The sequence below is a fragment of the Vulpes vulpes genome, chromosome 12, assembly GCF_048418805.1.
Source record: "Vulpes vulpes isolate BD-2025 chromosome 12, VulVul3, whole genome shotgun sequence".
NCBI classification, from domain to species: Eukaryota; Metazoa; Chordata; class Mammalia; order Carnivora; family Canidae; genus Vulpes; species Vulpes vulpes.
Genome location: NC_132791.1, coordinates 42708998 through 42781086, shown reverse-complemented (window position 1 = coordinate 42781086; position 72089 = coordinate 42708998).

Genomic DNA, 72089 nt, shown 5'->3' with positions numbered 1-72089 from the left:
AAATCTTTTTCTCAAGTAGTCCTGTTAAGATTGAAACTGCTGTACAGTATAGCACAGAAATCAAAGCAATGAAGCTACTGTCTACCAGAATAGCTTCTTCCTCAGCAAATGCAATGAGACACTCCGTAATGTCAAGGCACCACGTTTAATTGCCTCTGTAACAGACAAAATGAATTTTCTAATAACTAATTTCGAATTCTTATTAGGTTCTCTCACCATTTAGCATTGCCAGGTTTTGTGCAGTTCTGTAGTTTACCACTCTGTTGTATTTTCAAAAGGATTGCCTAAGGCAATTAACAGTCAAGTGAAGAGAGCCATAGATGATGTGTGCCTCTTCTCAATTCGTCGTTGACACTGAATAAATACTTCTAGTGCTATATAATCATTTCCCTGGGTTAAAAAAAAAAATCTCTCAGAAAAGCTTCATAATGGCTTGGTGCATGGACCCACTTTAAATCTTGCATGTATTCTTTAGGCACATTTTCAGAAAGAGACAGGAGAAATTTATATTGATTTTTTAAAAAAAATCCTTGTAGACAAGAAGAAATTCGAATAGCCCTGAAATATCTGTAGTTAGAATGAGCCTATTGCTCTTATCCTGGAACTACAGTGTCATATTATTTTGGCTACTACACAAATCTTAGCAACAAGGGACTACCAGCAAGAAGCTATTTTTATTGTTGTTGTTGGTTTATTTTTTATTTTTATTTTTTTATTTTTCCAAAATAACCCTAGGTTGGCAGTTTGGGAAAATCACGTAAATCAACTGCCATAAGGTAATTAAAGACACTACAGTGATTTCTGCCCAGTGAGATTCTTATTTACAGGTCCACCAACTGAAGTTGCACACTGCGTGTACTTCGTCTTGAAAAGATTGGCGGCTCCCTCTGCTGTTTCTCCGGGTGAGGTGCGAGGAATCAAGGCTCACCTCTTTGTGTAATTTCCTTTCCTGTGATGCTGGACTTTCACAGCTTGTCAATTAACGGCCTTCAAGCTGGCAAGCTTTCAAACACTGGCTGACTTTCAGCAGTAAGATGGCACCTTTAGGACACCTGCTTCGAAGACCGATCTACTTCAAAAGAAAGCTTGATACTGCTATTAAAGCAAGGCATGTGAATCGCACCCTTTCTTTGAAGCTTTCTATTTCTGTGTATATCCGTCTGGTCTGTTTATAACAGATGCAGGCTTCTGAAAAGCAGTCCTGCTTGGCAATAAAAATTTGTGGCTCCAGAATCTGATTTCTTTTACATTTTTTGCAGAAACATTTATTTATTTTTTAATGAAGCACACATCGGTTGGTGTCTATTTCTCTAACCTCATTCACATCATATGCACAAACCAACTTTTCATTTTTTCATCCTACTAGATACATTCCACATAATAAAATCTACATCTCTTTTATCCATGCCTTTGTTATTGTGATTACAGAGAAAGGGGGAAGAAACGGGTGCTATTGTCTCTCTCAATAGCATTTTCCAGAAATTAGTCTGCATTCTTAATTCCTTGTATACTGTGAGGATCTTTTAAATACCCTGGAATAAAAGTATTCATTATATTATAGTGGTTCAGATATTTTAGCTTAAGGGACAAGGATAAAATAACCTGCTTCATTTGCTACAATATGTAGAAGCATAATTATTTTCTGTTTTCCCTAAAGTAAAATTCAGCATATGAGTACAGAGTTTTCCATTATAAATCAGTTTAAATACATAAGAAAATAAAAAAAAGAATAAAACAACATCATTCCACTATCTTTTGTGAGCAATATTACTATTTATGAAAAAGATAATACATACTTATTTCTGGCATTTTTAAGTTTTTATTTAAATTCCAGTTACTTGGGGCAGCCCGGGTGGCACAACAGTTTGGCACCGCCTGCAGCCTGGGGTGTGATCCTGGAGACCTGGGATAGAGTCCCACATAGGGCTCTCTGCATGGAGCCTGCTTCTCCCTCTCCCTCTGCCTGTGTCTCTGCCTCTCTCTGTGTGTCTATGAATAAATAAATAAAATATTTTAAAAAATAAAAATAAAAATAAATTCCAGTTACTTAACATATAGTGTAGTATTAGTTCCAGGAATTTTTCTACACTTAAATGACAATGGCTACTACAACTTTTCAAATGGACAATGTTTATTCTTTGCCAGCAAATATTTCTGAAACATGCTAAGTGTAGACTAAATTTAAAAACAAACTAAAATCTGCTTTTACTGGAAAAGAATGATTATCTTTGTGGAATATTGCCTTTCCAGATATCTAGCTCCTAATAAAGAATTACTCTGTGTATAACGAGGATGCTATTGTGCATCTCCTCTGAGGTCAGATGTTTGTTTTCACTACAATGAAATTAAATGTAGAGAGTCTTCCTGGTATTGACAAATGTGTAAAAAAAAGGTCCTTCCTTCTTCTCCATACCTTTTTCAAGGTGCTGTAAGGCAGTGATAAGGGTAAAATAATAAAACAGACCATGGATACTACATTTAAAATGCTTACAATTTTAAAAATGGGATATGTACATACATAAATATAAGTTCAAATGGTAAAAGCCATATGAAAAATAGAGGTTTAGTGCTTAAAGAATTTGAAGCACATAGTGTTTAAGTAAATAGAAAAAAAAAAATTCAGCGGGATGCCTGGGTGGCTCCGCAGTTGAGTGTTTGCCTTTGGCTCAGGACATGACCCCAGGGTCCCGGGATGGAGTCCCAGGTCGGGCTCCCTGCAGGGAGCCTGCTTCTCCGTCTGCCTATGTCTCTGCCTCTCTCTCTGTGTGTCTCTCATAAATAAATAAATAAAATAGTTAAAAAAAATTCAGCATCTTAAACAGTATACTATAAAGAGAAAATAGTCTGTTTCTACATAGTAATGAAGCAACCATGGCATTAAGAAAAAAATAACCAGGGATGCCTGGATGACTCAGTCCACTAAGTGTTTGCCTTTGGCTCAGGGTCCTGGGATCCAGCCCCAAATCCAGGCTTTCTGCTCAATGGGGAGTCTGCTTGTCCCTCTCACTGCTTGGGTGCACTCTCTTTGCCTCTCTCTCTCTCAAGTAAACAAATAAAATCCTTAAAAAAGAAAAAAGAACCAATTTCATTGTATAAGCAGAATAAAGAATTTCTACACCATTCTTCCTTAAAATCTAGGCAGATTGAGAATACTTCATAGATTTGAGAATCTAAAACCCTAAAAGTGGAATGAAGAACACAAAGAAACTTACACTTCTCTTATTTGATCATTCAACTATTCTTTATTCATTCAGTGGAATTATGAGTAAAAATTATAAGATTGCCATATTATGACAAGAAAACATTGAAATGCACAAAACTACACTGAATTAAATGGACACACAGGATTATAATTTGAATTTTGTGAGAAATCTTAGTCCTTACCAAGTAGCATGAATAAAAATCAATTTGGTGTAGGCCAATTTTGCTGAAGACAACTGATAAGTTAAGGGGTTCTTTTTTTTTTTTTTTTTTGGAAAGGTTTTTTTTTTTTTAAGATTTTAATTATTTATTCATGACAGACACAGAGAGAGAGACAGAGAGAGACAGAGACACAGGCAGAGGGAGAAGCAGGCTCCATGCAAGGAGCCCGATGTGGGACTCGATCCTGCATCTCCAGGATCACAGGCTGCAGGCGGCGCTAAATCGCTGCGCCACCGGGGCTGCCCAAGTTAAGCGGTTCTATAAGAAAATTATCTCCAGTGTCTGTAATGTATTTTTGTTGTTCTCTGAAAGTTTATTGAACTAACTCAGCCCCACTCTAGTATGCTGCAGCATTGCATCTGCCACCTCATGTTGTTAACAGTATTCACTGGAGCATCGTCCAAAGTCACTTCATACAGCAGATGAACTGTGATGGGACAATGGAATATTTCCTTGCCAGGTATCTGGCTCCTGGCTTGCTATGTTGAGATCTAACAATTCTATTTCCATTCCAACTATGGACTTACACTATTGAAAAACAGGGCATGTTAGATATATACTTGCAGCTCCTAAGACTGTGGATGGAAAAACCAACTGACTCTAACTATGGATCAGATACCTAATTGTGTATAACACAATTGAAATAGTTTGTCGAACAATCAAACACAAAGCATGTTTCAAATACAACATTCAATCCTAGAAATCACTGATCCAGGTGATAAGAAATATCTTGCATCTGTTGTTTTTAGACAAACTGTGCTTTTGTATATTTTTCTTGCTTATGTCTCTGCAAAGTACCTTTACAACAGGAAAAACAAAGTCTTTTATATGAAGTATAATACTATTAAACAACTGAAAAACTTGGTGTTGAATATTGTTAAATATGAAAAATAAATTACATATTTCTTACTAACCATTATAAAGGAGCTTTCAAAGAAATAGATTGCTTTTAGAGCCTCAAATATATCTTGTTATTAATACAGGGATGATAGTATATTAGTATCAATAGTTTAAGATTTTGTTTTTCCTTAGCAAACATAAAAAATAATATTTTTTACTATATTCCCCAAAGAACAATGAACAGTGTGCTATTATGCAACAGTTGATAATTTCATAGAACATCCCCTCTGGTAGAAAGCTTTGTTATAAAATGTCAATACACCCATGTACTTGGACAGTCACTGCTATATGTTCTCCACTCATGATGTTGAAAAATTGTCTTTCCCAGTTCCATGTTTTGTTACAATACAGAGAATGTTAGACCTTAATAGGTCTGTGTGTGCTGATTCACTGGAGAAACAAGTCCTGACCCAAAGAAAATTACATGTTATATTTCTAAGGAAATAGATCAGAAAAACACCTAGTGCATCTACTGTTCTATGGATGTCTGTCTTCCAATTGTAAATGATAATGCAATGACAGTTCACTATGAAAGTCAGCATGTCCTCCATTGATTTTTTCATCTTTGGATCTTGGCATTAAGATTTTGAACTTCTTTTCTGTGTGGAAGTATGATCACAGTAATTACAAATTTTATAACATTTAATTCAAGGGTCTTCTAAGGTCTTATGTCCCACTTACCAAAATCAAAACAACACATCGTATGTTACTGAAAAGACATACTGTCAACTACTTATAGTAAGAATACAATGATAATGATCATAGAATAACATGAATCACAGCACATATGTTTGCCAACTGGTGTTTGTATTTATAACTATAAAAGTTTCATAGAGCTGTTAAGGGCAACTGGGGTTTTTGCTAATACATACATTTTTTTTTATTTTAACTTTAGGTAACATACAACGTTATATTAGTTCCATTTGTACAATATAGTGATTCAACAATTCTATACATTACTTAGTGTTCATCATAATAAGTGTACTCTTAACCCCCTTTACCTATTTCACGGATATCCCCACTCACCTCCCCTCTGGCAGCCATTAGCTTGTTCTCTATAATTAAGAGTCTATTATTTGCTTTGACTCTTTATCTTCATTCACTTTTTCTATTTTTTTTCATAAATTCCCATATGAGTGTGATCATGTGGTATTTTTTTCTCTGACTGATTTATACCACTTAGCATTATACAGTCTAGATCCATCCATGTTGTTACAAATGGCAAGATTTCATTATGTTTTTATAGCTAAGTGATATCCCATTGTATATATGTACTGCGTCTTCTTTATCCACTCATCTATCAATGGACACTTTTAGGTTGTTACCATTTGGTAACAATTACCATTTGGTAATTTAGCTATTGTAAAAAATGCTACAATAAACACAGGGGTGCATATTTCCTTTCAAATTAGCATTTTCACACTCTTTGAATAAATACCCAGCAGTGGAATTTCTGGATCATATGGTAATTCTATTTTTCCTTTCCTTGAGGAATCTCCATACTGTTTTCCACAGTGGCTACACCAGTTTATACTCCCACCAACACTGCATAAGTGTTTCTTCTTTTTCATATCCATGTTGACACTTGTTGTTTCTTGTGTTGTTGATTTTAGCCCTTCTAACAGGTATGAGGTGATATCACATTGTGGTTTTGATTTGCATTTCACTGATGACTGGTGATATTGCACATATTGCACATGCCTGTTAGTCATCTGTATGTCTTCTTTAGAGAAATGTCTGTCTTCTGCCCATTTTTAACTAGATTATTTGTTTTTGTGTGTGTGTGTGTGTGTATTGAGTTATATAAGTTTTTTTATATATATTTTTTGGATATTAATCCTTTACCAGACATGTCATTTGCTAATATCTTCTCCCATTGAATAGGTTGTTTCATACTTTGTTGATTATTTTCTTTGCTGGGCAGAAACTTTATTTTGATGTAGTCCCAATAGGTTATCAGGAGATACGTTTAGAAAAATGTTGCTATAATCAATGTCAGAGAAAATATTGCCTGTACTATCTTCTAGGAATTTTATAGTTTCAGGTCTCACATTTAGGTCTTTAGTCTATTTTGAGTTTATTTTTGTGAATGGTATAAGAACATTGTCCAGTTTAATTATTTTGCATGTAGCTGTTTACCCATCACCATTTGTTGAAGAGACTTTTTCCCATTGCATATTCTTGTCTCTTGTTGAAAATTAATTAGCCATATAAACATGAATTTAGTTCTGGACTTTCTCTTCTGTTCCATTGATCTATGTGTCTATTTTTGTGCTAGTAGCATACTGTTTTGATTATTACAGCTATTTATACATGTAGTATATCATGAAATCTGAGATTGTGATACCTATAGTTTTGTTCTTTTTCAAGATTATTTTGGCTATTTGGGTTTTTTTGTGGCTCCATACAAATTTTAGATTTTTTTTTTTTAGTTCTGTGAAAAATGCTGTTGATATTTTGATAGAGATTGCATTAAATCTGTACATCACTAAAATGTCGCATGGCATTTTAACAATATTGGTTCTCCCAATTCATGAGCATGGGATATCTCTACTCATTTGTGTCTTCAATGTCTTTCATCAATGTTTTATAGTTTTTGGAGTACAGGTCTTATACATCCTTGGTTAAAATTATTTTTAGGTATTTTATTATTTGGGGTGCAATTGTAAATATAATTGTTTTCTTAGTGTCATTTTCTGCTACTCAGTGTACAGAAATGCAACAGATATTTGTATAGTGATTTTGTATCCTATAACCTTGCTGAATTTATCAATTCTAGTGGATTTTTGGTGGAGCCTTTAGAGTTTATTCTATGTAGTATCATGTCATTTGCAAAGAGGGGAGTTTCACCTCTTGCTTACCAGTTTGGATTCCGTTTATTTCTTTCCCAATTGCTAAAGCTAAAACATCTAGTATTATGTTGAGTAAAAGTGGTGAGAGTGGATATCTTTGTTTTGTTCCTGATCTTAGGAGAAAAGCTCTCAGTTTTGTCCCATTGAATGTGATGTTTGCTGTGTGTTTTTCATATAAGGCCTTTCTTATGTTGAGGTGTCCAAGAACTATTTTCCAGAGGTTTTTTATCATAAATGGGTGTTGTACTTTCTCAAATGCTTTTTCTGCACCTATCAAAGTGACCATATGATATTTATTCCTTTTTTTGTTAATATGATGTCTCATGTTGATTGATTTGTGAATATTGAACCACTCTTGCATCCTAGGAGTAAATCCTACTTGATCGTGGTGTGTGAATTTTTAATGTATTCAGCTTGTTGATATTTTGGTAAGGACTTTTGCTTCTATATTCATCAGAGGTATTGATATCTACTTTTTAATTTTTTTAATAGTGTCTTTTATGTGGTTTTAGTATCAAGGTTATACTAGCTTCATAGAATGAATTTGGAAGCTTTCCTTCATCTTCTATTTTTTGGAATAGTTTGAGAAGAACAGATATTAACTTTTAAAAAAATATTTGGTAGAATTCATGGTGAAGCCATCTGGTCCTGGGCTTTTTTTACTGGGAGTTTTTTTATTACTCATTCAACTTCCTTGCTGGCTATTTGTCTGTTTGGGGAGATTATGTTTCTAGGAATTTGTTGATTTCTTCTACATTGTCCATTTTGTTGGCATGTAATTTTTTCATAATATTCTGTTATATTCCTTTGTATTGCTGTGGTCTTGGTTGTTATTTCTCCTCTTTTTTAAATTATTTTTTTAAAGATTTTATTTATTTATTCATGAGGGAGAGAGAGAGAGAGAGAGAGAGGGATAAGCAGAGACACAGGCAGAGGGAGAAGCAGGCCCCGACGCGGGACTCGATCCCAGGACTCCAGGATCACACCCTGGGCCAAAGGCAGGCACTAAACCACTGAGCCACCCAGAGATCCCCTATTTCTCCTCTTTCATTTCTGATTTTTGTATTTGAGTCCTCTCTCTCTCTCTTTCTCTTTCTCTCTTTTTCTTATGAGTCTGTCTAAAGCTTTATCAATTTTGTTGATCCTTTCCAAAGGACATTTTCTAATTTATCTGTTTTATTTTTATTTATTTATTTATTATTTATTTATTTTTTTATTTTCTGTTTTATGTTTTTCTGCTCTAATCTTAATTATTTCCTTTCTTCTGCTGGTTTGGGGTTTTGTTTGTTTGTTCCTCTTTTTCTAGCTCCTTTAGGTCTAAGGTTAGGTTGTTTGAGATTTTTCTTGCATCTTGAGGTAGGCTTTGTATTGCTATAAAGTTTCCTCTTACAACAATTTTTGCTGCATCCTAAAGATTTTGGTCCACATTTTGTGTTTTCATTTTCATTTGCCACCATTTAATTTTTGTTTTCTTCTTTTATTTCTCAGTGGATACATTCATTATTTAGTAGCATGTTATTTAACCTTCATGTACTCCAGGATCAGGCCCTGGGCCAAAGGTGGCGCAGAACAGCTGAGCCACCCGGGCTGCCCCTGTTTGTGATTTTCTAGTTTAACAGTGTTGTGGTTGGAAATGATGCATGGTATAAATTCAATTTTTTTGAATTTGTTGAGATTTGCTTTGTAACCTAATATGTGATCTATCCTAGAGAATGTTTCATGTGCCTTTGAAAAACATATATATTTTGCTGGTTTTGGATGAAGTCTTCTTTATATCTGTTACATTCATGTGGCCTAATGTTTCCAGTCAAAGCCATTGTTTCCTTCTTGATTTTCTTTCTTGATGATCTATCCATTAATGTAAGTGATGATGTAGGGGTGTTAGAGTCCCCAACTATTATGGTATTACTATCCATTTTTTTCTTCATGTTAGTCATTAGCTGCTTTATGTGTTTGGGTGCTCCTATGTTAGGTGCATAATTATTTATAATTGTTATATCTGTTGGATTTTTCCTTTTATTATTATATAGTAATATATAATAATCTTTCTTTGTCTCTTGTTATACTTCTTGATTTACAGTCCATTTTGTCTGATATAAATATTGCTAACTCAGGTTTCTTTGAACATTTATTTGCATTATAAATGCTTTTCAATCCCTTCATTTTCAATCTGCATATGTCTGTAATATGTCTGAAATGAGTTCCCTATAGGCAGCATATACAGACAGGTCTTGCTTTTTTATCCAATCCATTTCTATATGTCTTTGGATTGGAGTTAAGTCCATCTATATTCAAAGTAATTATTAACAGGTATGTACTTATTGACATTTTTACTCATTTTATGGTTATTTTTAGAGTCCTTATCTGTTCCTTATTTCTCTCCCACTTTCTCATGGTTTGTTAGCTTTCTTTAGTGATATGCTTGGATTCCTCTCACTTTTTTTTTTTTTTTTTTTGCATTATCTATTACTGGCTTTTCATTTATGGTTACAATTTGGTTTGTATATAACATCTTCAGCATATAGTAGTCTATATTAAATTGACAGTTGCTTAAGTTTAAATCTATTCTTTACTCCTCACCCACCCCCTTGCTTTTTAGGTGTATATATCATATGCTGCATCCTTTTTTTAAATGAATTCCTTGACTGAGTTTTATAGATATACTTTACTGCTTTTGTGCTTCTTATTTTTCTTACTCTTATTTATAGTCTTTCACTTCCACTCAGAGTCCCCTTAAACATTCTTTTAGGGCTGACTTAGTGGTCATGAATTCCTTTAACTTTTGCTTGTCTTGGAAACTCTTTATCTCTCCTATTCTGAATGATAGCCTTGCTGTATAGAGTACTTTGGTGGCAGGTTGTTTTCTTTTGGCATTTTGAATATATTATGCCATTCTCTCCTGGGCTGCAATGTTTCTGCTGAAAAAGTAGCTGATAACCTTGTGGGTTTTCCTTTGTAGGTCACTGTTTACTTTTGCTGCCTTTAAAATTCTCTATCAGTACTTTTTGCCATTTTAATTACTATGTGTCCTAGTATAGACCTCTTTGAGTTGAAGATGCTAGGGGCTTTCTGTGCCTTTTGGATATTTATTTCTGTTTCCTCCCCAGGTTCAGGAAGTTTTCAGCTATCATGTCTTCAAATAAATTTTCTGTCCTCTTTTCTTTCTCTTTCCTTTGAGATCCTTATAATAATGTGAATATTATTATGTTTAATGGTGTTGCAGATTTCCCTTAGTCTATCTTCATTTATTTTTATTATTTTTTTCTCTCTTCTATTTGCTTGATCGTTTTCCATTACTTTGTCCTCTAGGTCACTGAACCATTTTTCTGCTTCCTCTATTTATTCCGTCTGGTATTTTTAATTTCAGTAATTGTGTTCTTCATTTCTGATTATATTTTCTATCTTCTTATTGAGGCTCTCATTGAGGCCCTCCACTCTTAAGTACCATGAGTATCTTTATGACTGTTACTTTAAATTCTCTATCAGGCATATTACTTCATTTTGTTTAGCTTTCTTGATTTGATTTTGTCCCGTTGTTTCAGTTGGGACATATTTTTCTGTTTCCTCATTTTGTATACTTCTCTGGGTCTGTTTATGTGTTATGAAAGTCAGCTATATCTGTTGATCTTGAAAGTAGTAGTCTTATGAAGAAGAGGTCCTGTTGGGTCTGCAATGCTGTGTTACCTGCTCACCAGAACCTGGCACTTCAGGGGTATCTCCTGTGTGTGTTGCCTATGCCCTACTGTTGTGGATAAACTGTGTTTGCCTTCAGTTCATTTGTCTTCAATGACTCTCCTTACCTGTTATGGGCAAAGTTTGGTTCCTGTGTTGTCAGCAGGTTAGTCTGGAACCTCCTTTGGCTTGAATTGAGTCAGACTAGGAGCTTGCCAGAGGTGTTGTAGCGCCAAACTATGGGGCACTTTCCCGGTGTTGTCTCCTCAGAAGCTTTTGTTCATGGGTGGGGCCTGCAATCAGACCCAATGTCTGTCCCTAGCCCACTGCTGGGGCTGCAGTTGGAATAGTAAGTGGTTATCTTCCCCTCTTTCTCAGGGGTGGAAGTCATCACTTTAGAGTAGTGCTGGCCACCCTGTCGGGGTTACTTACACACTGCCAGGATTGGATGGGTTCCAAGCTAAGACAAACTAGAAGGGACAGATCAGCAGGAGAGGCAGGAAAGAGGGACACTCTTTGAGTTATGTGGAGAATGTACATGCTACAATGGTTGCCACGGTGTCTGTTTATTTATGCTGGGGGTTGGGGTAAAAAATTGTGCCTGCAGACTCTTTTGTTCTTAAAGAAGTCCCTCAAAGATCCCTGCCCCTCTAGCACATGCTCTGAGATTGGTGAATAAATCTCCTTCTTGTATACTTCAAGTGTTTTCCAAACTTCTGACTTCTATGGGGTATTTTATTAGAGATTATTGTTTTTGCTATCTCTTCAAGAGCAGGGACTCCACCTTTCTGGCTTCCAAGAGCTGAGCTCACTGATTTTTAAAGTTCCAGGTATTAAACCCCACTGAACATTAGGTCCCTCTGGTTTTCAAAGCCAAATGTTATGGGGATTCATCTTACCCATGTGGGTCCCCTGCACCTGGGTATCTGACATGGGATTCGGTCCTTTACTTTTCCATGCTTGTTCCCTCTAGGGAACAGTCCCACTCTGATCACATCTCTGCTTCCATGTCACCTTTCTTCATTTAGCTGTGGAGAATCTGTTCTGTCAGTCTTCAGGGTTTTTTTTTTTTAGATTATTTACACTGCTGTGGATGTTATCTAATTATATCGATAAGAAAGTGTGAGCCTTTAGAATCCTTCTACTCCACTACCTTCCCTAGAAGCCCTCCTGTTAAGAGTAACATTTAAAACTCTTCCTTCACTACAGTTTAACTACACTTAAACTTCTTTCTTAAGGAATTATTGCTATTTAATGTATTTTATCTGTCACATTCTTTATAGTTTAGCTCTGTTCAAATAGCAAAGAACATTTTAGATGCTTGACCAAATTCTCTACTACTTAGGGCTTTAAATAAAGCATGAAGTGGATGGAATGAAAAAATGAACTTCATTAATACAGTCGCTCACATAATGTGATTTAAAAAAAAATAAATGAGTGGGTCTTGTCTCTAGATAAGGATAACAGAGACTAAAAAAATTGACTTATCTCATGGACATTTATCATATTGGATTGCGAGTACCCTGTATAATTGCCATGGCAATTGAGTATGCTAAAATATAATAGTATTGCAATACTCTAGATACTTCAGAATACTTCAACATGAAGTTTTCATTCTCAAATTATTGTACCAATAAGTAAAATTGCAAATAAATCAATAAATTAAAATATAACTACAGATGTTAAACTGTCAGCTTAGAGTTAATTACCTAATAAAGGCTGCTTTTTCAAGAAGGTAGTGTTTGATTCATTCTATTAAGCATATTTGTAAGGTAGCAAAACCACACTTGGGTGTTTCAGGAGCTCCTGGCATATCACCATTGTTTATCTACCTTTTGGGAGTCAGTCTTTATAGGTATTCTATATTAAATCATTGTTGAGGCTTGGGGTCAGGAGAGAAAACATGTACTAACCATACACTTAAGATAATTCTATAGATTATCTCAAGTATAATTACATTCTACAAATGTTAAATATATTCTATATATGATTATTATTATTTCATATTTCTAGACTGTTTCTTAAAAAGCATAATGCTCTAAACCTTCTTCACACAGTATCATTTTACTTTACTAAATATATACATATATATATATATATATATATTTTTTTTTTTTTTTCAGATAGAATGTAATGTAGGAAGCCTTCAGAGAAGCATTCTCTCTGCCTCCAAACTTCTTGACAACCTTTTCGTTTTACACTAACTTAATGCTCTGGCCATATATGTGATATAACAATGCACTTCTACTATGAGAAATTAGTGTGCAATTTTGATGATACTGATATATTATGTCATGGAAATAATGACTTCTTGAATTGTACTAGAGTCATACTTGCCACTCATTTCACAGAGGAGAATAAATATGTATAGGGACAAATGCAAAAGAGAACAAGGGACATCATTTTGATCTAACTCCAAAATCATATGGTAATCTCTGTGGACACTGGTAGATTGATTGGAATATAAGACCTAAGGGTTTGAGGTTTAAAGGGCGTCTTTCAACTGCCTTTGGCTTGAAAAGGGGGAATTAGGGGGGGAGAAAAAAGGTAAGAATTTTTAAGTACAAAATATTCAGGGCCTATTCCTATCTGTCAATAAACAATAATGATAATATTTAAAAAACAAAACTGAGGGTACCTGGGTGGCTCTGTGATTGGACATCTACCTTCAGCTCAGGTCATGATCCCAGGGTCCTGGGATCCAGTCCCAAATCAGGATCCCCATGGGGAGCCTGCTTCTCCCTCTGCCTATGTCTCTGCCTCTTTCTCTGTGTCTCTCATGAATAAATAAACAAATTCTTTAAAAGAATAAAAAGAATAAAATATAATAATAATAAATTAAAAAAATAAAACCATAAGATGCCTCAGTGGCTCAGTGATTGAGTATCTGCCTTTGGCTCAGGTCATGATCCCCGGGGTCCTGGGATAGAGTCCTGCATCAGGCTTCCCTTAGGGAGCCTGCTTTTTCCTCTGTCTATGTCTCTGCCTCTCTTTGTGTCTCATGAATAAATAAATAAAATCTTAAAAAAAATATCCTTACTCTGTATCAATACTGTATTAAGACATTATATAAATTGTTTTCTTTAATTTTCAATATTGTCATGTGAAGTAAGTTGGCATTTGTACTATCTTCAATTAAATGATGAAGACATGGATTTGTTTTATTGGTGTTTTGTCATTTATTGTTCATATTTTTATATATTTTTCAATCTATTTTTGTAATTTTTCATTTGTTTAGAAAAATACCCATTTTGTCTAGTTTTGGAAATTCATTGGAGCAAAGTAACTTATTTTAATCTCATATATAGGGATCCCTGGGTGGCGCAGTGGTTTGGCGCTTGCCTTTGGCCCAGGGCGCGATCCTGGAGACCCGGGATCGAATCCCACATCAGGCTCCCGGTGCATGGAGCCTGCTTCTCCCTCTGCCTATGTCTCTGCCTCTCTCTCTCTCTCTCTGTGACTATCATAAATAAATAAAAATTTAAAAAAATAAAATAAAATAAAATAATCTCATATATAAAGTATCTATTTTCACTATGGCTCTTTCTTCTTTCACCACTTAATATTTTGTACTTTTTTTTTTTTTAAACCTTACAGGTCTTGCTAGCAGTTTATTACTTGATTTTAAGAAAATCAGCTCTTAGTTTCTCAAAGTTCTTTCACTGGGAGATTTTTAAATGTCTGTTTATTATTCTATAAATTAATTAATTACAATTTGTGAATATGGCCTGTAAGCTTTTTATCATTTAACATTTCTTGAAAAGTTCTATATGTCTTAATTAATGGTCCATCTATTACAACATCTCTTCAAAGTTCAAAAACAACATTTCTACTTGATAAAAAAACTACACATTTTGTAGATTCCATTAGGTCCTATTTGAGGACTGTGGTTTTCAAAACTCCTTTGTCTTTGGTATGTTTTCATCATTCTAAACTATAATTCAGAGAGACGAAAGTTAAAAAATCTATCACTATGATGGAGGGTGTGGTAAATTAAATGATTGTCTCCCAGTCATGGCTACTCCCATGACTGTAATTTGGCAGGTCCTCCCACAGGACAGAGTGAAATTTCTTGATTCTTTACTGACTTGATTGGATTTAAATCATATGGTGTTAGCAGATTTTGTAAAAGTAGGGGCATGTAATGAGCTTATAAAATTGGGCTTGCTCTGTACTCCTCTACCATCTCCAAGAGCAATGTTTTTCACAGTTAGCTGCTGTACCCAAAATGATCATATGTGAAGACCAGAATCAGGCCATTGATAGAATGCAAACCTATTTGGAATCACAACTTGAAGCCGACCTGCCAAACTGAATTCAACCAGAATCAGCTCATCTCCAGCCATTCCACTACTTACTATTGTTTACCCTTCATATTTTCCAAGCCTGGTGTTGTTATTCTTACGCCAATTATTTTAGCTTGTCTTTGCAAAATATAATTTCACAAGTATTTTATTAGTTTTGTGATGGGTGTGTTTCTCCCCAATAATGTAAGTATATGAATATTTTATTTTTAAATAGATTAGATTTGTAGAAAACTCACAAAAATAACAGAATGTTCATATATCCCTGCCACACTCAGTTTTCCCTATAGTTAACATCTTACATTACTATGACACATTTATCACAATTATGAAACAATATTAACACATGATTATTAACTAGAGTCCATACTTTGTTCAGATTTTTTAAAAATATTTTACTCAATGCTATCTCCCTACCAGGATCCAATCCAGGATAGAATATTACAACTTTCCTTTTTTCCTTTCTCTTTAATATCATCTTGCTGGGACAGTTTCCCAGACTTTTATTTTTGATGACTCTGAGATTTTTTGAGGAGTACTGGTCAGGTGTTTTATAGAATGTCTTACAATTTAGGGTTGTCTGGTCGTTGTTTTTACAGTTATATGGAATTAAAGATTTTAAAGACAAAGACTACAGGGTCTTTCTGTCTTTAACTGTCATGTTTATTGTGTCATATTAAGGGTAAATGCTATCAATATCACTTATTTATGATGTTGATCTTAATAACAAACCCAGGAGAGTGTTTGTCTTATTTCTTAACTGTAAAGTTAACTCTTTTCTCACTCTTTCATACTGTAATTTTAGAAGAAAATAACAATGCATAGCCCATATTTAAGGCTGTTATATTGTTTTATAGTTCCCTATTCTGCTGTAACAAAATAGCACAATAATAGTGGCTGAAACACACAAATTTATCATTTTACAGTTCTGAAGATCAGAAATCTGAATGGGCTTAATGGAACTAAAATCAAGGTGTCAGCAGATCTATACTCCTTAAGGCTTTAGGGAAGAATCTTTTCCTTTCCTTTTCCAACATCTAGAAGCCATATACCTTCCTTGGCTTATGGACTTGTCTTCCATCTTCAAAGTCAGAAGTACAACAATTTCAATCTTTCTTTATCAGACCTCTGCTTCCATTACCACATGTCTTTCTTTGACTCTCCTGCCTCTTTCCTTTATAAAGGAAATCACCTTTTGGTTACATTGGGCCCATCCAGAAAATCCAATATTGTCATCTCATCTCAAAATGCTTAACTTAATCATATCTGCAAAGTTACTTTTTTCCATGTAAGATATCATATTCAAAGGCTTCCACAATTAAGATGTGGATATCTTGGAGCAGGAAGAGAGGTATTACATACCACATATACTGTCTACCACACAGTCACATATTTGCTTTTAATTTTATTATAAAAATTGTTTCAAGTTATTCAATATTTATATTTCTAGTCCAAACATAACTTTCCTTAATTACCCATTAAAACTTTCCCATTCTTCATCTTACTGCTTAGAGTTTTAATTTTGCTAGTTTGCTGAACACAGAAAAAATATTGTTATTTATATTATCAATAGTTGGAAAAATTTTCTGAAATAATATGCCAATTTCTAAAGCACTGTGATATTTTATTCCTCCCTTTTTTGGTTTATTTTAATACTTGCTAACAATATTTTTAACTTTGTTGTGTCATAATGTAGCAAAAATACTCTCATTTTTCTATCAGAAAATGTCATTAGTTGATATTCATTCTTTTATGATAGCTTATGCATAAACTTAAATTTGACCAATAATTTCCATTATTGTTTTGAAAATGTTGTTTGACTGTTGCTTTGGAGTTCATAAGGAAAATGCTGTTACTGAGTTATTTTTCATTTGTAAGCAATTTGTTTTCCCCTCAGAATTTTCTTTGTTTTTTTAAGATTTTGTTTATATTAAGAAAGAGATAGAGAAAGTACAAAATGTGAGTGGGCCAAAGGTAGAGAGAGAGAGAATCTCAAGCAGACACTATACTGAGTATGGAGCTCTCTCCCAGAACTGTGAGTGAGATCATGACCGAACTGAAATCAAGAGTCACACACTTAACTGACTAAGCCACATTCAGGTGCTCATCTCTCAGAATTTTCTGGGAATTCTCTCTTATTTCCTTGTATCTTATACCCATGAGAATTATATTGTTTCCTTGCTTTTTGCATCTTCAGAATAAAGTGTCCTGGGGTATGTTCATTTAGGTTTATTCTTCTATCATTCGTAGAATAATTATAATTATTGGAGTGTACTTTTTATTTGAAAACATAGGTCTTAAAACTAGAGATTTCCATATAATTATTTTTATATATTCCTTTTAATGCATTCCTTCTCATATTTTATTCTAGAATTTCTATACAATATATATTAGTCTATTAATTTATATAATTGCTAGATGCTTTTATTTTCTTTAAATATTGATAATGCAAATATTATTAGACCAGATGATGACATAGAAGGCTCTTGAATTTCCCTCCTCTCATAGATGCTTGTGGTACAGTTCATATGAGAGAAATCCAGAAACTAGTTGAATGCCTTCTATATATCAGACAACTAAGAATATAGCCATCTTGAAATGCATAAGAAAGGATGATACATACTCTTATGATAAATTTCATCCTTGTTACATAACCAAGAGAGATCTCCTAACTGTTAACCTCTCCTTGAGGAGCTAAGGGTTAGGTACCTCATATCTGCCACCCCAAGTTTTAAGGTTCCCGTCTAAGGGATGGGCCCCTAAAAATTCCCACCACTGAAAGTCAAAAGGGCTTTTATTCATGAGTCCTACAAGACTACAGCAAAAAAGAAGCAGTTTCCAATGGATATGCAAGCATTCACCACAAGGTATCTCCCTGGGCAGAGGGAATAGGCAAAAATGACCAATCTGGTTCTATCCTGAAAGCATTTGACCGCGTACTTTATAAGGGGCTGCCTGAGGGTGGACCCTCTAATTAGCACACAGTTTGGTGCTGACTGCAGTCTTCTGTGAAGCCTAAAGGAGCTAGTGAGCACTTTCTCAACATTCACCCTCCAGTTCACACCAAGAGAGGTGGAGTATCTCCAGTATCTCCAAGCTGCCAGTATCTCCCTAGAAGAAGTATGCCCACATGTGCCTCAACTTTAAAGGTTCCCACCACAAGGACAATCCCATACATCACCTAGCTTTGATGGATAATGGGGCTTGCATTCACAAGCCCAAGGAGGACTACAACAAACAAAGAAGCAGTTTTAAAAAGTAACAGGAGCATATCCCATAGCTGTGCACTTGGGCTCAGGGCAGAAGGCACAAGCAAAATTGCCTGTTTCTCAGTTTCTTCCTAGCAGTTTTATTGTGTGCTTTCCCAGCTGCTAACTGAGGGTCCAACTTATAATCAGCTTCCATCCAGATGCTGACTAGGATCTTCTCCTTTGCGATACCTCAAATCTTGGGAGCCACTAAGAATACTACAAAAAGAAGCAAATTGTGCCATCAAACACATAACATAGAGGCTAGTACAAAAATGTAGAGCTTTTGTATGTGTTCAATGTTGTAATTATCAGCTTAAAATAGACTATTATGCCAATAAGATATTTTATGTAATAATCATGGTAACACAAGGCAAAACATTACGGTAGTTTCACAAAAGAGAAAAAATATCAAGGCATAAAACCACAAACAATCATCAAATAACAAAGGACTGAAGAAGTAAGAACAGTAAAACCAGAATAATAACCCAAAGACAACAAAATGGCAACAATAAATCCATATCTATCAATAATTTTAAATATAATGGCTAAATTCTCAAGTCAATGGGCACCTGGGTGGTTCAGTGGTTGGGTGTCTACCTTCAGCTCAGGTCATGATCCCTGTGTCCTGGGGTCAAGTCCCGCATTAGACCCTCCACGGGGAGCCTGCTTTGTCCCTGTGCCTATGTCTCTGCATATCTCTGTCTCTCAAAAATAAATAACTAAAATCTCTAAAAGCTTCTCCAGCCAAAACACATTAAGTGACTGAATGGATTAAAACAAATAAATCTCGCTGCTTATAAGAGCCTCACTTCAATTTTAAGAACATACACTAAAAGCAAATAGATTTAAAAAGATATACCATGCAAATGGAAACCAAAAGAAAGCAGTGGTAATTATACTTACATCAAACAAAACAAATATAAGACCCACACTGCCAACAAAAGATCATTTTATAATAATAAAAGGGACCAATTAATCAAGAAAATTTAACAATTTTAATATTTATGGAACCCACTATCAGAGCATCTAAATGTATTAAGCATAAGATTAACAAACCTGAGAGGGGAAATAGCAATATAATAATAGGGGACTACAATACATCACTTTCAACAATATATAGAAGATAATCAAAAAGTAATATTGAACCTAAGCTACATGTTAGACTAGATAGATCTAATAGGCATGTATAGAATATTCCATCTACAGTATCTGAAAACACATATTCTCAAACACTCATGCAAATTCTCTAGGATAGATCATATGTTAGGCTATCAAACAAGTCTTAATGTAAGCAGATTGAAAAAATGTCAGTATCTTTTCCAAGTATATTGGTATGAAATTTAAAAATCCATTACAAGAAGAAAGCTGGAAAATTCACAAGTATGTAGAGATCAAACAGCATGTTCCTGAACAACCAATATATCTAAGAAGAAAAGGAAAGGGAAATAGAGAAATACTTTGAGACAAATGAAAATGAAAACATGGTATAGCAAAACTTAAAGGGTACAGTAAATCTGGCCTAAAAGGGATGCTTTTTAACAATACACCAGAGATTGCTTTTCTGATTTGGTAAATGTCTGCTTTACTTATTAATGGTAGGGACTTAAAAAGTAGTCAGGTTCAGTATTTTCAGAATATGATATATATCAACTGCATTAACTTCAGTAATTAAGTCCTGCATATCCTTATTCTTTCCAAATGTTATTTCATAGGTTAGGAGGTAGTCTAAAATCCCATATTACAGTCATGTTCACACTATTTTTCCTTAGGATTCTTAGGTTATGTTTAATGTATTTTGAAGCTATTTAAATTATTCATGTTATTTGGATCTTTGCTATGGATTATGTTTTTATCACTACAAAATATTTTAATTTATATATTTCATATTAAATTCAATTTTGTCTAACAATTTCTTAAAGCCCCCCCTTTCTCATTTTACATTTGCCTTTCTATCTTTTCCATTCTCTTATTAAATTCCTCAAAACTCTATATATGGATTAAGGGAGAGATAGTGAAATAGTAGGAAAAGAGAGAAAAGGAGTTTGTCAACTTATCACATGTGTATTTTGGCTTCTGAACCTGTTTGGGCCCAGTCTTACACCATCTCAACTTAATTTAAAATCCTGCCATCAATGTCTAATTTCATTTTTCATTTGATTAGATAACACAATTCATGACAGCTTGGTGTCTTATTATTAAGAATTTAATGTCTATTAGGGCCTAGTAACAGTCAAGAATCACTGTTTAATAGTTATTGCTAGAAATCAGCACGGTTTTTCTCAAAAATTTTAATTGTCAGTTCTATGATTTCTCTATTGGGACTGAACAAAGACCATATTTAACATATATGTTTGATGAAAACACTATTCATAGCATTGGCTTTGTCATATGGCACAAGTGGGACAAGTGCTTGTGTGGTAGCCAAGATGTACAGTAGAATCTTTGTTTGTCCTCAGATATTACTGAAAATAGGAAGCCTTATAGAACACATAGTAAATGAATCTGAACAGCATTCCCAATATGGTATATTGTCCCTCCAGAATTCCCCAATTATCTGGCTTTTTTGTGTTGTGTGACATAAAATAAAGCAACTTTTACCTCGCTTTAGAAAAATACACCAGAACACCCAAGACCATTGGATTGTTACTTTTCCTCAATATGGCAAAACAGACACCTTGCAGGATTCATCTTCCTCTTTTTGGCATTCAAGTGTTCCACTAAGGCTTTTAGATTGCATGCTACTTCTGGCTTACCAGGAGCAATTAGTAAAACATAAGTACTCTAATGCATAGTCTTGTATTTTGTGGGCTATTAATGTTATGAAGGATTCTCCAGGCAGTATTGTGATAAACAGAAGGATTTAGAGTACCTAAGACAATGGAAGTAATAAGCTGCTTTTGCTAGGTAAAGACAAACTGCTTGTGATTATTTTTCTTATATGAATGGAAGTAAACAGATGATTTAGGTCAATAGTTGCAGATAGTTATATACAATGCACCAGGCATTGCATTAATTTGTTATAGTTAAGATACTTCATCCGTATCCACTGCTGAGACTGACATAAGGATGAAACTACATTTCCAGTAGTTTACCATTATTATCTACCCAGTTTTTGCACTGGTCAAAACATGATACCTGTGGAAATCTTTCTTTACTATCTGTAATTCTACCAGAGATGTGATACCATCATTTTCTTACTTCTTGGCAAAAATCAGTAGTTAAAGTATTTTCCACTTGGTCCTGATTCCAGAAATCAGAAAACCCATTAGAAATTTTTGCTGTTTTTAACTGTAACTTTTCCCATAGTACTTTGGGTGACTGGAAAAAAAGAAAAGAAAAGAAAAGAAAAATCTAACATCGGTCTCTGTCCCCATTGAATTCACTGTGAGGCAGACTTCTTGCGTAATGTGAAAGGCGTATACAGAAAAAAAAAACACTATTTTGGTCTCCAGGTACTAGTGTCAGATATGAGTCAATTTTCTTCGACTCTTATGAAATATGCTTCTAAGAATGGCTATGTGCAAGTCTTTGTGTATATATATATACATGTTTTTTTTGCATAAATATGAAATTGTTGGGTCTATGGTAAAATTAGATTGAAATTTTTAAGAAACTGCTAAATTGTTTTCAATCCAGCTACATAATTTTAAATTCCCTCTAACAATGAAAAAGTGTTCCAATTTCTTCATAACCTTGCCAGCATTATTTATTTATTTATCCTTTTAAAACTAATGATATCCTAAGTGAGTGTGAAATCCTATCTCATTGTGGTTTTTAACTTATATTTGCTTTATTTCTGATAATGCTAAGCATGATTTCAATAACTTATTGTACAGTTGTATATCTTTTTTCACAAAATTTTTATTCAATTCCTTTTCCTATTTTTTTAATTAGATTATTTGTGTTTTTGTTTTCGAATTGTAAGCACTTATCACAATATTCTCAGCTCACACGAAAGCAACAGCAGGAAAAATTAGAACATATGTATTAGAATAGCTTATCACAGCAGAATTTCTTCAAAAAAATAAAAAATTAAAAGTGAAGCTAAAATGAAAGTAAGATTTCAGTGGTTTGTGTGCTAGCCACATAATAAAAAATATTCACAAATGGGTAATTAATTACATACTATTTGGATGAATCAAAGAAATATAACCAGAGAAAATAAACTTAAGAGTATGACATTTTCAGTGAGAAGAATTTCTTGAAGAGTTGAGAAAATTGGGAGCAACTTCAACAGCTAATTAGAAGCAAACTACTAAATATAGTATTTTTCATACTTCTATGATTACCTGAATTAATGCAAAAAATAAAATTATTTCTATATGAGAAAGTAAATTACCCTGAATGCTACAATATCTCATATTTAGTACTTACTAAATATTTGTAAAAAATGAAGGAAAAAAAATCAAAACCAAAAACATGTGATATATGAAATTGTTGAATCACTATATTGTATACTATACACTATAATATATGTATACTAACTAGAATTAAAAACTTAAAAAGAAGAAGAAAAATGAAATAAAAAAGAGAAATTCATTTTGTGTTGTTGCATTGGATTTTGAAAACTAGAAAGATGTAATTGTCCCTCTTCAGTTATTTATTCAAGATATTAATGCCAAGTAAAAAGTGACTGAAAAAAAAAGAGAATCAATTACCTTGTATGAATAGTCTTCATGAACAATTACAGGCAAATACCTTTTAGAAGAAGTCAAGAAAACATTAATTGAGTACAAACTAAAGTGAAATCTGCTGAGAAGTGTTAAATTCACAATATTAAAAATAGTGTGGAGCAGGGAAAAAGGACTTCCTTATACAAATTTTCAAAGATTATGAAAAATTAAGTCATTTAAAGTCCATAATATCCATTGTATTATTTTCCAGCAGATACTTTAAGGGGTTTTTGAAATATGTGACTCTGGCATGTGCTATTAAGCTAGGAGGGTCAATGGTAAATGATATTGACATGTGTGCATTTAACCATTGTTATTTCTGTGACTTTTTATTCTAACAGAAAGTTAATATCCTTATTTGTCCTACAACACACCAGTTTCATACTTCAGCGATGGTGAAGTTTTGTTTCAATTTATTGAACTCAAGGCCAAATTGTAGTTCTCAATTGGAAGAACCATTTTCAATGACTACTATGTAACACTGAATGATTTGGGAAATTAGCTTTTGATTTATACTTGAAAATATTTCTTAGTGAATTTGATCTAAAATTACAAGATAAAATACTGTTTATATGTGAAACTTACATTGTGGCAAAGTCACTTTAAGAGTAACTGATATTTGAATCTTAAGTAATGTCAAGTGACTTAATACACTTTTTATCCTTTCAAAAGCTAAAACAAAGAGCAAGATTTCTATTTCCATAAATATTTCCAATAAATATATTTTCTAAGTTACAAATCAAAGGGTTTTTTAAGACCTTAACACAAGCACAAAGAGAATTTTCATATTTATCAATAGACCTAACTGTGTAACTGAGGAGCTTCTATCTAAACTGTATTTGGAATTGACTGATCTGTAAATGTGTTGGCATGCTAAGGTGTATGCATCAAAGGAAAATTTTAATATAATTATACAACTGCCTTCTAAGTGGTAAATATGCTCAATTAAAATCATATACTCAAAGACTGATAGCAGAATTTAGCAGTATTATCTATAAGAAAAGACACATTTGAAGATGACATGTAAAATCTAACCACACATCAACATTAACCAAAGTTTTGTAATTGATTTTGTTAATTAATACTAATTGAGAAAAAAAATCCCTCCTGAACGCTTTTTTTCTTCTAGTTACTAAATATGTATTCCAAAATGTATATGTGATTTTAATGTTTATATTTTAAAATTATCAGTTAAAAGCCTTGATTTACTTCTACTCCAATAAATCTACAACTGTTTCTTTTCTGGCCCTTGACAAAAAAATCCCAGATCTATGGTATGCTTTTTTTGTGTTTAAAGAACAGAGGAGAAATAAGAAAATACATATGTATCTGCAGTTTTGAACAAGAGACATAGGAAAAGTAATTCAGAGATTAATGAAACTGGTTACCTACAGGATGTGGATAGAAATGAGATGGAAAGAATACAGGGAATTAGGGAAGATAACATTTCTCCTAATATATTTTTTTGCATAGTCCTGCAACTTCAAACCATTTTAATTTTTCAATACTCATAAATAAGTAAACATGATTAAATGAATAGATAAATAGATACAATCCATAAAGAAGGGATGAAAAATCTCTAAAACTTTAAATAGACTCAAATGACCCAAACAGTATTTCAAATGAACAACACAGTCACACTAAAGAGAATAAAAAAGAATTAACCCAGGTAACTTTTGAATACAGTATTAGAATTATATATCCTCATACTAAAGACCAAAAATAAAATAAAATAAAATAATAAAATAAAATAAAATAAAATAAAATAAAATAATAAAATAAAATCCTCCAAATAGACATTAAACACTAAATAGTAGGTTCATTTTACAAGTGCAATAGCACTTCTGAAACTCCTTTTTGTACATTCAAAATTTTAGCAAATGAGTGAATGTATTTTGGACAATGGGGATTTGTTTTTTCACTGTCAGAGTTAGGAGTTATAAATAAGGAAGGGGCAAAGAATAACAACAACAATGTGGTATTAGATTGGAACTAGAGTTAAACAATGTAATCTGGTGGTTTTGTCTATGCATTTTTAGATAGCATGACATAAAAATGAATATATATTTATATGAGTAAATATATGTTGAAAGAATTACACAGGTTGGACAACTGAAAGGAATCATAAGACTCTACAAAGTATAAATATGATGGGCTTTAATACAGGTAAAGGGTATTGTGCAGTAGGACAAATAAATCACAGGCAAGCTTTGTGGTATTCAGAGTTCTAGGCACAGTTACCAAGGATCCTTCATTAGTTGCACAGGAGGAGTTTTATTTGCAGAACATGAACCACCAAGTTTTCCATGTAGAATCTTTATTTAAGTTGAGTCAAGGAGACAGTTGTATCAGCCTTTTATATACCCCATTTGTCACTTGGCAAGTCAGATTGCTTAATATGTCAACTAGATTTAAGTTATCAATTTATACATTCCAAATATATATAAACTAGTTGGCTTTGGATGTGCTTATATATCTATGCATGCACACATGTATGGATATGTGTATGTCAGTAAACATTTATGTTTTATATCTCTGTCAGTGGGGTGTCTGGATGCAATGACACCTCAGCAGCAATGAAAACAACCAGCACTTACTTTTTGGTTACAAAATTCATTGTTTTTCCATTGATTGAAACTAAGAGTCTTTGGGAAAATGGCCAATTACTGAGCTTAGGGCATAAGATTAGCCTATGACATTATCCTGTTCCAAAAAAGGAACTGCTCAAAGAATGACAGGAGCATGTCAAAAGGAAAGAAAAGGGAAAAAGAAAAAAAAAAAAAAACATGAAAGAGTCAGATCTGAGAACACCTGATCTATTAAACAAAACTTGGGAAATCTGAGCCTCAAAATAAATATAAAAGTAAAGGATTATAACAAATTTACTTAAGTATCAATAAATCCACATTAATGCGAATAAGTAAATACATAAATAAGCAAGTATATATACAATGATTAAATATAAAGGAAAAATTATCACTTGCAGTGCAATGCCAACTAATCAATGAGAAAAAATGATTGACTCAGAAAACCACCATTTGGTAACAATAATTGATTCTGATCATCCATGGCTACTAAAACTAGAGGGTGAATAAGTGAAGAGTACAAAATATTTACATAAGTCTTAAAATTATCTGCCCACAAGATATTTATTCCTTACAAAGGATAAACTAGTGACATGATCACAGTGAAGAAACATAGCAGTCAGTACCCAAACCAAACGATCACAGTTAAATATTGCCAATAATATGATTAATCAACAATGTATCTCTCCTAATATGATATAATGGGACAAACTTAGCATCATTTTGTGTGTGTGTGTTCCTGCCAAAAATGTATAACTGGTATTTAATCATGAGAAAACATCAGACAAATCAAATTAAGAGATGTTTCACTAAATTTGTAGCTTGTGCTCTTCAAAAATGGTAGTTTTGTGAAATACAATAAAAAATTCAGGAACTCTTTTAAAGGAATCTAAAAAGATATGCCAACAAATAAATGAAATTTATAATTACAAATTTTCTTTTCCTAGAAAAAACATCATTTGACCAACTGCCAAAATATGTGTAAAGTTTGCAAATGAGAAAATATAATGCTAATTTTCTAGTTTGGATAGTTTTAAGGGAATCCCTTAACTACACAATGCACTCTGAAGTAAAATTTAAAAAATGAGTATTATCTGTATCATTGCATTAAAATAATCTGATAGAAATTATTAAATTTAAAAACAAAATAAAACATTTTAGATCATAGGACTCTAAGTAATATTTCCAAAAAAGCTATACAATATTATAAATAGGAAATTAAAAATCTGATGGCCATAAGAACAAAATACAAAAGTTAATAAGATATATTTGTTAACAAAAACAAATAAAAATTTAAAAAGATACATTTATTAATAAATTATATTTACTTAATAAAATAGTAAGTAATATAGAATTAGTAATATAGTAATAGTAAGTAACATAGAATTTTGAGAAATAATAATACTAAGTGCAAACATGTTTCCTGTGTATGAATACCAAAAATTAATTATAGCTGAGGATTTTCCTCAAATTATATAAATCCCATGCAATTTCATTCAAAATACCAATAGACCTTTTCATAGACATGGGGAAGCCATACCACAGAAATAGTCTCTTCCCCTGGACAATATCAGTGCATCAAACTCACAAATTGGTAGATCTAAATGATCAGACCTAAGTCATAAAATCACTCCTTTCTTCACTTTAACTGTGGTACTGTCTATATCTTCCTTTCAAAAAGATCCATACATAAAATTGAGATTTCTTCAAAGTGCAAAGAGTGTAAAAAAAAAACTGTGCTTTAAACTGCACCCCCCCCCCCCATTTTAGGCTAATTTAATAATCAAAAATATTTGGGAAATTGGGAAATTATTAACAAAATATAAATTGTGTAGCTACTATTTAGCTTTGGGCATTTTTAGATACAAATAAAAATGCATATTCCTGGCCTGAGTTTACTGCATAAAAAGTGAGGTAATCAAAATTCATTTAAGTAAAAAGTTGTGACTAAAGATGATAATTGATGTAACATAAACATGTATAGAGTGCATTAGTAACAAAGATAAGAAACATTAAATCTGTTTGGTACCAATGGAGTAGGTATTTCTTATGTATGCTAATATTTGATCTTTATTCAGAATTTTCTATGTAGAAAAGGAATGGGGAAAAATCAGAGCAGCTTGTAGGTCCAGGCTAATATTCCGTGTTCCACTATAGCAAGCCACAAATTTACCTCTTCTCTGAGTTTTTGCTACTAGATTATCAACCAAAAAAGTTGTTAATGAAGGTGTGCAGACTCAAACACTCTGAGATCATTATGATTCATAATGTGCTATTAACAATGTAGGTTATCTTTAGCTTTGTTTTAACTAATTGAGCTTGTAACCTAGATTCTAAACTCATTTGTTTCTTTATAGCTACATGTGCTGTCAACATGTGAATGTAACAAATATTAAAATTGCATATTTTTAAAAAATAACATTATTAAAATGGAGTCTCCACATTATTCTGTTCTCAGACAAACTCTTGCCTTCTGGATCTAATTTAATCTCACATTCAGATTTTCTCTCATTTTTATTCATCTTATATTTAAATCTTTATGTTGGTATGTAAATATAATTAAGGAAAAACCTATATATTGAGAGGCCTTAATAGGCCTTAAAAAATTAGCTTACAGTAGACCACTAGTTATAGATTTAGGAAAGCATACAAGGCAAATAGCTTGCTGAAGTTAACACTGTTACAATACTTAATCTAATAAGAGTATATGACTGTGGTAGGCAAAATTCTAAAATGTGCCCCACCCCTGACAATATTCCCCACCCTAATCCAGGTAGTAACACGATGAGACATCACACACTTTATGAGATGCCTTTGACATGGCAAAAATGGATTTTGCAGATTTTTTTAAAGTTAAAAATCAGTTGACTCCAAGTTAATCAAAAGGAAGGCTACTTGGGTGGACCTCATCTATTCACATAAATCCTATAGCAGTAGTGGTGGTATGACTGAAGACATCAGAGAGCTGAGGAGAACAAGGGCTTAACCTGTCCTTGCTGGCTTAACTAAAAAGGCCACTTAAGAAGGAAAGTGAGTGGTTTCTAGAAGCAGAGAGCCAGCCCTGGCTGACTTTTAGCAAGGAAATGGGAACTTCAGTCCTCCAAATGCAAAGAAGAGAATTTGGCAAAAATCTTAATGAACTTGGAAGCAGATTCATCTTCTGAATCTCCATAAAAGTGTCCAGCCCAGATGACACCTTGATTAAGGCCTGCAAGAACCTAAGGAGAGAACTCAGGAGAAACCTCCTGGCCTTCTGACCTACAGAATTTGTAGATAATAAGTGGGGGTTATTCTATGTTGCTGAGTTTGTAGTAATTTGTTACTTAGAAATAGAAAACTAATATAATAACCTACTCATGGAGAGGTGTTAATCAAAAATGTACTTACAATGTAATATTTGCTTACTACCACTTATCCTAATTAATACCATAGAGAATAGATGCTAACATGCTAATGACTTGGAGGGTTATTATTTAAATTAACCTTATAATCTCTTGAACTTGCTTTATAAGGTCAGTAAGGGTAAGCACTATATCTAATTTTATTATTTACTTCTCATTTAACTAGCACAATATTTCGTGTCTCATAATTGATCAATAATTTAATTGATTAAATGTACACAAGCATTTTAAATCTATTTTTATGACCCATTTTTTGGTAATCCAAGAAAGTTATTGAGTATCCACGTCTATGTTCTGCAAGGAATTCAACAATATAGAAGAATGTGATCTTATTCTCAAAAAGCCTACAACCCATTAATCTGAATCCTTATTTACCTAAAAGATCTGTATTAATAGACATTTAGAATCTTTTTTAACTTTATTCGATCAAAACTGCTGAATTTATATTTACATCCTGGTATAAATATATCTGTTGTAATTTCTGGGCCCCAGAATTATTGGACCAGTTCATGCATCTTAATTTGACAGATTTTGCCAAATTATATCCCCTAAAAAATTGCCAGATGTATAAAAACAGCATTTGATTTCTTTCTCTTTTTTATTCTTTCTCTTTTTTTTAAAGATTTTATTTATTTATTCATGAGAGACACAGAGAGAGACAGAGAGACATAGGCAGAGAGAGAAGGAAGTTCTTTCCTGCAGGAAGCTTAATGTGGGACTTGATCCCAGACTGGGATCACACCCTGAGCCAAAGGCAGATACTCAACAACTGAGCCATCCAGGCATCTGTGATTTCTTTCATTATTTATTTACTTCATTGTGAGTTAGAGGATCTTTTTTCTGCTCATTTCCTATATATATATATATATATATATATATAATATATAATATAGTTTTATATTAGTAATATAAAGGGAAATATATATGTATATATATATAAATATATATGTATATGTAAAGGGAATTATACATATATATATATATTTTTTAACCTGGCTACTGCCTGTATGGTATTTTGTCCATTTTTCTACTTGTATTTTGTCTATATAAGAATGATTAGTAAAAATACTTAGGAAGTCAAGGAAACCCTTTGTCTATGTATGTGTTGCATACATTCTTAACTTTGTTGAATGTTTGCATTATAGACATTTTATAATTTTACGTAAATACATTTACATTTTTTTTTTAACGTCTGTAGCTTCCTATTTTATATGCTCCTGATTTTTTCTCTTTTTAATTAGAGGACTCAAATTGAACCTCAAAAATGCTAAGAGTGGAAAGAGATACTATATGTTGGAAGACTATTGCCTAGAGCTATATTAACATTGAGTATATACAAATACATGCCTTAGGACAACTATATAATGAGAAATAAATATTCAATTTTTTTCTTACTTCTTTCTTTGTTTCTTGGTTTTAAAATTAGAAATCTCCAGGATCAAATTTTAACCTAAATGTTTACTAGTAGTGATTCTATGAAGGATCATTTCTTGTACAAAAAAAAAAAAAAATAGAGTTGTTAGTAATCAATAATGAGCAATCTGTATAATTTTAATGTAAGTACTGAAACTTTCACTTCTCTACCAATGAGATGATGAGATGAGGAAAATGCCAGTAAAATAATCTTGTAGCATGTATGACATTAGGGGATTGTCACAATGCAGCTATGTTTAAAGGTGAAGAATTGAAGTGAGCACACAAGAGGAGGAACAGGGAGTTAAGAGAGTTTCATTTTCCAGTATATAGGCAGTTAGGCAGAAGAAATTTAGGGATTTAAAATATTATGAAGTTTTTTTAAATTTTTATTTTTTTTTTAAAGATTTATTTATTCATGATAGACATAGAGAGAGAGGCAGAGACACAGGAGGAGGGATAAGCAGGCCCATGCCGGGAGCCTGACGTGGGACTCGATCCCGGGACTCCAGGATCGCGCCCTGGGCCAAAGGCAGACACGAAACTGCTGAGCCACCCAGGGATCCCCGAAGTTTTTTTTTTAATAGTAAATTGTCATTGATATATTTAAGACAGATATTTAATAGCAATGAACTCTAATAAATGGGGTGTTTAAAAAAAGAAATACTAAGATCTATAGCATAAAGGATCTATTTTTGTCATTGAGATTATGATTTTCCTGGAAGCAATCTGAAGCAGAGATTTTCTTTCTTTATCAAATTTGGGGATAGCTAAAATAAGTCCTTTTATCCTAATCAACTGAATGTTAAATTCAAAACTTAGTGTCATCAATATATCAGGAGTAATGGGTATCATTGAAACAAGACTATGAGGAATATAAGGTCAGTACTTTCTATGAGCTAACCTGGCCAGTGTAGAGTCTCAGTGATGAAACAAATAATTCTAGTGGCGTTTGTGTGACCAGAAAGACAATAGTGGTCTGTCTAAATGCAACCACAATAAAAGCCTAAGCCAAGTCTTAGGAGTAGAGTTGTCCAAAGCAAATCAATATCATATAAAACAGATGCAGAATAAATTATGCACAACAGTGCATGTAGAAAATTGCACATGGCATAATAACATGCTAAAATTATCAAGATAAAGCAAAGGTAATGAGGTAGAAGTATTTGCCGCAGTGTTAAACAAGTATATATTGTGTTAAGGTTAACAAACAGTTGTAATGTAATTAGATATGTGTGGTGATATTTGGAAATATTAAGCAATTACACCCTAATATTTCCCCATCCTGTTGTTATCAGATCTTCTCCAAGATATTCATTGTTTCTAGAAATTAATGTGACAATTGAGTAGAAAACAGAACAAAAGAAAAACCCTAACAAATTGGATTTCAAAGGTTTAGTCCACAAGATTACTTAGTATTAAAAAATAATGAATGGATAAATAAATAAATAAATAATACCTCTAAAATAGACCACACTTGTAATAAAAGAGAAAACTATGGCAACAATGATAAATCAGGAAAAAGACAAGATATTATTAGGTACTGGCATCTCAGAGAAAGCAAAGACCTGTAACCCATTTCATGGAGCTCTCCAGAAGCCATCATGGAAAAGTAGCAGAATATCACCTGTGCCACACAAAAAATATTCCCATCTTCCCTGAAGCTGTAAGGTGAAAGTAAGATTCAAAGAGGCCTTTGTCAAAGGAAAGAGATACTACAATAACACTATTATTGGAATGCCAGGGATAGTAACAATCAAAGCTAGCGTGGACAGGTGATCAAATTATGTTAGATGGACTATACACATACGTGTAAGCATCCCACCCCAAAATCTCTATTGAGTTCAGAGCAAAAGGAATTTGAGTAATCACTACATTGATTAAAATGGTATTTCTGCCACCTAAACTAATAAGAGTTCAAAGCAGAAATTTAGAGAAATTATAGGGGGGGAAAAGGCAAAAAATCAGTCGGTGCAAAGTGAGTGAGGGAATCTTTTTAGTTAGGTGGAAACCAAATCATTGAGAGAAACAACAACAACAACAACAACAACAACAACAACAACACATAATGCAAATAGAAATAGAATAGAGGGATCCCTGGGTGGCGCAACGGTTTGGCGCCTGCCTTTGGCCCAGGGCGCGATCCTGGAGACCCGGGATGGAATCCCACGTCAAGCTCCTGGTGCATGGAACCTGCTTCTCCCTCTGCCTGTGTCTGCCTCTCTCTCTCTCTGTGTGACTATCATAAATAAATAAAAATTTATATATATAAAAAAAAAGATAGAAAGAAAAGTAGGTACAGGAACTGAACCTGTTATTCATCTATTAGCAATTAGAAGATTGTATTGGACACACTATGAAGATGGATTAATGATCAAATAAGGATGTACATTATTATCTTCATAGTAATTAGTTACACTGAAACTAATTAATTATATCTCTATCTATTATTTGTCTGACAATCCCTCAAATAGTTCACAAATGGTCTTGTTTTAGATCTTCTCAAATCATTATTTTGTTGTTGTTGTTCTGGTTTGTTCATTATTTATTCAAAAAACATTTACTGAAAGCCAAATATTGTGTGAAGTTCTAAATAAGCTGAAGGAAAATAATCACTTTCTCCTGGGACTTATGGCTTACTTTGGGACACACAGTAAAAAAATACTTGTATGAGTAAGTTTTAAATTTCAGCTACACATAAGTGCTAACAAAAAATGTGAAGTAAACAAACAGATAAATAAGATGACAATCTACTGAGCCTGGAGTGGGAGAGAATTGGTGGTAATGGTCAGTAAAGTGACCCTCATATGACAGTGAGATTTAAACTGAGACCTGGAATGTCAGAATTCTAGCCCGGTGGGTAACATAAGAAAGGAGAGAAAATATTTCAAACACAAAGATCTGCATATATTTGGTGTTTGGATTTAAATATCCTTCATTAATAACAAAGCCATTATATTTGAATTAGGTGATGAGGATTGAGCATCTAGCCCCAGCCTACCAGGCTTTTATTTGCATAGATACTCATCTGTATCTCTTAGTAAGTACCACTAGGCATTTTGTTATCCCAACAAAATGCATTTTTTTATTTTTTTATTTTTTTAAGACTTTATTGAGAGAGAGAAACAGAGACAGAGAGAGATAACTAGAGAGAGCATGAGCGGGGAGCAGAGGGAGATGCAGGCTCTCTGAAAAGCAGAGAGCCGGATGTGGGGCTTGATCCCAGGACCCTGGGATCATGACCTGAGCCAACGGCAACACTTAACCAACAACTGAGCCACCCAGGTACTCCCAAAATGTGTTTGTAAAATATTTATTTATTAATGAGAGAGAGAGGAGAGAGAAAGCTGGAGGTGGGGGAGGGAGGGAATCTTCAAGCAGACTCCTTGCTGAACACAGAGCCTGACTTGGATCTCAATCCCAGGATCCATGAGCTCATAACCTGAGGTGAAACCAAGAGTCAGACACTCAACCAATGCCCCTCAACAAAATGTATTTTAAGTAAGATATGAAGTACTTTATCTCTAGAGTCCTACACTCATTCTAGTTTATCTTGAAACTTTATACCAGGGTTTGAGATTCTTAGATTAGAAATAAAGTTTGTATAGGAGCATCTGGGTGGCTGAGTCAATTGACCTACTGACTCTTGATTTCAGCTCAGGTCATGATCTCAGGGTCATGAGATTGAGCCCTGCCTAGGGCTCCATGCTCAGCATGAAGTCTACTTGAGTTTCTCACCCACTACTCCTCCCCCAAATCATGCTCTCTTTCTCTCTCTCACTCTTTCAAATAAATAAATAAATCTTAAACAAAAACAAAGAAACAAACTTTGAATAAAAACTAAGTGCACTTTCTTTTTTTTTAATAATAAATTTATTTTTTATTGGTGTTCAATTTACCAAAATACAGAATAACACCCAGTCCTCATCCCGTCAAGTGCCCCCTCAATGCCCGTCACCCATTCACGCCCAGCCCCCACCCTCCTCCCCTTCCATCACCCCTAGTTCGTTTCCCAGAGTTAGGAGTCTTTATGTTCTGTCTCCCTTTCTGATATTTCCCGCACATTTCTTCTCCCTTCCCTTATATTCCCTTTCACTATTATTTATATTCCCCAAATGAATGAGAACATACAATGTTTGTCCTTCTCCGATTGCTAAGTGCACTTTCAAATTAAGGGAGATCATGGGAAACAAATAACTTATCTGGCCATCCTACATTCATTTAGAAGAAAAATGCAAGAAATGAAAAATAATTATTTACCTTTAATTAATAATCATAATATTAAACTCTCCAAATGGTATTCAAAGCATATTGTTTGTAAAATCGTATATAGTTTCATCTTTTAGGTTTTAAGTTAATAATATATATATTTTAAAGGATGAAAAAAAATACTTAAAATTCCAGTATCCTGAGAAGTTCCATTCTTCTCTTTGATCAGTGTTAATTTTGAAGTGTCCATAAAAACTTACATATTTCTCAATAATGAAAATTTTCATGATAGAAATCTATACTTATTGTTCCTACAACACAAATCTAATTAATGTCATCTCCCAAGTGTTTGGTTAATACTTTTATCATGTTTTTTTCCAGGGCAGGGGGGAGGGTTGAAGGAGAGACACATAATAATAATCCCACTTGTCAAAAGGTAAAGCAGAAACACTAAAATGTAAATTTTCTCATATTAGTTGCCAGGATTATTACTGCAAAGTTTGAAAATCAAATGCAGACAGGATACATGATTTTCTAATTAACTTGATTTTGTATTTTAGTTTTGAAATCTGCAGACATTGGTAAAATGGTTGTGAATATGAAGCATTTATTATATGCATACTATACCTTAACTGAACCCCTGGTAATATAAGCATATGGAAAGAAGTTTCATGGGGTGTGAAAAATATCAGCTACTCATACATTTATTTAATAACATATATTGAATGCTTGCTACCTGAATTTGTGTTAATAAGAGACAGAGAATCAGATAATACTTTCCAACCTCCCCTATCCTTTGCTTGGTTGTGGATTTTAATTTCTAAAAGATTGGTTCTCTGAATTTTGGGAGATATAAGGATTTGAGTAAAATAAATTTCTAAGTTTTTTTTTTTTTAATTTTGCTAATGTTATTTACAAGCTACTGTTAGAGTTTGAATATTAGCTGCTTGAATATGGGACTGAGGAAGACAGTGTACATGGCTTAAGATACAGAGTTACTCAGCCTGAATTCACTTTTGACAATATTAGTATGTGACCTTGGCAAGGTCAATTCTTTTCTAAGCCTCAGTTTCTTCACATATAACAAGGGGCTAATGGAATTTATCTCAGGATCGTTGAGACACTTAGTATGTGCTTAGCACACAGAAAACGCTTAGCAAATGCTTACTTTATTTTCTTTCTTTATTATTTTTTAGCCTTGTAAGTGCTGAGAATAAAAGAATATAGTAAGTTGCAGCTGTTTCTAACATGATATTAATATTTAATGAAATAATAAAAATGCCATTTCTTAGAAGCAACAATTGCTATTTTCTAACAATGCAGTGAATGGTGAAATTAAAAAGTTTTAACTTATTTATTAAACACATATATTGCTTTTTCTGTTCCAGACACTGTTTTAAGCACTTCAAAAATATTAACTCATTTAATCTTCATAGCAACCCTTTGAAGTGGGTTAAAAGGAACCTGAGGAACAAGAAATTAAGAAATTGCCTCTGATTACATTCCTAAGTGAAAATGTGGGTTCAAATTCAGATGCATTCTCTCTCAGGATTCCAAGATCTTGATTGAAAGCTATTTATTTCTTAATTTTAAGTAGTGTAACATCATAAAAATTCTAAAGTCATTAGAAATACTAGATGGATAGGGATCATAGATGCATTACAGAAATACTTCATTGTTAATAAGTCACTATGTCAAGGTAATGTGGTATTTCTACTTAGTGGTAGGCACTAAGTAAAATATCTTAAATCTAATTGAGAAATTTTCTAATTTCAATGTCAGTGTTTGAAGGTGGAGGAGTGACAGTAAGGTATCCTTGTGGAGAATGTACTTTGAGATAGACAAAGTACTCCATACCATTAACAGGAATTTAATTCCGAGTAATTTACTGACAGGATGTGTATTGAGTAGAGGATTCCCTAGGTCATCTGCAGCTATTCCCTGCCCTATTCTCCACCAAGTCCAGACTTTAATCCCCAGCTTTATATAGCAGGGCATGGTGGTAAGGTCACAGGGTAGCTATCTAAAGGGGGCCATCTGTGTGCCAGGGCTCTCTACTATTTAAAGTAGAGCCCTCTGTGTACTAGTCACCTCTACCCATTCTCTAAAGTAGAGCCTGTGGGGCACCTGGGTGGCTCAGTGGTTGAGCACCTGTCTTTGGCTGAAGTTGTGATCCTGGGGTCCTGGGATTTAGTCTTGAATTGGACTCCCCACAGGGAGCCTGATCCTCCCTCTGCCTATGTCTCTGCCTCTCTCTGTGTCTCTCATGAATAAAATCTCTAAAAAATTATAAAATAAAGTAGAACCTTGTGTGTATACCACTTTAGGGATGATCAGGACAAGCTTTCCTACATTCCAGCTGGGACATGATATTAACCTTCAAGGGGCCTGAAACACATAGCCCCGAGAGAGAGGTCATTGTTGGGGAATGAACAAGATGAAGGGCCAAAGGTGGAATCAGTGGTGTTAGCACTCCTACAGTCAGTAATATTATTTTCCTATAAAAAGTACAAAATTTCAAAATAAATAAATAAATAAATAAATAAATAAATAAAAAGAAAAAAAAGTACAAAATTTCAAAGTTATGGATAACTAAAATACAGATCAACATATTTCCATAGGGTATAATACTAAATATAATTTTATAATAATTGATGCCAATTATTTACTAGAAAACAGTTTAAATGAACGACATTACAAAATTGCTTTGATAATCTACAGACTTATATAGCCAATTCTACATTTTTATATGTCTCTGGGTTGTCCCAAATGTCCTTAAAATAATCAGGCCACCAGCTGAATTCCTGATCTTTTATCTTCTCAGATCTGATCCTTTCTGGTCGACTTCTTTGTCTATCATTCTCCATGCTCATTACCCTTTTTAAAGCTACTATATACCCTAATAACATTGCACCCAAAATAATTTTTAAAGCTTCTAAATTTTTAAATAATTTTGAACCAAATCATTTATAATAATGCACAAGACTCATTCATAATACTAGAAACCAAAATTATTTTTTTAAAGTAAACTCTATGCCCAACATAGGGTGCAAATTCATGAACCTGATATCAAGAGTCATATATGCTGCACCCACTAAGCCAGTCATGCACCCCTTAGAAACCCAAATTTCTATCACAGATTGAAAAGAAACTCTTCTAAGCAACCATGGTTACAAAGAGGAGATCAAAATTCAATTGCAAAATACTTGCAAAACAATAATACATACATATACATACACACATGGACACATATATATATCCATATATTGTTAGGTTTTTTTCCAAAATGAACGGTGGAGAAATAAAAACAGCAGAGCCAGGCAACAGGTTCGAGAGTGCTTTTAACGGGGAGCGCTCCAGGGCGAGGTTCCCTGACTCGGAGAGGTGGCCCAAGTCAGGGAAGTCGCGCCAGGTTGGGGAGTGTGGGGGTTTTTAAGCCTTAGTGGTTCTGGGTCTGGATCCGGGTGGGTCCCTTGCCAAATTAGGCAAGGGAACACCGTGTCCCTAGGTGATTGGCCGGGGGTGGGGATAGTACAGATGATGGGGGGTGGTCCCTGGCTGGAAAGTCCTGGATGGAATTTGGTTTCCCGTCTAGGTTCAATTTACTGGAGATGATGTGGTGGTCATGGCTGCTTTGGCTGGAAGATCAGGCATTTTGACCCAATTTGAGATGTCCGCCATTTTGGGTGCCCCTGTCTCTCAGCCAGCCCAACATATATACTTGGAAATACTTGGAAAACAAATATATATGCATGTATACATCTGTATGTATTATATATTTTTGTACCATCTTATATATTTTTTGTATATAAAAACATATATGTATATATATATACACATACATATTTATGCATCTGGGCAAAAACATTCAACCTAAGTATCTGGTTTAATGTAAGACTCAGGACAATTAGAACAGGTATTAGAAGGCCTAAAAATTAGAAAGAAAAAAGCAAATATTTGTTATCAGATAGCCTAATAATTCACATAGGTTGTTCTAAGAAATCTATAAAAACCTTAAAGCTAATATGTGCATATAACAAATTTGAAAAATATAAGTTCAATAGTAAAAATATCAAGAAAAAATGTAAAATTAAATATTTTAAAATACCATAAAGTAAAACAAAAATCCTCAGAAATAAGTTCAAAAAATATAAAATAATTCTTCACTAAAATTTAAACATCACTAAGATAAATGCAAGAAGACTGATAAATAAATGGAAACATAGACCATGATCATCAATTAAAAACCTTATTATTTATATGGTCATTTTTCCTAAATTGATCTTTCATTCAATGAAATTTAAGGGAAAAAAAAAAAAAGCATGCCTTTTTTTTAAATTTACAAGCTATTTCTAAAATTTATGTGGCAATGCAAAGAATTTAAAATAGCTAAAGTAATCTTTAGAAAGAATAATGTTGGAGAACACATACTACCTTATTTCAAGTCTTACTGTAATGCTATAGTAAATAAGAGTTTATGGTAATGGTATAAAAGTAAAGAAACTATTCCATGGGTTATAATATATTATCCAGAAATAGTTGAGTTGTATATAACCAATTGGTTTATCACCAAAGGCACCAAAGCCATTTAACTTGGAAAGAACAGATTTTTCAATACATGGAGGTATAATAGCTAGCAATCTACAGACCAAAATATGAACTTTTATTCATCCCTCACACTGTACATAAAAACAAATTTAAAATAGACCAAACACAAATATAAAATTCTAAAATTATTAAATTTATAAGAAAAAAGATTATGACATTATTTTCCTATCTTTGTAAGATGTTTTTGCATATGAAAAAGTAGGCATTTCCCACAAAGTATTGTGCATTAAAAAATTGATAAAATAAGCTTTAATAGAATAAAATCTTTTGCTCATCAAAAGATATCTCCAATAAAACTAACAAGCCACAGACTGGTAGAAAAATGTTTAAATAGATATATCAGATGAAGAATTTGTATCCAAGATATATAAAGCATTTCTGCAATTTACTAGTAAAAAGAAAATATTAAAAATTGATAAGTGACCTGAGAATTCTCTTTGCAAAAGAAAATATACTTATTGGCAATAAATGCATTAAAGTGTTCAATATTGTGAATCATAAGAAGAATACAAAGTGAAAGCAAGATAAGATACCATTTCATCCTCAATGGAGTATCACATTTTAAAAAAGACTAATCTAGAGCAACTCAAACTCTCATATAGTCTTAGTAAACATGTAAAATGATATAAATACTATGGAAATCAGTCTGTATTTTTTTTTCATAAAAATTAAGCAACCCCTCAACCTGTGATTCATTCTACATATACAGTTTTTAGTTATCGCCAAGAAAAACGAAAATATATGTGCAAGAAAAACCTTGTAGGTGAATGTCCTTAGGAGATTTATTGATAATAGCCCAAAACTGGAATAATCCAAATGCCCAAGAACAAAGGAATGGATAAACACTGTGGTTTATCCACAAAGAGGGATTCTAAGCAGAATCAAAAACAAAAATTAACAAACAACTCACTACTGATGCAACACAATTAATAGACTTCAAACTTTTGTTTAATCCCCTAAGAGAAAGAAGCCAAACACAGTCATATGCATATAAGTAGTTTTGGAATATAGGTGAGACTTGGTGGGGTGAGGTCCAGAGCCAACGACCAAGAAAGAATTCTTGACAAGTCTTTGGTGCAAAATGGTGGTTTTATTACAGCACAGTGAAGAATCCCCCCCCCGCCCCCCCTTGTGAATAGGACCAGCCCTAATCCAGAGGCAGCCCATCCCTGCGCCTCCCTGGAATTTAAGCAACAAAAAATATTCTGGTTGTCCGAGATAAGAAAACCATTCCCCCCCCCCCCCCCCCACGCCCTGACTGAAATGTCCCTGAACAGGTTCATGTTGACCTTCTGAGAAATCAATAACCTGGATGCTATGCTACTCCCCCGGTTTCTTTGCCTTTAAGCGGTCTTTTTGCCTTTAAAAGATGCCTGTAATTGCTAATCGGGGCGCTCTGCCACCTCGGAGGCGGAGAGCCCGTTTGCGCAAACGTCCAATAAACCCTCTTGCTAATTGCATCTGCCTGTCTGGGGTCTGAGTCTCTGGGGCGTCCACCGGGACACGCTGGCACCCGTGAGCCAGGGTCCAACAACAGGACAGGACCAACAGGCAGGGAAGAGCTGCTTGCCACAGTTGGAAGGGGTGGCTGATTTTATACTGAGGAGTTAGGAGAGATAAGCAAAAGGGAGGCTTTCAAAAGAATTTTTGTATGCTAAAGAGTACCTAAAAGATATCGGAGAACTTGCCATTGTCACATTAAAGTTGTTTTTCCCTAGTAAAGTATTAACATTAAGATAGTTGGGAGTTTCCTTCTGGAAGTTAGATTATTGATAAGCATGCTTTTTTTTTTCTTGTAAATCACTGACATTTTGTAAACTGAGGGAGACTCCTATGTACAGGACTATACTATCTATAGATTAACTATTTGTTTTTCCTTCTCCTTAGCTTTAGGCAGCCAAGAGTGCCTGAGGAATGTCACACATATCCCAAGGTGGGGGAGGGGGGCATTTGTCAGGTGTCAGCTTGTGCTTTGTCTTCAGCTAATCTGTTCCCTCATCACACACAGTATGGTTCCATTTATATGATGTTCTAAAACCACCAAAACTAACACATGCTGAAAGAAATTGAAAATTGATGCCTTCTTAGGCATTAAATGGGAAAAGGGGTATCTCAATGCAAACATCAGATAACAAAAAATAAATATGACTAATTAAAACAATCAAAGGTTTGGATATCTGATAGTGAAGTTATAACTCCATAACATTTTAATAACGGGTTGCATTTATTTAAGAAGAATAAACTTATTTTACTTTTTGACAGAGAAACAGATTTCAGAGGATAGTACCAAGTATTTATTTACTTTTTAAAGATTATTTATTTATTTATTTATTTATTCATGAGAGACACACACACACACACACAAAGAGAGGCAGAGACACAGGCAGAGGAAGAAGCAGGCTCCATGCTGGGAGCCCGACGTGGGACTCGATCCTGGGTCTCCAGGATCACGCCCCGGGCTGAAGGCAGCACTAAACCACTGAGCCACCCGGAATGCCCAGTACCAAGTATTTAAAAACATTTCCGTCCCACACACTTAAATTCCTAGGGAGCTCCATTTAAATGGTTAACAAGGATCTCTTTCTGTTTAGTCTTGTTCCCTTTCTTTATTGTCATTTTAATCAAAGTCTCTTCTGTTCTTCAGTTTTACCGGACTCCCACTTCCTCCCTGGTTCCTGCTGTATCAGGGTGATTGGCTATGGTATCTTCAAATTTGCGTTGGTATTTTTTTTCCTGACTTCAACCTGAAGAGCACTCATGTATTTCTTATAATAATAGAAATACCATTCATATGCATTTAGACTTTTTAAAATTTATTTATTCATGAGAGACACAGAGAAAGAGGCATAGACACAGGCAGAGGGAGGAGCCCAATGCAGGACCTATCTGGGATCAGGGGACCACGCCCTGAGCCAAAGGCAGATGCCCAACCACTGAGTCACACAGACGTGAAAGCATTTAAATTTCTTTACAATAGGCACAAAAGGGTTTTTTGTTTCTTTGTTTGTTTGTTTTGTTAAGAGAGCCTTTTTCTCATAGCAAACTTTTTTTTTTTTCTAAAGTAATCTCTACACCCAACATGGGACTCAAACTCACAACCCTGATGTTAGACATTGAGAGTTGCATACTCTACAGGTGGAGTCAGACACATGACTCTTTCTCAGGGCAAACTTTTATGAATAGTTCCATATAACCATTTTATCAAAGACAGCCATTCCCTGAAGGCTGAGGGGAGGTAGAGGAGGAGGTTATAGTGGGTAGGGGTGAGAACACAAATCCCTTTTCTGCTGCATTTAACTTTCAATACTTCAGGAATAGTTTTTATGCTTAAGAGAGCAAGGTATTTTAGTAGGTGAACTGGCTATCAGCAAATGATGCAGTGGGTTTTGTAATCTTTGGCATCTCTTTACAGACTCAGCTTCATTTGCCTCTCCAGACAACTGGCCTTTTTCTTCCTGAGCTCCCAAGGCAGCCTGCACTAAGCTGATGTCTCTGCTTAAGTGCTAGCTGATAATTAAGATGACAGCTGAAACCTAAAATGCTGGCTGACAAAATTTAAGGTATCAGCCCTCTCAGAGAGTTTATATTTTACTTAATAAGGGATTTTGAAAAAAATCTTCATTTTGTTCTTTTCCTTTTCAAGGCTCAGTCGTTAATATATTCTCTTCTTTATTGTCAACATGAATGAATATTTCAGTTCACAGAATTAGAAAGATGCAACCAGTTTATAATTAGGTTTATCAGTTCCCATCTTCTGCCCCTACCTGTACCTGTAATATTTATCAAAAACATTCAAAATAAAACAGCGATGGCAAATAGATATATGGACCCCATCATACAGAGCTAATTATAATTCCCTTTATTTCCTTCAGCCAATTCTTTCAACCCTCAAAATGACTACTAGTAACCTTAAAATTGACGTTTTAGATCAAAGCATGACTGGCCATAGGATTCTTAGCTTCTTCCCATATGCATAAAATTTTGGCAATTCTTCAATCAAACAAAAATTCCATAAATTCTCCAGTGAAGTATCTTATTAATCCTCTTAACAGCATGTATGTATGCTCTAATTAACTACTTTGCAGGGAATATAATATTCTAACTTTGGAGACTGACAGCACCTTTGATCACTTAACAAGTCTCTGTTTCAAGAACCATACTCCTATGATTTCTATAGTTTTTCTTTTTTATATAGCATACACCTAGATAGTACCCCTTGAAATAAATGCATACTTTCTCAAGAACTGTATGTAAGAAATAGTCATACCCATGACTCTTCTTATTCAGGTAAAGCAATCTCAAGACCTTCATATCAAAGGATTTTTAGACGATTCATCATCCTGATCCCTTTTATCTGAAATATATTTTTTCTTCTTTTAACCTATGTCTAGTAATCAGTATTAAGGGTCATTTATTGATGATAAGGTAGGTAGGACTAAACTGTGGCTATACTTGTATGTTAATTAATGATTAGGAAATGAGGGAACCTTTGAAATGTGAAGTTTAATCTGGCATCAATGCAAAAGGATGTAGGAGATACTGAAATTCAGAAGACAATAGTAAGGGCCTGAGTGACAGTGGGACAGAGTAGAAATGCAGGAGTGTAAATAGAGCTATACTGAAGGTAGAATTCATTTTATTAGGCAAATGATTAATTGGGAAAAGATTACAATGTACTCAAAAATTAGAGTGACTGTGAGTATTGAAGTACCACTAACTGGTAATTCAAGGATAATGAGATAGATTTGGGAACTAGATTAATTCAGACTGAAGTGTGTGGAGGGTGAGTCATCAGAAAGATATTTAGAAATCTTCTGAAGGAAATATGATATATATGAGGTGATCCAAAAAGGGGAGATATGTTTATAGATTTATATTCCAGAATTCAAATGATTAGAATTAAAAAGCGATATTTTATACCAAGAGAGTCTTAGTATAAGGATGCTATGACAAAATACCACAGATTGATTACTTTAGACAGCAATCATCCATTTTTCAGTTTTGGAGACTAGGAAGTCCAAGATCAAGGTGATGACACATATAGTGTCTGGTGAGAGGCTGCTTCAAGGTTTGCACAAGGCCACCTTTCCATTGTATTCTCACACAGCACAAAATGAGAGGAAGTAAATTCTCAAGTCCTGTTTTATGAGGGTACTAATCCCAGGATGAGGGCTCTAACCTCATGGCCTGATTACCTCCAATAGGCCCCATCGCGAAACACCATCATTTGGGGATTAGATTTTCAACATATGAATTCTAAGGAAAAATAAGCATTAAATCTATAACATACAAAGGAAAAGATCACCTAGGGGAGCCTGTGGACTAACAAACAAAAAAACTTTGAGAATATGTAAATATAAGAAATGGAAGGAAAAAATAACAGCCAAAGAGACTAAGAAGAAGTAATCAAAGAAAGAGGATGAGAACTGGTATCATATCCTTCACAGAAAATGACAGATCAGAATTAGTGAGAATAGAAATTATATGAGTTAGCAATAGCTATCATGACTGTGTACCAGTGCCCATACTAAGTGCTTTAGGTGCCTCATCTTACTTAAAATCATAGTATCTCTTAAATAATAGTAATAGCCACATGAAGTAACAAAGCTCAGATAGTTTAAGTAAATGACCTAACGGTATATATCCAGAAATGGTCAAAGCTGGAATTTGAATTTCAGACTTGTATGAATGTGGTATAACCACTAAACTGCATTATCTTCAATAATGACTATAAACTGGGATACCTGCCTCACTCAGTCAGAAGAGCATGTAACTCTTGGTCCCAAGGTCATGAGTTCAAGCCTCATGTTAGGTGTAGAAACTATTAAAAAAATAAATACACTTATAATGAAAATGACTATATGCTCCAATTGAGAATGAAAAGGTATTTGTTTTATAAATAGTGACCTGAACAAGCAGTTTGAGAATATTTACAAGGATAGAAACTTAATAACAAATAATTGAGATGACTAGACTAGAAAGTGCAGATAGCAATAAAAAATATGGCACTGAAATAGATATAGTTTAGTTTGATAGATTCCTGGAGTAGAATGAAGAACATTTTATATTAAACGTGTGGGATTTTTTTTTTTTTTTTTTTAATGATTAGGGAAACTGGAAACTGCTCTGTGTTAACAGAATCATTTCACATTTGTGGTATAAGTGGTTCTATGGGTCATTGACTCAAAGATGAAAACTGACACAATTGAATAGCAATTTATGCTCACTGATGTATCACTAGGAGATGACCAAAATTAGATAGTTCTTGTTAAAAATAATTACATACATGAGATTAAAGAAAGTGAAATGTTAAAATAGTAGATAGATTTCAAAAAGAATTCTATTAACCTTGTAGAAAATATACTTGTTTTAAGAAATATTGGTATCCATAAAAGTTAGACTGTATACCTTCCTGTATAGATACATAATTTATAAAAATCTGAAAATATACATATATTCTTACATACCAGATTGATGCCTTATAAAATTTAGAATACAATGGCTTAAGTCTTGATTTTATTTTTCATCTCCCAGGACATTAGTGATTTTATAACAAATCATGGTATATTAAAGCAACATTCACAGCATGTCTGGCTAAAAACCACTGTTGGGGCACTTGTGAATAGATTTGTATAACTGATATTTTGATTGAAGACTCTAATTAATTTAACAACATGATTTGAACTTTGAAAAAACTAAACCTATTAAAATATAAGCTAGGACATTGGTGTGTTTTACAACATTTCAATTGATATGGCCCATAAAGATGGAAGAAAAATTTCTTATTAATATTTGTAACTTTATTTTACTAATGGACAGAAGGCAAACACTTTTTCATTTTGTGATAGTTAGCATTTAATTAAAGCACATAGGCATCCACTTTGATACATTGAAGGAAATTTTAATATAAATAATGCATATTTCAATATTACATTCAACTATGTATTTGGAACACAGATAATGGTGGTTTAGGGACAAAGAAAGGGAAAGGACACACACAAATACACAGACACTCATACAAACACTGTCTGGGTATGACTGTATGACTAAGTTATTACCAGTGGAATGGGAGTAAAATAAAATATGCACTCACTTGAGGACCTCCCCTACCTATAAGAAACTGTTTCTTTGGACTTTGTCTCCTTCTCCTTCCACATATGCAGTCACTCAATTCAGTTATATGTTGAAGACATATGACTATGTGGAGAACAGAACAATAATATGTAAGAAGATAATACCAAGAAAGCATAATTAGGAAGTCTTATTGATCACGAGGATTAAATAATCTTTTTGTGAAGGACTAAAAACTATTAACTAGTAAACATCTAAAACACTTCATCTCCCCTTTTAATTGTACAAATTAGGAAAAGAAAATTTCTCTATTATTTAAGTATTTACCATATAGATACCCATTGCTAGCAGCTTGGTGTATTCTCTCATCAGGTTATAGAAATATACCTCTCTATATAAACATATATAACATATACCATACAAAATACATTTACATAATGGAATAATATAACACATAACATTCATCAATCTAATTTTTCATTTACAAAAATATGGACAGATTCCTAGATCAATACATATAAATCTAACTTAAAATGTTTGGAAATGCTTGTATTCAATTTTATTCTTCTACCACATTTAAAGGTCATTTATGATAGTCATTTAAATTGTTAATATTCTGCTATTACAACATATGTTTTAATAAATGAAAAATAGGTAGCATATAAATAGATAATGTAGGTACTCATGGTATTATTTCAGTAGCAAGATCCTAGAATCATTATCATTCTTCCAACAAAATAAACATATCACCCTAAGAGGTTGCCCCTAAAATGTTGGCACCAATTTTATAGTCACATAAATAATATATTTGAATGGTTATTTTCCACTTATTACCATCAAATGTTATTAGGTCTTCACCTGCAGAATGTAATTAACTAATTAAATAGTTCTTACAGTAGGGCAAGATTAGATATATACACATGGTATCCAAAAGCAGAATTATATCAAGAAAATAATTTTAGTATACAAGTTCACTGAGATAACAAAGCAGGATAATGTTTGCCAACAATTGATATATGTTGTATACATGTGTCTTTGATATATGCTTTCCAACAAAAAGCAAACAATAATTGATTCCCCTTTTTTTATTTTTAAAGATTTTATTTATTTATTCATGAGAGACAGAGAGAGAGAGGCAGAGACATAAGCAGAGGGAGAAGCACGCTCCTCACAGGGAGCCTGATGTGGGACTTGATTCCAGGACCAGGGAATCATGCCTTGAGCTGAAGGCAGATGCTCAACCACTGAGCCACCCAGGCATCCCTGCTTTCCCCTTTTCAATTTTTCAAAAGATATTTGGTGCAAATTTTCTTTTTTTGTTCATACAGTTCCCTCTAGAAGCATCAGATGGTGAAATATGGAGTTGTAACATTACAGTAATTGAAATATGATTATATCCAAATGCTTCCCAATTACTAAGGCTTAAATTCAATTAATTTGGTTAACATGAATAGAGGGACACAATCACAAAAGTTCACGATACATTCCCTGCTGTTCATGGCACTGAAACAAATACTACATAGACACAAAGCTAATATAATGGACATTACTTCTCAAAAATTCCTGTTTATAATTCTATAGTATAAAAATTTATATAGAATGAAGTAGTTGATCTTGACTTAAAATAGCTTCATATTTCTCTGATGTGTTTCTATTTTCTTTTTCTGCTTTCTATTAGTGTGGTTTGGGAGCAAAGTGGTAGTTTTCAGAAAGAGTTAAAAGAGAAATGACTAGAAATGTGCTCTGGTATAGCAATTGAGAAACCTGAAGTGATGTAAGGAGAATGGTGCTTTAAAAGAGGACACTCAGTAAACATAATTTCCTAGGATCTGAATTGCTAAAATGGGAAAACCTATATGGGAGACAGATTAGTGAAAATGTGTGCAAAAAAACAAAATACACCACCGAAGTCAGACCAATAATAAATAAATATCCTGTGAAATGCTGGCTTTATCATTCAGACATCAAAAGCCTTTATTCCAAGTGGCAAATTCTTTAAACGAAATAGGAGCAAATTCACAGATAGAGAGTATTGTTCAATTTAAAAATTTATAAGATCTGTGATTCCTCACACAAAAGTAACATAGTGCAGAACAACACCAAATTACCATTCCATCCTCATGCTATGCCTGAGGAGTACATTACGGGTAGGAAGACAGGTTTCAAATGATATCAGAGAAACATATAGAGCAAATGTGCATACAAAATTTCCAGTTGTGCTTGTTTAATTAGATGCCAGTAACAGCAGCAAACAATAGTAAAAGAGACACGGAAACAGAGTGTTAATGAGATTCAAATAAATCAGATATCACTGCTGGACTGCAGATGAAAGATAAGCCCCAGTATATCTGCATTTTAATCAGCCTGATCACAGTTTTGATGAATGTGCCAAAGGGACTGTTCTTTGCTCTGTTTTTACAGTGAGTGAAAGGCAACAAAAGGAGCAGTTTTGATTCTCACACTTCCTGACAGATGAGTCATATGGGATTAATGTTGAAATTCATTAAAGCTAGAAATCTAGCTAAGAATCATATTTTACTTCATATATGCATTACCATTTTATAAATGTGATACTTAGGAGCCTGGTTAGCTAATTAATGATTCTGGCAATTGGGCAAAATCAGTGAGATAGTGTATGTGTATGTGTATGAAATACATATATAAGCACACCGAAACACACAACACAATGCAGCCACTTTTCCAAGGAAAATATTCTCAACCATATACAATAAAACATGATTTTGTTGTCACTGAATAAAAGCTACATCTCCCCAAAATAAAGCTGTTCTCATTATCCAACCATGCATTATCCAAGTCTCTAGAATTATAAGGTATAAGAAGAAAAATATTTTATTGGGCTAATATTTACTAATGAATGACTCAAAATGGGTCTCCAACTAAATACTCACCAGTTGACATTAGAATTTATTCCAGCTGGATGTTGCCTATCATTTTTTTATTGAATCTCAGATGTACAGAACATCTGACATTATATCACAAACATAATAGATAATGAGAGCAACTTTAAACAATAGATCTTGAAAAAGATGCAAGATTATATAAAAAAAGTCTCAAATCATCAAAAAGGCATTAACAAAGGAGTCTTTTTGAGAATTAAAATGGATTAACAGTTAAAGAAGTATTTTGGGTTTTTGTTTGTTTTTAAGAAGTTAATTTGACAATGTTTTATGTGTCAAAAGATAATGGTTTGAGAGTCAAAAGATCCCAATAGACCTTGGGATCAAAAGATCCTGAGGTGTTTTTCTAAAAACCAAATTCCTGAACATGTGGTGGAAGCAATGATGAAGGAAGAGATATTTTATCATACCACACCATAATATCTTTGGAAACAAAATGTAATCAGTAACTGAATCCTTGATTAATATTTTATTTGTCCTAAGTATTAAAGCATATGTTCAATTTAAATCTAATCATTGCTCAACACATGAAAAGGTAATTTTTAAAAGTTAAGTTTTATTTCTACGATAAAATTCCAAGCAAAATATTTTTCTTCATAATTTACTGTGAATTTACTCACTTTTTTAGTGTATTCACTTTAAGTGGTTCGGCTAATGGAGGCATAAGAAACCTACAAGGTATGTAAAAGTTGTTTCGAAGAAATGTTTTGCAGGAACCCTACTCAGAAGAGTTGAAAAACTGAACAATGAAAAACTGAACAAGCAGCAAAACCGCTAGAAGAGTTGAACAACACTGGAGTGCAGACTCAGAAACTAACACAGAACCAACATGAGCTAGACGGGAGCTGAGGACCTGCACAGAAGCCCCCTGAAATGCCTTACAGTTCCATTAGTGCATTATAATACTAAAATCGCTTCCCAGAAGCCCGACAACTCCGCTAGTTTTTGAAGATACTATGTATATATGGGCTAGCATGTTAAACACGCTAAACATGTGCATTTAACTTAGGTGTCTAAGTAATAGAATATGGATAAATTCCCTCATGAATATGCAAGCTTCCTGCCCTTGGCCCCTGGCGTACTGAATAAAAGCTTCCTGCACTAACCCCAAGGGGAGACAATGTTTTGAGAACTATATCCCTGTCTCCACACTTGCTCAAGTCATAAAAAACTTTTGCTCAAATCAAAAGAGGGCTGATCTATTTGGCTGATGCACCCTAAGCTGGGGACCCTTTGTGTTCAGTGACAGTTCTTTTTGAGAATACCATCTGTCATTAGATGATAAATTCCATCTGTGCATACAATATAAGTTTAGATCATGGTCTGGATTTTTCTAATTGACTTCTTTAGGTTAAAATGTCAGGAGCACTTGGGCGGCTTAGTGGTTCAGCATCTGCCTGCGACGTCAGGACATGATCCCTATCCGGGAATCAAGTCCTCATCGGGCTCCCTGTGAGGAACCTGCTTCTCCCTCTGCCTGTGTCTCTGCCTCTCTGTGTGTGTCTCTTTTGAATAAATAAGTAAAATCTTAGAAAAAAATAAAAGGTCAACTATTTTTTAGGCTGAGCATGAATAAGACATAACTTCCCTACAGAAGTGCCTAGTTTACTGGAAAAGACGTTCATGAAAGTAATAACAGTGTTCCAGTGTGATAATCAAAATAAGTTGTAAATTCAAATGTGAGATATAAGTGGATAATATGGTGTCTTGGTTCATAGAAGACCACACAGATGCCATTTGGTAGAGAAACATTTTGAATCGTGTTCTTTTGTATCTGATCTGTTTTTCTTAGTTATAAAGATTCATTGAATTTGGTTTTGAGTATATGTGTTTATGTATTTATATATTAGTTTATAGTATCTATGCTTTGTCACATTTTATGTCTGTTTTTTCTCTCTTTGCATGTATAATTTACCTCTAACAATGTTTCACCACATTAAACCAAACTGGATAATTTAAAAGGACATGATAACTGCAATTCTAAAATATTCCAGGATCAGAAGGAGAGCTGTATAAAAGCAAACTTAGTCTGAGAAAGATAAAAGGGGAAAAAATATAAAAATATTAAAACCTTTGGGTATGGACAGCTGCTTTGAAAATCTTGTTCTTGTTATTTTTAAGACAGAAATGTAGTTGCTTTATTTAGGGGTGAACATACCATGAAATAAAACAAATATGAACAATAAAAAATAAGAAAAAGGGATGTCTAGAATCATGAGTAAACATGTAAAGAGTCCATGGAATGGTAGGTAGTCTCAAAATTGCTTTCATGGTGTTCCATCTGTTCAGGCAATAGGGCCTCATGCTTGGGTTAATATTCAGCTATCTCTCTAGAAATTTTTTTATTATTTTAAACAAGAGTCCCAGAATTTCTATTTTACACTGAGCACTGCAATTATGTACTTTGCTCTGCCTTAGACAAAACAGTGACAGTGTTTTTAAATCAGTGACCAAAGTAAAACAGTGGTAATTATTAAGTAGAAAGTTAACAACTTGAAAGTTTATACTTAAAAATATTTCAATTTCCGTTCCCCTGTGTTCTTTAAATATAGTTTTCTTCACATGAATTATTACCCCAGAAATGAGGATGTTTTCAAGATTCTCACTCCTTTTCAAGCAGAGGTACAGGAAGATGTACAGGACTCAAAAACATACAAGAAGATCTGTTTATTTATTTGAGGTATTTCTTGGTTCCCAGTTAAGTTTAGAGCAGAGATTCTACAATATTGTGGTTTCAAGACTCTTTTATGCTTTTAACAAGTATACTCTTAAGCAATCTTTTAAATATTTTTGCGGGTTATATCTTTATATATCACCCTTTAACAAATTAAAATGAGAAAGTTTTAAATACAAATCAGTTCATGCAAAATAACAAAAAATACATTACATTTGCAAAAATAGCACATTTTATGAAAAATAAATATATTTTCAAAACAAAAAAGGGAATTCTAGGATGTAGAGAGTTGGAAAGAGTGTCACTCTACCCTTACAATAACAGCAGAACAATAAAAGTCAGACTAAATTGAAGTTAATGACATTTTTTTAAATCAATAAATTAGAGAACAGAGCAATTGACTGGTCCCAAATCTAAAAGGAGACAAGATTATATGGGTACTCTCTGGGGTAAACACAACCAGTAAGAAGTTTGCAAAATGCAAGTTCCAGAAAATAAGGTGAGGTTTTGGGGAGGACTGTACATGTGCAGGCTTGCTCTCTGTGAATACCATTGGGCACACAAAAAATATTTAGGTAGAGCTCTACAAATTTTGTTTTGATTGTTTTGGTGACCTGGGAAAAGAGAAAAGAAGCTGTGAAGGATGAGCACAAATCTCTGCCTTACCTCTTCTACTGTCTGCATTATAGCACAAAGGAATTTAATAAATTGGGAGAATGGCTACAAACATCATTGCCCTAATGGCACTGGTGAAAAGTCAATGCAGCTGGAGGAAGGAAGCAGAATAAAACAGTACCTCAGAAAAGCGGAAAAGAATAAACTGGGTCCTGAACTACAGTGCCAGGAGAGGCAGAAGAACTGTAAAATTAATACTTGCAAGATCCAGGGTCACTGTGCCTGCTAAGGACTGAAACTTATTCAGAAAAGTCCAAAGCAGAAACAAAAACAGAAACCATCCTCTTTTCCCCCACCTACCACCACGCCATATCAGCAAGCTAACAGGCTTCTACTACTAAGTTTGTGTGCATTATATGTTGTTTGGAACTTGAATACATTTTGCAAGTAACTACCATTATTTTTTAAAATACCATAATTCACTATTTTAAAAATATACTTTTATTTCTTACAAAGAAAAATTACTGCCAATTAAAGTATGAGCTGCCAATGATTGTAAGATGGTCCATTTTCATCCAGAGATGTTAAAAACTGGGAAAATATTTGTCATGAAATTGATGAAATACAGTATAATATTGTTGTTTTGCATAATAATGAATTACTAAATGACATTATTGAATGAACTGAAATACATAAAAATATTCATAAAATGCTAAAAAGATTATTCTTTATGAGGTGCCCTGCAATGGGGAAGTAGCCAAGGGGAGGTGTTAGATTGTATGAATTATTTACAGTGAGAATGTTAACATTTATTATGTGTATTTAAAAATGCTTCTCTTTGTTTTTAAGATTTATTCATTTATTTATTCATGAGAGACAGAGAGAGAGAGGGAGAGGCAGAGACACAGGCAGAGGGAGAAGCAGGCTCCATGCAGGGAGCCTGATGTGGGACTCGATCCTGGGTCTCCAGGATCAGGCCCTGGGCTGAAGGTGTCGCTTAAACCACTGAGCCACCCGGGCTGCTCTAAAAATGCTTTTCAAAATTACAAATGAATGTGCTTTATAAAAAGTGAAGTATTATGCAAAAACAAATGACCAACAACAGACTCTTCATCAATTTAGAGTCCTTACTGACAGTACAAAAGTGAGTGGGAAAAAATATACCAGAGCTAGAGCATGAGAAAACTAATGGAAGACTTATTAAGAATCCTGCCAAAGTATCCTAACCAAAAGAGAGAGAGAAAGAGAAAGAGAAAAATGCATTGAATTCAGAGTCACTTACCACAGAAAAGCAGTGTGTGTTGTAAAGACAGCATTTATACCTACAGACCTCTAGTCTGTCCATAGTGAGAGTACATCTAAAAGAAGTCTCTTTGTAATATCTTCTATGGAAAAGTAGAAACATTTGTTGAATATACATCATATTCTAGGTATTGTTCTAGGAAGAGGGATTCAAAATATATGGTGTGATCTCTAATTGATATGATAAAATAATGTGATGCTTTACTTGAATTATTCCATTTTTTCCAATATTTTAAAACCCACAGTGTTGTGTTCACTTAAAAATTATGCCCCTATCAAATAAACCACACAGTCCACAAAATAGAATAAAATACAAAGCATTAATCTCATAAAGTGCTATTTTGATTGTCTACTTAACAAAATTGAAAAAGAACAAGTTATTTTTTGTTCCCAAACAAGGTCACGGAAGCCTATTTACTTTGGTTAGCAAGAGCTCTCCCAACTTTGATTTTATAATTTGCCATAATCAAAATTTAGGATGGGTTTTGAAGAACATTATAATTAAAATGACAATGAAAATAAGGCTTCCAAATCAGAAAGAAAGAAGTATAAATGTCTCATTTGCAGATGATATAATCATGTGTATATATCTATATAAAACTCTAAACTTCCACCACAATACTGTCAGAACAAATAAAGTCAGTAAAGTTGCAGGGTATAAAATTAATATATAAAAATCAGTTGTATTTATATTAATCATAAACTATAAGAAAGATAAATTAAGGAAATAATCCCATTAAAAATTGCATTGAAAGATAAAACAGCTAGGAATCAATTTAACTGAGGATGTGAAGATCTGTACACTGAAAACTAAGACACTGATGAAAAAAATTGAAAACACAAATAAATAGAAAGATGCTCTGGTTTCATGGATTGGAAGAATGAACAAGGTTGAAATTTTCATACTACTCAAAACGAACTACAGATTAAATACAATCTCTATCAGATTACAATAACATTTTTCACAGAAATAGAAAAATCCTAAAATTAGGATGGAACCACAAAAGACCCCAATTATCCAAAGCAATCTTGAGAAAGAACACAGAACTGGAGTCATAACCATTTCCTGATTTCAAACTGTATTACAGAACTATAGTAATCAGAACAGTATGATACCGGTATTAAAAAAGATTATATGTCTATATAATAGGACAAAACAGAGAGCTTAGAAATAAACCCACACATATATGGTCAATTAATTTACAACAGAATTGTCAATAATATCCAACAGAAAAAAAGATAGTGTCTGCAATATGTGATGCTAGGAAAGTTAGGCAGACACATGCAAGAGATTGAAACTGGGCACCCCTCTCAAAGTGGATTACAGATGAATATAAGTCCTGAAACAATAAAATTTTTAGAAGAAAACAAAGGGAAGTAAGCTCTTTAACACTGGTCGTTCCAATATTTTTTGGCACCAAAAGAAAAGGGAATGGAAATAAAAATCAATTATCTCAGATACAAACTAAAAAACTTCTGCATATCAAAGGAAACCATTAACAAAAAGAAAAGGCAAATCACAGAATGGGGAAAAATATTTGATCTGATAAGGGGTTAATATCCAAAATATATAAGTAATTCATGAAACTCAATGGCAAAAAACCCTAAATGATCCTATTAAAAAATGGGCAGAGGAGCAGAATGGACATTTTTTCCAAAGATATACAGTTGTCCAAGAGGTGCATGAAAGGTGTTCAATTCTTTAATCATCAGGGAGATATAAGTCAAAATCATAAAGGGATATTATCTCATACCTGTTAGAATGACTGTCATCAAAAAGAAAATAGAGGGATGCCTGGGTGGCTCAGCAGTTGCGTGTCTGCCTTTGGCCCAGGGCATGATCCCAGGTGCTGGGATTGAGTCCTGCATCACGCTCTCCATAGGGATCCTGCTTCTCCTCTCCCTCTGCCTATGTCTCTGCCTCTCTCTGTGTGTCTCACAAATAAACAAATGGAATCTTTAAAAAAGAAAATGGATAATACGAATTGACGGGGGATATAGGGGCAAGGAAACCCTTGTATGCTGTTGGTAAGAAATAAGTTGGTATAGCCACTGTGAAAACAGTATGGAGTTTCCTCAAAAAATTAGAAGTAGAACTACCCTATATCCACCAATCCCACTTCTGGTATGTATCAAAGGAAATGAAATTACTCTCTAAGAGAAACCTGCACTTCTTGTTCATTGCAACATAATTTAGAATAGCCAAGACAGGAATCAACCTAAGTTCATCAATGGATGAATGGCTAAAGAAAGGTGCCATAAGTATAATACACACAAACAAACACACAACTGAATATTACTCAGCCATAAAAAAGAAGGAAATCTTGTAAATCACGACAACATGGATGGGCCTTGAGGACATTATGCCTGCCAAAAATAGTTCAGAATGAGAAAAACAAATACTGTATGATCTCACTTATATATAGAATCTAAATAAAATTAAAAATTAAAAAATAAAATAAAATAAACAAACTCACAGAAACAGATAAGAGATTTGTGGTTTTCCAGTGGTGGGGGTGGTATGGGATAATGGTGGTCAAAAGGTACAAACTTTCAGTTATAAGATAAATAAGTTTTGGCAATATAATATACAGCATGGAGATTATAATTAACTACTATACTGTATATTTGAAACTTCAAAGACAATAAATCTTAAAAGTTCTCATCACAGGGAAAATAAGTGTGCAACTAACTATATGTGGTGATGAACATTAACTAAATATACTGTGGGAATCATTTTGCAATGTATATATATTAAATAATTATGTTGTATAACTTAAAATAATGCAATACTATATATCAATTGTATTTCAATAAAACTAGGGGGAAAAGATGAAAATGAAAGTTGGTTTTCAGGTCATTTCTAAAGAAATAACTTCTACTAAAAGCAAATGGATACATAATACTTCAGCTATGTGTTCCAAGTAATAGAATTTTGTTTAAGACAAAATGAGCAAGAAAGTATGTCCCTTTCTGAGTCTTACTCATCCTTAAAAGAGAAGTAATTTTAACACTCTTGTACAGCTGCACAAATTTCCATCTCGAGCCCCTTTATATATATGTATAAATATATATATATGACTTACATAATAACTCAGAAGTCAGAGATGAAAAATACTGTAACTAAATTTTTAAAAGCACTGAATATCTTAGAGTAGATACCTTAAAGATGGAAAGATGTATATTAAATGACAATAATATCAACAGTTCATTGCCTCTTCTGAATAAATAAAAAAGCCACCAGATATAGAGAATTTATAAGTTCCTGAACAAAATGACTGCTAAGATAACTTCCTAAAAAAATAAATATGCTATTAAAATAGGAAGCTTTCTTCAAAATGTATTACATGGAGTGCAGTAATAGAGCATGAGATCTAAAATCTTATTTTTAAAAAGTTGAAAATAAAAGTTAATGATGCATAAATTGTGACCTATTCTTTATGTGAATAAAATAAGAAAAAGACGGCAAAAGTAATTATTAATCCCATTTTAAAGGAGGCAATTCAAGTTCAGTAAAGGTGTGCATTCAAGCATTGGAAATGTAGGCATATAAACTGAGAAAACTGCTGGAGTTTCAATGGCCAAGAAGGAAATCAGTGCATATTTTTTTAAGTGCATTATTGTTTTCAGTCATTAGAGCATCTTTCAACAATTAACTTTTTCCCGACAAAGTAAATTAGACCCTGAGGTCTTGCCATGATTAATGCCCTTTAGAAGCTTAGCAATTCTCTTCTTTCTTAGCAATAACACTTTGAAAATCACTGCTTTTTGTGTGGAAAGCACTTTCTACATATTAGGTCATTCTAGAACTATTCCTATGGGGAAATTAAGTGGAAATTGTAAAAAAAAAAGTTAATAGATTTTATCACTTTTGGTAAACACAATTAACTAAAACATAGCAAAATGGACATCCATTACAATTTTTAAAAAATATTAGTATTATTTTTTACATTATTTTAATAACATTTGTGTCTATAGAGATTACTCTAATGAAGGCAAATAAATGTTCTCATTCAAAGCTCAACTTGGAAATATAAAAAGCTCATCTGGGATTTATATAGCTAGAGTTCTAATTAAGAGTATGTCCTGAACATGCTGCTGTTACTTTTTAATAGAAAGAGTTCAATTGCTTAGATTTTTTTAAGGTTGAAAATCTATTTACTGTAGATTTTATCACCACATTTTGTGTATATTCTTTAATATATATGTTGATGTTTGCAAAAAACATAATAAGAAATTACTCTTTATGGTAGACATACTTCTACCCTGTTAGAGATCTGAGGATTTCACTGAACGGTTTTATAGCAATAGACAAAGTAGTTTCATTACCAGAGGCTCAGTTTTCTCTTGTGAGTCTTAGGCAATTCTTTTACTGTCCTTATTGCAGACAATTTGTTATTTTAACTGTTTTCCTCTGAAGTCATGTTGTTTCATTGAGATCCTTGGTCTATCTTGACTCTCAGGACTCCCTTTAACTTAAAAGTCATTCCGATGGGTCTATGAGACAGGAACTACTCAGGAAATCAAGTTGAAGATTGCAAAAATATTTAGTGTGGTATTTGGAATAAATATTACTTTGAGTTGAAACACCCATCCCTGAAGGGCAAGAAGTAATATAGGCCAAGTAATATGTTGTTGGTGGATCTTAAATAAGTTCTATCCTCTCCTGACTTAAGAGGCAGATTGTTTATGCTTCAAGAAAGCCAAATTTCTTGTCCTGGGAACATAAAGGATAAGTCTCTGTCCAGAAGGACCTTTTCACAAATATTGGTATTTTTTACAGTGTATCTCTTTATTTGTTTTAATAAAATATATCTCTTTTTCCAGTGTCTCACAAGTCTGACATCATGATCAGATTTTCTTTTGTGCAAGTGTTTGTCCAAGACAAACAGCATCATTTCTGGTGACATCTTGTTTTGGACTATGAATAGCACCCAAGCCCTAAGAAAGGTTCATGGCAAGCAGTCTGATAACAGGATTTTCTGGAAGATGAATTATCCTTTAAGTCCTTTGTTTTTTTCAATAATTTAGGTATTATGACCTGACTTTTTTTTCAAAGTTTAATTGTTCTATGTATGAATTTCAATAAAATGTTTAGTTTGCAAAAGAATTCAAATCAAAATTGAAATCCACTTCTGTAGTAGAAATGTTTAACAAATATGGTTTATGAGCAACTATGCATATTTAAAACTCTCTGGGTTTCAATCTTCTTATTTTTTTAAAAGATAAATTTATTTATTTTAGAGAGGGGAGGAGTGGAGCAAAGGGAGAGGGGGAGAGAGAATCCTCAAACAGAACCCTGCTAAGCCAGGAGCCCAATGTGGGGTGCGCAATGGGAGCTCAATCCCAGAACTCTAAAATTCTGACCTGAGCTAAAATCAACTGCTGCTTAACCAACTAAGCAACCCAGGTGCCCTTCAATTTTATTTAAAACACAATCAGGTTGATTTCTGTCATCACCAAGTGTCTGATGTTGTTTCTGATGATTTGACTCTGATTTCATTATCAAGCATACTTATGTTTTCTTGTTCAAGATATTAAAATGTCATATGCATTTTTATTTAAATTCAATTGATTAACATATAGTGTATTATTAGTTTCAGAGGTAGAATTCAGTGATTCATCAGTCTTATATAATACCCTGTGCTCATTACATCACTGCCCTCCTTAATGTTCATCATCCAATTATTCCATCCCCCATCTACCTCCCCTTCAACAACTATATAACATTCATGACAGTTGCCTTAAACATGTTAAAAAGTAGAAACTTTTGTTTCCTGCAAAGAATGAATAGTTCTTTTATTTTGGTCTGAGAATTTTTTAAAAATGAAAATGATATAAAGGACAATATAATGAAGAGCCATGTTCCCATCACTTCCAGGTTCACCTTAAATATTTTGTGAAATTTCCTCCTGTCATTTTGAAAAGAGAAAATAAACACATTTATGATAAGAGATTTAGTTGAAGTTCTCTTTACTTTCTCTCCTCAATTCTCCTTCCCCTAAGATAGAAGTATTTTTGAAAAGTTCCTTGCATATTTCTCCAGCCCACAATCTCTATATTTACAGATATGATTTTCATAAGTAAAGTATAAAACAATTTATATGTTTGCTTGATTTTCAATGAACTACATTATTCTTGCTCAATCTGTATCTTCTCACCAACCACCTATTTTAGAGATCTACTCACATTGATACGTAAAGATGTAGTTCACTCTTGTAAATCTTTGCATCATGTTATTTTGTTTGAAAAATGTTATTAATAAATATTTAGATTGTTTCCTGGCTTTTAAATTAAAAAAAAAAATACTGCAACAAACACCTTTGTATCTGTCCTTTTACAACACTTGCAACTTTGAAATTTAAGTTGGATAAATTTTCAATTTTACTGCGATAAATTTTAGTTTATTTGAAATTTTCTATTTAAAGACTGCCAAATTAAGAATTGCTTTTACTTAGTTAAGTGTACTGCAGTCAGCTGTGTCTTCAATTTCTTATGGATTTTAAGTCTATTTAATTGACTTTTTTTTTTTCTAAAATGGTGGTGTTTTTCTCTTCCATATAAAAAATATAGTGGAATCTCTTGAGGTTTGCTGGCAATGTTTCATTTATTTTTAAAGACTGATTAAGTAATATACTCTCTTCACCATTCAAGTATTGATTTATAACTAGATACAAAATAAAATCTAACAATAGCAGGTTCCCCATTAAATTTCCTCTACTGAAGGGTCTAAAAAAAGTTAATGTTATTCTAAGCAAAAACAAATGACATAAAATCTTATTTCTTCATGGTAAACTTCATTAATAATTTGAAGCATCATTTTTAATAAATGAACCAAGCAAGCTTTCTCGGTCACAATTCATTAAATCTTTGCCTCAAAAGATTTTTAGATGCAAGTTACAAATTTTACATGCAAGTCACAAATTTTTTTCTGCACTCAAAGCACTACTATATTACCTTTATAACTCAAAGCAGTTTTCCACAATACCAAATACATTGTTATTAGCAATATGACTTTCTCTAAAGAAGATTAAAAGTTTATATAATCTAAGTCATCATTTAAAAGAAAGCCAATATTGTAGAGGAAAAATGATACAGGTAATGTAAATTTAAGTTTAGCAATATTCATATGAAAAACAGAGAATTATCTGAGATTCAAACCTAACATTTAATAGTGTAAGCCAAATCTATTTCTTAAAAGACCTTTAAACTTTACCTCTTACACACAAAAAAGTATCTGCTGTATTATCCTATATTTTCTTAGCTGCACATCACCACAGCACCACCCTATGGTGGACATTTCTTGCTTGTATAAATAAAATAATAATAAATTCAAATACTTGACTAATTTCAAGTCTGAAAAATTTCCAGTAGTACATAGTGGATTGGAAATTAAACCAAAAGAAACAAAGAGAGACAGAGAGAGAGAGAGAGAGAGAGAGAGAGAGAAGGAAGGAAAGAGAAATCTTTTTTCAACCAGTCTGAGCACAGTAGATTGTAGAAATTGTGGATACATGTACGCACCCACATACACATAGTAATATAGTCAGAATCAATTAAATAACAGTATGACTCTTTTAACAGGAAAAGTTGGCCAAGATTATAAGAATTGATTAGCAAGGAAATAAAAAGGTAAAAAGACCTTTTCCAAGCTAAGGTATCTGTGGAAAAGTATTTGAACTTCCTAATAATTACTCTTTAATTAAAATTGTATTTATTGTATTCTTTTTAACATTTCTTGCTCAAAAGAACATTGATACATGATGAAAAAAGAACATTGATATAATTTCTGAGTTGTTTGTAGTTACACATTAGTATTCTTCAGTTGAGAGAACAATAAAGCAAATGATTTTTTAAAAATGGCCATTAATAAAACATAAATCCTGTGTCACAAAAATGCCCAAACTCTCTGCCCAGAAAGAGATTACAGAGTACATTTGGAGACAATTACATGAAGGTACATGAATTACATGAATTACATGTACAAATTACATAAATAATTTGTAGATATATAAAATATATTCTATATTTTATTCTATATATCACATATAGAATATATAAAGTATATATAACTGGAATATATAAAGTATATGTATATATATACAGACAGAAGAGTTCATCACATTTCTATGTGAAAGGGTTAGTGAAGGATGATGAAGAGACCTTATATAAAGAAAAGCAAGGTCAAGATGTGATGTGTGAGGGAATAAATATGTGTCTGTATGTGTGTTTTTGTATGTACATGTTGGTGAAAGAAGTTGTTGATGAGGAATGAATGAGGAATGAATGAGGACAGCAAGGTAAGAGAGACAAAAGAATAACAAATACCAAGCAAAATCTATATTACCTGCTGTGCTGAGGGATTCCACATAGAACAATGCTGGTGAAAGACAGTAGAATGCAGTAATATATTAAAAAAAAATGTAGTAGGATTAAAACTTATGGGCTATATACTATGTTTGATTAAATGATGACAAGTTAAATTGCTGCAAAAGGGAGACTAACTTGCTTTTTCAAAAATGCTTATTCTTGTATGACTGTTTTTATTTAAAAACTATATATACCTTCTTTCAATGTGGGTTTGTACCATCACTACCTAGAAAAGTTTTGTCATTCTCTAAATATTTTTTCATAGTTTCTTCATTCATAAAATGAGAACAAAAACGGTATTTAAAAGGTTATTGAACATAATTAGTTTATACATATAAGGTACACAGAATCATTCATGGCATGTTTTAAGCACTCAATACATAAGCAAAATATGAATAAAATCAGAGACACTGGAAGGATGGAAAACCAACTACTAGCAGTGTTTATCTCTTTATGGTCACATTATATTTTATTTTGTTCCAACTTTGTTCCTTTTGGTATTTTATATTTTCTGTTTTTGTCTAAAATAACCATGATGCTTTCTCCGTCAAAACATGTTCCTAAATTTATAACCCTTTCATTTTCAATATTTTCTCATTAATAGAATTTTTTAAGACTATCACAAGGGACTAGAGATGTGGAGACCTTTTGGGCTAAATTCAGAATTTTTTCTTTTTATGACTGCTCCAGAGTTGGGCTACCACCATATTTGTCAATATTTTTTATTCATCATACTTTCCTGGAATTCAAGCCAATATTTATGGGAAAATATTATCTGAGTTTTGTGTTTCAGATTCTTTTTCTCTCATTCATAATTCCTTCTCCTACATCCAATTTTTTGGTTTTAACTATTACTGTTCTTATTGTTTTCATTTTCTGTTTTGTTTTTGTTTTTTTTCCCCTAGATTAGGAATGAGACCAAACTTTGGTCATATTTATGGGCCAGAAAGAGGTGATGCACGTAATTAAAATTCTGATGCATTTTCCAAACAACAAAGTTCCAGAGATGATGGGTAAAAGATGGCAGAATCATGGGAGATATTCCCAATAATTCAGTCTCATGGACAACGGCAAGAATAGTGATGGGAAATTACATTAACTGGTAACCAAAGAGAAGGCCTACAGAAGAGTTTGAAGCCTAAAGAGCACCTCACACAGTAATCATTTCTCCTGAGGAATGACTTCATGACAATAAACCATTCTACAAGTTATTCCAATCTCTCCTTTCTGTTGCTTGGTTAAAAGGGGGGAAAAGATAAAAGTTTAAAATCCCAACCTATTCACTTTTAAACTTTCTTTCATCTTCAAGACTATGACTTACATTTTGACTTGTTTTTTTCCTGTGTAGGAAACTGGTGGAGCAAGTAATCTGATTTAAATTTCAATTCTGCTTTCTGATACACACCACATCCACACATGTGTATGTACAGGCATACATGCATACACACATGGTCTGCCCTCAGGAACTGTCTCTAGGAAGAAATCTCATCTCTATTCCTAGCCAAAAATATTTATATGGAATCATCCAGAGAATAGCCTTGAATTTTCCAGAATCTGAAGTTCTTATATGTGGTATTTGTGGATTTAGTTATTTATATATTGCAGATGAAAAAGACAGTGAAAAACTAAACGTTTTAGGAGAGAGCTATTTGTACATTGTCATTTGAAGTTGAAGATTCTACTAAATTAAATTTTTATTCTTAGAGTTTTAAATCAAAAGAGACTTCTTTTCAACAAAATTGCTTTCCATTTTACCCTGTGCATGGTTTAGGCACATGGTTAATGATAGTTTTTGGATGACTATCAATGAAATATGAAATCAACAGAAGGTCTTATTAACTGTTATTGAGATTCTTTAAAAATCAAACAGAAAAAAATCAGGAGCAAAAGAAACATCTTCCCTGAATAATACCCATCTAACCAAACTATATATCATTCTTTTTGTATAGCTGTCATTCATTTAGCAAATATAATCCCAATGATTATTTTCACCCATGCTATAACTTCTTGATCCTCTCCATTGTACATATAGGGTAGCAGCAGTCTCCAATAATGTAGAGATGGAGAAAGTAAATGGAAGGTTAAGCAATGTGGTAATGTAAGTACAGTGGTCACTCTAAACTACTCTGACTCCCTTCCACAAATTTCACGATCAGCCTTAATTTAAACATGCACATGCTCATGCCTAAGCCCATGTTCCCCCCACACACTCACATACACATGCATATATACACACATGAAGCAAGGGCAGGTAGAAAGTAGTTGGAAAACACATCACTTAGAATTATTTTGTTTTTGAAACTATCATTGTATGAAATCTGTAGAAGAATTGTACTAGAACACAAACCTAAAAATCACGTAATGTTGAAGAGTTCATTCAATGGAACTCTTTTTCCATTCAGAACTAGAGAGTCAGAAAGAAATGGATCACCTATTTCAGTGGTTTTCTTGCCCTCTACATAAGCTACCTAACAGATATTTTTCTCTACAGATCTTGAGGGAAGATTTTGGGTGAAAATTCCTTCTGGGTTATTAATCAGTACAGGACAATCAGAGTCAATTATTTTTAAGAGTGAATAAACTGATAAAAAGAAGCCTATGAATGTATTCTGATATCATAAAAAAGATCCAATGTTCAGAGAATACTCAGGAATTTCTGAAATAGATTTAAATCAAGAAAAATACACATTTTATAGTCTCAAAAAGGACATATTTCCTCAATCATGTCAACCAAACAAGTGTAAACAGACAACCCACACACTAGATCTTTTGGAATGACATATATTCAACTGGATTCTTTAGGATGACTAAAGAAAAAGAGGAATCATTGTATACAAACATTTTCATATGGAAATATTTTGTCTCCAATACATAATACCAACCTGAAGTTGTTGAGTTAAACCAATGGAAAAATCATTCTCAGACATCCAATCAGAAAATAATATGTACATGTAGCCTTCCTAAATTATAATGAAAAATGTGAAGATATTTCAGAGCACAGAGGTGTCCAAAGCTGAAGTTGTTGTTATAAAGGACCACTGGTCAAAACAAAACAAAACAAAAAACAAAAACAAAACCCCTTAAAACATATGCTTTAAAAAATGTTTTATATATGATTTCAAAAAAAATTGTTTTACATTTGTATCAATTTGTTAAGGCTGCCATAAAAAAATGAAACAGAAAGAAACTACTGTGATGAGTGTTGACAAGAAAAGGAATCCACTCTGGCAACATAAAGAGAATAAAAGCATCTAGCAGGGGGTAGCTGTTCCTCTGTGTACATACTATCAGATCACATTCACATTTTAGAAGGGAAGCTGAAAGAATGAGTTCTGTTCAGAAAGGAATTAAACATCCATGGAAATAACAATTCAGAAGCTGAAATACTTGAAAGAACTCTACACTCAAAGAAGTAGAACTAGATCAGGGAGCAAGTTTCATGGTGTTACACTTATGAAAAGGATTTACATGTGTAAATCATGTGTATATGATTTCATTCATATGTGGAATCTAAAAAACAAAACAAATGAATACACACACACACACACACACACACAAAAGCAGAATCAGACTATATTTACAGGTCTGATTTATACAGAGAACAAAATGCTGACTGCCAGAGGGAAGGAAGGGAAACGGACAAAATGAGTGAAAGGGAGTGGGAGATATAGTCCTCCAGTTATCTAATGAATAAATCATAGGAATAAAGTGTACAGCATAAGGAATATTGTCAATGATATTGTGATAGTGTTGTATGGTAACAGACGGTAGCTACACTTGGTGAGCACAGGGTAGCATACATAGATGTAAAAAAAAAAAAATAGCAAGATGTTAAATCGCTGTGCTGTACACCTGAAATGAATGTAACACAATGTGTCAACTATTCTCAAAGAAAAAGAAAAAAGTAGAAAAAAGAAAAAGAGAAAAAAAAAAAACCCACTTCCCAACAAAGAAGAGCCCAGGACTAGAGGGTTTCACTGATAAGTTCAGTTAAACATTCATAGAAGAATTAATCCCTATCTTTCTCAAAATCCTCAAAAAACAAAAACAAAAAAAATCAAAAACCAAAAAACAAGCAAGTAAACAAAAAAAAAAAAAACACGAAGAGAAGGGCATATTCCAAAATTCATTTTGTGAGGGTAGCATTACCTGATACTAAAACCAGAAAAAAACATGAAATAGAAAACTGTAGGCCAGTATCTCTGATTAATATAGTTGCAAAAATTCTCAACAAAATATTAGCAAACCAAATTCAACTGTATATTAAAAGAATTACTCACCATAATCATGGGATTTATCTCCAGGGTGCAAGGATGATTTAATATATGCAAATCAATAAATGTGATATACATATATATTGAAAGATAGAAATTATACAATAGTTTCAATAGATGCAGAGAAATCATTAAACAAAATTCAATATCATTTCATTTTAAAACTCTCAACAAATTAGATCCTGAAGGAATATAATTCAATAAAATAAAGACTGTGTATGCCAAGCTCACTGCTAATATCATACTTAAGAGTGGAAGACTATGGATCCTTGGGTGGCGCAGCGGTTTGGCGCCTGCCTTTGGCCCAAGGGTGTGATCCTGGAGACCCGGTGATCGAGTCCCACATCGGGCTTCCGGTGCATGGAACCTGCTTCTCCCTCTGCCTGTGTCTCTGCCTCTCTCTCTCTCTGTGACTATCATTAAAAAAAAAAAAAAAAAAAAAAAAGAGTGGAAAGCTAAAACCTTTTTCCCTAAGACCAAGAACAAAACAAGGAATGGGAACAATAAGGACTATCATCACTATTCACCATAGCATAGGAAGACTTACCTTGAGTAGTTAAGTACAAAAAAGAAATAAAAGGCATAAAAATTCAAAAGGAAGAAGTAAAATCATTTCTATTTACAGATGTATTCTTATATTTAGAAAACCCTACAGAGTCTATCAAAGTACTGTTAGAACTAATAAATGAATTCAGTTAAATTGTAGGAAGTGAAATCAACACACACAGAAGTCAATTGTATTTCTACACTCTAACAATAAACTATCTGAAAAAGTAATAAAAAAAAAAACCTCATTTACAATAGCATCAACAAAATGCTATTATTAAAATTTCCATACTGCCCAAAGCCATCAATATTCAATGCAGTTTATATCAATATCCCAAAAGCATTTTTCACATAAATGGAGAAAACAATCTTAAGATACTTGTGGAACTCCAAAAGATACTGAATGGCTAAAACAACCTGAGAAAAAAGAACAAAGCTGGAGTCAGTGCATTATATTACATAGCTATAGTCATGAAAACTGCATGGTTCTAGTGTTAAAATAGACACATAGACCAATGATACAGAATCAAGAGACCAGAAACAAACTCATATTTATCTGGTCAACTCCAGCTCCATTTGACATGGGAGCCAATAGTACTCAACGGGCAAAGGATAGTCTCTTCAATAAAGGGTACTGGAAAAACTGGAAAATCACATGCTAAATAATAAAATTGTACCCCTATTTTACACCATTCACAAAAAAAAAAAACCCTCAAAATGTATTAGAGACTTAAGTGTTAAGATTTGAAACCATAAAATTCCTAGTACAAAAATATGGAGGAAGATCCTGGACTTTCTTGATGATTTTGAGTATGACCAAAAAGTAAAGGAAACCAAAGCACATATCAAAATATCAACACACAGGACTATGCAAAACTGGAAAGCTTCTGCATAGCAAAATAAATGATTAACAAAAATAAGAAGCACCCTACAAAGTGGGAGAAAATATTTGTAAACAATGTATTTCTTAAAGCACTAATATCCAATATGAATAAAGAACTAATATGATTCAACAGCATAAATACCAAATAACTCAATTTAAAAATGGACAAATGACCTAAGTAGACATTTTTCCAAAAATGACATACAAATGGTCAAAAGGTACATGAAAAATTGCTCAATATCATTACTTATCAAGGAAATGCAAATCAAAAGCACAAGAGTATCTTCTTACATGTGTTAGAATGGCTCTTACAAAAAGACAGTAGATAATAAGTATTTGCAAGAGTGTGAAGAAAAATGAACTCTTGTACAGTTAGTAGGAATGTAAGTTGGTATTGTCACTATGGAAAACAATGTGGAGGTTCCTCCAAAAAATTAAAATAGAACTACCATATGATCCACCAATCCAACTTCTGAGTGTGTATCCAAATGAAATGAAGTCACTCTCTTCCTGGACTCCTATGTTCACTGCAGTATAATTCATAACAGCAAAAATGCGGAATTAACTTAAGTTCTATCCATGGGTGAAGAGATACAGAATATATGGGATATGTATATATACAAGTAATATTATTCACTCATATAAAGGAAGGAAGTCCTGCCATTTGTCACAACATGGATGGAACTTGAGGGCATTATGCTTAGTGAAATAAGTCAGATAGAAAGACAAATTTGGCATGACCTCACTTATATGTGGAATCCAAAAATACCAAACTCATAAAAACAAGGAAAAAAAAATGGTTAAATGGTTGCCAGAGATGAGATGTGGAGGAATTGGCAAAATGTCAGTCAAAAGGTACAAACTTCTAGCTTAGATAAACAAGTAGTAGGAATCTACTATACACCATGGTGATTACAGTTAATTGCAGTGTAACATATATATGTAAGTTGCTAAGAGAGTAAATCTTGCATGTTTTCATCATTGATAAAGGTAATTATGTGAGGAGGTGTAGGTGTTAACTAACCTTATTGTGGTAATCATTTCACGATATTTAAGTGTATTAGATCATCATATTGTACATTTTATAGTTACTCAATGTTATACATCAATTATAAATGAATAAAGCTGGAAAAACGATCAACAACTCTTTTTAGAGATGACAAAGACGTGAGGACAAAGGGCAAACCATTGCTCCCAATGTTGGAGAGAAAGATAAGTGCATACAGAGAATTAAAACTTACCATAGCAGAAACCCAGGAACAGAAACCCCTGCAGTAACCAGTGCTTCAGTAGGAAAACCTCGATTGATAAATTGCTAGAGACTCAGTGCAGACAAGTCTGAGTGTTAAAAACTCCAAGAGGACTCAGTCATAGAGAGGAATCTACAGTTTTGTGAGTTCTATGCCCAGGAACTCTATCAGGTTCTCACAGAGAATATCAAAGAAAAATTCCCTCTTGCTTCCCATAGGGAAGGGAGAGGAAAAATTACCATTTAAAATATTTTAGAGTATTTTATTCTACTTCATAAGGCCTGCTCTTAGGAAAAACTAATTTACCAGAGCCTAATCTGTTGGGGTTTTACCTAGGGGAAGGGAAATAACAAACTCCAACTGGTTCTAACTTTCCATGTGGAGGAAGGGAAATTGACAGACCTAGCCATTCAGTTCTAAATAGTGAGTGAGGGAAGTTAAAAGCACTGGTGAAAAAAAAAAAAAAAAAAGCACTGGTGAAATTAACAGTTCAGGGTGCAGTCTCACAGAAGACTGGGACTTAATCATAAGAATAATAAAAGCTTCCATTCCCAAAGATCCTTATCAATACATTACAGTTCCATTTACCCAATATATCATGTCTACCTTTCAACAAAAAATTACAAGGCATACTAAGATGAAAAAAAATCACAGTTTGAAGATACTGAAGAAGTTTTAGAACGAGAGTCAGATATAGCAGGAATAGTGGACTTATTAGAAAGTTTTTTTTTTTTTTTAATTAGTAAGCTAAGAGCTTAATGGAAGAGGTAAATAATGAGCAAGCTTAAACGGTTAATGTAGAAAGAGAGATGGAAGTTTAAAAAAAATAATAATAATAAAGAAATGTTAGAGAATAATTTGATGGGTTCATTAGTAGACTGAGCTGAGGAAAGAATCTCTGAGCTTAAGGATATGACTGTAGAAACTACCAAAACTGAAAAGCAGAGAAAAAAAAGGGGGGGGGGGGAGGAAATAAATCAGAACATGATATCCAAGATCTGCAGGACAACACAAAAGGTGAAACATACATATGGAATACCAAAAGGAGAAAAGAGAAAGGAACAGAAGTAATATTTGAAGCAGAAATGACAAAATTTCCTTCAAAGTAATTTCAGACACCAAACCACAGATCCTGAAAGCTCCAAAAACAGCAAGTAGAATAAACACCAAAACAAAACAAAAACTACACCTTGGTATATCAGGCATTTTCAGATTTCAGACAATCAAAGATAAGAAATTTTGAAAGAAGTTAGAGGAGGTTAAAAAAAAAAACAATCTACCAATAAATGAGTAAAGATAAGATTTGCATCTGAATTCTCAGAAATCATTCAAGTAAGAAGACAGTGGAGTGAAATATTTAAACTGTTGCCAAAACTTGGATGCAACCAAGACACACTTCAATAGGTGAATGCATAAATAGTGGTATATCTAGACAGTGAAATATTATTCAGTATTGAAAATGAGCTATCAAGCTATGAAGAAACTAGAGAAATCTTAAATGCATATAATTAACTGGAAGAAATTCATCTGAATAGGCTGTGTACTATGTATGATTCCTACTATTTGACATTTTGAAAAAGATAAAACTTTAGAGACAATAAATAGATGAGTGGTACCAGGTATTTGGGGTAAGGGAGGGATGTATAGGCAGAGCCTGGAGGATTTTTAGGCAGTGAAACTGTTCTGTGGTGGATACAGAACCGTGTCATTACACATTTGTCCAAATCTATAGAAGTGAACTAACACTAAGAGTGAACCTTAGTGTAAATGATGGACCTTGAGTAATAAATAATATGTCAATGCAGGTTCATTGATTGTTGATGAACTGCACTTTGATGCAGGGGTGTTTATAGCAAGGAAACTTGACCCTATGTAGATGAATGGTATATAGAACTCTCTGAACTTCTCAGTCAATTGTTCTGTGAATCCATAACTGCTTAAAAAACAATGTTCATTAGTTTAAAAAATAGAGACAGAAGATGTTGCCTGAGAAACAAAGAAATCCGGTCTGTCACAATGAGAAAATTAAGTTTGAGCAGAGTCCTTAAGAAATGAGTGAAAGTCAAACAGGGGAGAACTGGAAGTAGAATTCAATGAGTGATAAAATAATTTGCCAAGATTTCCTTGTTAGTGTATTACTTAGTTTTTTAAAAAGATCATTCTAAATCTCTACCCCTTGTGTCACAGAAATGTACAGTTTCTCTCATTAAAAATTTTGTCACATTTATTTGAATACAAGAGCTGAAACCTAGTAAAACATAGGTCTCAAAGATTGTTACATTAAAAATATTTAATCTACAGACCAAATCACCTGCCTTCCTCCTTCATATAACTAACTGATTCCTCCTTCATATAACTAACTAGAAGTCCTAAATTTATAGATTAGAGAGAGAGACCAAAGAAATAAAAATGTGGTATATTTCAAAGCATCAGAGTGAGTGTGTGGTTTTCTAACAAGGAAGTATTTATTTGCTCTTCTTTCTCTAATCATGATAGTACACTTGGGGGTAATAATCTCTGTACTTCTTTATTATCACCATGGGCTTGGGCATTGTTTAGAAGGGCGAGGATTTAGCTTTTACAGTTAGTTCATATTGTCTATTCAGAATTGTCCTAATCTAATCTGTATATAACTTACTATAGTATGGCTACTTACTGATTTATTCCTAGTATCCTCTGTACTGTGATAGTTCTGGGAAAGTTGAAAATCTTATAGTGAGTGATGGTACCTACTCCATTCAGCACAAAGTACACAAATGTAAGTTCTGCTTAGAAGGGTAGGCTTCCTAAAAAGGTTCAGGACTATAATTAATCCAATATTTTTCTCTATACATTCATGAAAACATTATTTATTCCTGAATTTTAGTATCGAGAGTACACTGATAGATAACAAAA